We start from the raw sequence: 72,089 nt of genomic DNA on the forward strand, positions 1-72,089 counted from the left end.
CCCTTCTCTATGACTAGTCTAGACAGACTGACTATGACCATACTTCCTCTAAACTACAGAAATATTTTCCAGGAAATTCCCAGTTCCCCCTCTTCCTCATCCATGGTGATTATCCAGTAGACATGCTGATGTTTTAAACTCAATATTTTTGAGATAAGAAGCTGATGAGAGTGGAAATTCAACAAGTAGGAAAAACAAGCAGAATCTAAGTAAAGTTATATTTCCTATAAAACCAAAAATAATAGGATATGCTTACAAGATCATTTGATAAAAAAGGATTTAACATTAAACCCCAGGTGAGGAATAGAAGATATATTTAGTAAAATTCTATTGAGTTCTCAATATATCCTACATGTTTTACAGGAAAAAAAACTAATAGAACTACCAAATAAAATAAATGTGTGTGTCTTAGCTAAACACATATATTTACCTTATTTTGTAAACAAGAAAATTGAGACAGAGGAATAGAAAGATTGGTAAAAATGAAGCTGTATTCCAGTCTAGAGCTCACTCACATAGAACAGCTCATACCAATAAAACAGAGGGGAGTGTGATTGGCATGGCTATACAGGCCAGCACATAATGCAGTGAGAAACCTTGGAAAACAGCATTTATAGGTAGACGTCTATCTACTGTTAAAATAATAACAGTAAATCATGAAAGAGGATTCAGAAAGATTTCCAAGGGGAACTGGTATTTCAATCAGTGTGGGATCTTCAAGAGAATCTGAAAGAACTTATAAAATTAATTATCAGAGGCAAAAGCATAAATAAAATCCAAAATGCTGCTCCTGTCACACTCCAACAGGGTTCACACTCCTCCCTTGTCTGCTGTACGGTATCCCCAGTTTTCACTGACGCCGTGACTTAGCTGACACTGCTAAGACTCTTCAGGAAGACAATTCCTCTCATGTCTGCAGTGTAGGACTGCTCATGAGCTCAGGGTCTGTAGAAATCTATAAAGGGTATTAAGGCAGAGGTACTGTGTATAGTCCAAATATCTCTATTGAGACAAGAAAATCCTATAAAATGAAGTGAAATTGACAAAAGACAATGTTTAGGGGTGTGAGAGTTTAAAATATTCCATTGTAGAATAAATAGTTATATTTTTAGGTAGACTGCCAAAACAAGGAATGTATCTATTTGTAGCATTGAATTAAAATTTAACCATTTCTAGCACCGGGAGTATAACAAATGTATATTCTTTATTCATATATACATGTTATTTATAGACTTATATATGAATCATAAATAAGCAACCTTTTGCATGATTTTAAAGTAAACTTGTGAAATAGGAACATATTCAAGTAGCGCATGAAAATAGACTATATTATATCCAAATTATAGTCTTTAGGTACCTGAAGATAAAAAGAGAATTGTGGATTCTAATTTAAAAAATTATATCCAATGTCCCCATTTTGGCACCTTGAGGGTGGAGCACTGGGACAGAATAAAGTCCTTATCGGGTACTTATTTGGATTGACATATTAACCACTGTAAAAAAGGATGAAAAATAAATGGATGTGGGAAATTAGAGGAAAAGAGATCTTAAAAATAGGTTAGTATAAATTTAAAGAGACATATTCTAATTGATCATAAAATATGATATACATTCTCTATTATTAAGTTGCAAAGAAAAAATAAACAATGAATTTTGAAGTAAATGAATAAAATTTGAAAAAAATATATATATTGGGTAAGGTAACCCAAACACAGGAAGACAAATATCCCATGTTCTTTTTCCTATGACAGTCCTGCCTCCAAATCTTCATTTGTGAGTACATATCCTGGAGTAATTTTAGAAACTAAGAAAGTAAAATGGAACCATTGTCAGGGTGAGATGTAACCGTAATAAAAAAGGAATAGCATAGCATAAGTCATGTGATCATAGTGATGGGGAAACCAAGAGATTTTAATTAGAGAAGGAGGGAGAAGGGTAAAGCAATAATAAGGATGTCTGGAAAATTTATAAGGAATCATACTATAACTACTAAAATTAAATTATATATATATATATCTGTTTATAAATCTGCATATATAATGTAAATGAAAATTTCTTATCTGGACTGACAATGCTTCTTCAAAGAATGAAAGAATATCTAACAAAACCCCCAATATCAGCAGTCAGAAACCCTCTTTTGAGCTGTTGGTAAGGGCTATCCAAATATAGCAGGCTATTAGTAGTGTTCCTAGTTGTTCCCCAAAAGTAAAATGAAAGTCCTATTGCTGAAAATATCATTTATTTCAGACCCAGGACTCAAAGGCCTTTTGGGCTGTAACTGACTTGAATGTCTTCTCCCTAAGGACTAGTTTTACGGTACCAGAAGGCGGAGTGAAAGTTTCCAATGGAAGGAAGCAACCAATAGTCCTACCCAGCAAAGATACCTATGAACTACACAATCATGATAATCTAAGAATACACATGGAACTTGGTAGTAACCAACAGTTCACTAGTTGTACTTAAGACCTTATCAAGAAGAGGGAAGTCATGCCCTGTACTGAAAATGTAATTAACTACCTAGAGCTAGTGAAATTTTGGATCTTTGAAGGAGAACCTGCAAGAATCTATTTTACTAAACCAGCACAATTTCCAACCACATTCTAAACATGTCCTTATGCCCATAGACAAATGCAGTTCTTAGGCCTCATCAACAAAACTTCTCTGTGAAATGATAGAGACCATTACAGAAAACTACAAGTAATCAAAATACAAAGCTATGTATCCCAGTCCCAAATGATTCATCTTCAGAATAACTCCAGAGTCTAAGGTTCAGGGAATATTGTGGAAATCATAGGATCAGGGAGTTCAATGTGAGATTGCATCTCTTAGTAATAACAGAAGTTGCATCCATAAAGTCACAACATGACTACCTAAACATGACCTGTACAGTGCCAACGGTAAACATTCTAAAGTTGACAGGGGAGAACCCATGATAGTTCAACCCTATGACTAGAAGAGAATTAAGGAATGCTGAGAACAGGAGAAATAGTCTTCCCCAGAAAAAAGCACACCAAGTATTTATCAAAGACCAAAGTCTGTCCTTGAAACATGTTTGAATGGCATTTTACAAATTGAGCAAGTTGTATTTATATATTTAGGTATATGTACATACGTATGTATGCAGCAAAGAACAAAAAGGGCATGAATTTTAAAAGAAGAAGGGTGTATGGGAAAATTTAGGGAGAAGGAAGGAAGGGATAAATGTAATTATAATCTCAGAAAATAAAAGAAATAATTTTTAAAAAGATATATATATATATTGGTTTTTCGAGACAGGGTTTCTCTGTGGGATGGTGGCGCACGCCTTTAATCCCAGCACTCGGGAGGCAAAAGAGATATATTTTAAATAAATAAATTTACATATTTCACATATAGTTAATTCTAGAAAATCATGCATTTCCTAAATTTCCAGCACTTAAATAAAAAGTAGAAAGTGTTAGTTGTTTAACCACTGGTATCTTTCTTAAGTGCTATATTCAATTGGGCTGAATAAACTCCTCATTGGTAGTAAAAGAGGTATGAATGAGGCATGCTCTAACCACCTTCGACAGAAACAAACCATCTGTCTGTAAAGAAAAGTCAGCTCCTGCTCTGTAGCACCCTCCTACATCAAAACTGGCATTAATCCAACAACAATGGAAATCTACCCATATATTTTATCAGAGTTTACCTGATGACCTGAGCTACCACTTAAAGCCAACTCCTTTGCCACCTGCATTAGTTGGTGCTGTCTGCCACATGGTGGACTGCTCTTCATCATTACCCTTTAGTTCAAAGTTTACTTCCTCAGAGAAGCCTCACTGATCACTCTGAGGAGGATCCTGCAACTAACAAAATCTCATGTATGCACACCTGTACATATGTGCATGCAAAACCAATTTAAATCCAGAATATGTTGACAGAGGTTTCTGTCCCCTCAGTTCCACAGCCATTAAGTCCCAAAGAAATACACAGAGATCTACATTAATTATAAACTGATTGGCCAATTAACTTCTTATTAACTATTATATCTTACATCTTAACCCATAATTCTTGTCTGTATTAGCCACTTTGTTTGGTACCTTTATTAGCGAGGCATTCTCATCTTGCTTCCTCTGCGTCGGGGTGACAGCTGCAGAATTTGCTTTCCTCTTCCCAGAATTCTCCATATCTTGTTGCCCAGCCTCTATTTCCTGCCTGGTCACCCCACCTCTACTTCCTGCCTGGCTAATGGCCAATCAGCATTTTATTAAAATACAAGCGATAAATCTTTACAAAGCATAAGACTGTTGCCCCACAGCAAAAATATTTGTATATCAAATCAAGTGATGATTCTCAAAATGTGAGTCAAAAACTTCAAGGAAACTGTAAATTTTAACATAAGTGTAATTCCAAAGTATGTGGAAGTAATACTAAAATGTTATTTGCCTTTTAAATTCTCATTGTCTCATAACCATGCAAAGTTTAAATGCTCACCAATAAGTTTTCATATTCATATTACAGCTAACCTTAGAGTTATAAACGGTTTTACAATGAAAAATTACAAAATTTGCATATTGATAATGTGTCATAAACATATCTTAAATAATTAATGTAAATGCAAACACATATATGTACACATTTAACATTTAAATATTACATATTATGTATATATACATGCCTTAACTAAATATTACTGTTATGTATATAAGTATGTATAGGCATTTTTATAGTCACAAACTTCACATTTTTGTAGAGCATGTAGATAGCACATTATAAATCTTAAAGGAACTAACAGAAGATTAAATAGTGTAAAATTGTAGAATGTTGTTGTCTTTTGACACCCCCAAATCATGAAAATTTTGATTTAATAATAAAATAAAATCTATGACCTAAACTGACATTAATGAGAAGTACTATTTTCTTATACAAATGTTACCTTTAATGAAAAGAAGTATTCTTATCTTTTTTTCTGAGAACTTTAACCTTGGACAGGTAATACAAACAGCCATCTGCCACAAGATCTTAAATTGAAATGTTGATTGTAAATCAGAAGCCTTCTCAGCCATTGGGGACAGGTGTACCTGAAACGTGAAGCTAGTTAGTTCCATCAGCTCAGAAATGAATTGATCCCAAAAGCAAAGAAAGGGAGATCTGACCACCTGCAGCTCCCAAGAAGGTAAATAAATCAGCTGCTGACTTATGCAGTAGCTCTGTGTGTGATCAGAATGCACCCTGCTCTTTATATCATGGATGAGATCTATGTAAGGCATTGTTGCCAACTGGCACCAACTGTTGTACTTGGCAGTCAGTCAAGGAAAAAAAAAAAAAACAATCTTCATTGTTGCGATTTTCACCTTAAATGATTTTACCATGTTCCATGCATGCATACAAGAAATACAAGGAGAGATTCACGTATAACATTCAGTATTATCAGATAAAATAGGAAGTGTCACCTTTAAATATAGCCTGTCTTTGTTTTAGATAATTTAAAAAATGTGGTGATTTGAAGAATTCACCATTTCTAATGCCTTCCCTCAAGAAGAAGTTCTGAGACTCTCACTACCCTTTCTAGCCCATCCCTTCCTTTACTACTCACACATAGTCACGTAAGAAGTTCAGTGTAAGAAGGCATGAAGGAAGATCCGTTTACCTCACAGAGAGTCCACTCACCAAATTCAGTCTGGAGATCCCATACAGAGTTGCTAAGGAAGTCAGTCCACACTGAGGGCCCACCAAGTCCAAAGGCTGGCTGCCTCAGAGGCCGGCAGGGAAGCTGGAGCAGGCCTTCCTTCACACATTCTGAAAGGGTCTGTTTCCCCAGGACTTAGACTTTTAATGAACCTTCCATCATTTGAGACCAAATATACAAATGAATAAACTTGAACCATAGAACTTTCTTGTCTGTAACCCCAGGTCAGTTCTGATAGACTCACTCAACAAAAGGTCACAGATTGTCCAGTTAATAGTCAAGGAGGACAAAGACCAGACAGTGAGATTTGAGGAACAGCCCATTTATGTTCCTACTAAGGCTGTGGCTGCCAGGACCCCAGGGGTGCTTTATTTTTCTATTGTGAGAAGACAGTTATAGAAAGTAACTTTGTTCAAAATAAATAGCATTCTGTTTTAACATAAGACAGATGTTCATAACAGTCAATGACACTTTTTAAGGGAAATGGTGCTGGAAAAAAATGACTAGAAGACACTGCCTCTACAGCTGCCTCTGTTGGCACCAGTGTCTGCAGCTGCACAGAAACCACGAAGAATGACAAGCAATTCCTCTCACTCACTCTGCTATTACTTCTCCATCTTCTGACTCATATTTCATACTTCAATGTCATATTTTTTTCTTACAGAGATGCCAGAAAGGTAAAAAATGCTTTTACTAAAGGTGATAAAATGTAAACTATTTTTCATACTTCCAAATGAAAGGGGAAAGTCATCAGAGGCTGAGCCACAATTAAAGAAGTATTTTGCATTATTTTACCAGGGTCAGCATGTGATCTCTTGAGAGTTAATAGCAAGTCCCAGATTTTATAACCAAGATGTGAATTGTTGCATGCCGTGGATGCTGTTAGGGGAATGATTCATATAGCAAAATTAGCACAGCTGAACCAGAAGTTTCTGGCTTCCCACATGGCTAAGCAGCGCTGCCTGAAAACCAAGAAGGTACTTCACCACCAGCATACAGAGTTCCTTCTAGCATTGTCTTTAAAAGCTGGGAGCTGGGATCCCTTTTAACTGTAAGAGTGCCTGTGTTCATTGTCTGTGCTTATTGTAAGGGAAGCAGATGGGTAACAGGCATGTTTGCTGGTGGAAAAGTGAAAGACAACAAAATGCCGGTACTAACCGTATCAAAGCAATTTGTCTAGTAAAAGGAAATGCAGTTACTCTGCTGCTCATCCCATGAACCTACTTTTGAAGTAGCTATTCCCTCAGTTCCTGATCATTAAACTCCCGTTCATTGCCGTCATTAAATATGCCAATTATAGAAGATGAATTTTCAAATTGTATTTGTGTTTCCACTTACTAGAAAATGTTGTATGCTCACTGTTTTAAATACAAAGATTCATAGGAAGAAAATGAAAATCATCTTTTATCCTGACCCCCAACCTAAGCATAATTAACATTTTTCTCACAGGAGCAATGCGTGAAAGTTAAAATAGGCTTCCAGAACCAAAACCAGTTTATTGAGTGGAGGGAGACAGGCCTGAGAGTGAAGCTCTGCTCAGAACCCTCGGCCACATAGTCTGTCTGCTGATAGTGACCGTGGCAGCCTCATGGCAAATAGAAAATTATCAAGGTCCAAGAACCCATACTGGAAAAACAGGAATAGCATAGGAAAAAATAAATAAACTTTTATGCTACAATTTGCAGAGTGGAATGAACTAAGAAATTAATTGAGTGCTCCAATTAAAAGAGTTCCCCTTCTTCATTACCCCTTTAAATAGCGGGCCTGCATAATTGGAATAATCAGCAAAGCTCACTCCTAGTTCAGAGCATTTGCCAGACTCCTAACAACACTTAGCCATATCATTTAAAGGAAACACCTGGTGTTAACTCTCATCCTTGTGTCCGGAATTGGCTTCTTGTTATTCACTCCTGTGAATGTAAATAAGGCAGGGAGTTTATTGTCTCCTCACTCATATTTACAAATCCCTCATATTTACAAAAACAAGCAAGAAACTTTATCAATGTTTTTGATTTTTTCCAATTCCTTCCTGACTCCTTTAGCAAGTAATTGCATATTTGACACTAAGAATCCAAAATGGTAGGCTGAGGTTAATGACACTTAGAGCCTTCTAAAGAGTGTCTTCTTAAAGAGAGTACCTTCAATTTCATGAAGTACCTATTTTGTAGCCTTATAATTATACCTTAGATGTCACATTCAGATTTTATGGCAAAATTCAGTTGAGAAGAATGACAACAAAACACAAATGTCAATTCAAATGAGTTTGGTTCAAATTATCCAATTACGTTTTTACTGCTATCGAGCAGATTCCCCCTTAACCTGCTTCTTTAGGCAAATAACCATTAAGACTACTGTCCTGGTGGGAATAAATAGTGTAGAATTTCAGCTCATATTGTATAAGCTAAAATTGAAACAGAATATTTCTTTTTCGATACCTTAACCTGAAGACTTCTTTGTGTATTCGTGATGGAGGTCTGACGTCTCCGTGCAATCATACTGCTTTCTCAAGACTATGCAAAGGCATGCAGGCCTTTAACAATTTTCATATCCTACTAATGGTTCCACAGGAACAGGGAAGCTAATAAAGACCCTGACTCCCTCATAAATGAAACACTAGAAAAGTAAAAGAATCAGCTAAGGAATACTTTAATATGAGAAGCTAATGGGCAAATTTTGAGAACGTTATTGTTATATCTGCTATTGAAAGGAATGGCAGACCAGAGAAGGAAAAGCTAAAGGGTGCTTCTAATTGTGCTCTTTCCATTTCCACATTGCACGGGACCTCTGCTCTACTGTGTACACACTCATGAGGCAGAGGCCAGCAGGTGCAACACAGTACTATGGTGACTGTCTGAGGTTGAGTTCTTCTGATGCAGCAGGTGCTGGGGTTACAGGATGCTTAATCCAGACCAACTCCTCTAAGATGAGATGACATCACTTCTAGATGACACGGAATGGAACTGGTGCAGGTGGGCAGCAGCTACTGCAGAGACTCATAAATGGCCAAAGAGCTGATAATAGATGACTATGAAGGTGCAGTCCTAAGTGAGCAACTGTATCACCCTGTCCACCCTTCAAATCTTAGGGAGCATCACTGTGAAGGGGACAGGAAGAATATAAGTGCCAGTGCATGAGGAGTAGAACTGTGAGATGCTATTCTGGAAAAAATAGAAAACTTACACTCATAAAACCACATCTGTAGTTATATATACAAGACTTTCACATGACAAGCCACAAAACATCAAGCATAGAATTTTTCTGGCATACCTACAGATTTGTCAACCTTCAATGAAATGCTATTGTAAGTTGATAGTTGCTGGCAAAGAAGGGAGACTCATTCTCTATTGGGGGTATGATCACTGATAGGTTGTGCTAGCACCTGTGCATAGCCCCACACTTATGCATATAGGGACAGCTCTAACAATGCTAAGTGGGTTAAAAAAATGAAGAGGATAGAAAATTTCAAGGCAAAGTTGGAGAGGTGAATTAGGAAAAGGATATTAATATATTTTATAGACATATATAAAAATTCTAAAATAAATTTTAAAATATTTTTAAAAATATGCAAACTATATTGTTAGGCTACTGAAATTTACTGACATCAGTAAAGGGGTATATTTTAGTTTTCATTTTTATTATTTTCACTTATGTGTAAATGTGTGCATTTTAGAGGGGGTGCCTGCAGAGACCAGAAAAGGGGATCAGATCCCTTAAAGCTGGAATTACAGAGCTAGATGTGAATTCTTTAATCTGAACTTGGATCCTTTACAAGAGCAAAGAGAACATTTGTATGCTGAGCCATTTCTCCAACCCAAGTGGGAGCTTTTGAGTGGTTATTCCTGACACAGTGCTTCTGAATCTAGTCAAAATGACTAGGTACTTCATCTCCCACCTGAATCAGCCACCTAATCTAAACTTCCCTGAAGTTAGCATTACCTTGCTGAGTCAGAGGGAGCAGTGGGAGACAGACCCAAGTGCTCTCTGCGCTAAACTGCAACTCCTTTCACAAAGCAAAGTCTATGGGCACATCATGTGGCTATTACACCAGTGCAGTGGCCAGCTGACAAATATAGTCATAAACATACCTACACATAGACCCACTAGCAAGCAGAAAATATGCATAGAAAATTGTCATTATTTGTGAAGATTTTTTATTTGCCTTTTACTCTTCATTTACTCTGATTTATGCCATAAGATATTATGCTATGAACAAATGGTCATCAATCAAGTGACAAGACTCTCTTGACAATGTTGCCAAAACCCATTGACAATGTTCAAATTTCTTCATCCAATTTATTGGTATTTATCTCAGTTACCCAATTTCTACTTCTTGAAACGGTTTCTTAATTTTGTCATTGATTATTTCACCAACTAGTTCTGGTAGTTCAGGCCTCTGATACTGCTACTTCAGAGGCTGAAGCAGAAATATTGCAAGTTTAAGACACCCTGAACTACTTAGAGATCCTATCTCAAAATAAAATAAAATTTGCAAGAAAGACTTGGAATATAACTCCATGGTAGTGTGCTTGCAGAGCATATTCAAAGTTCTAGTATTCAGTCCCTTGCACTGAAATAAAAACCGCCACTCATCACAGCATCAGGCCTTAGTTCTCACACCTACTCACCAGCCCTCAGTCTCCTCTCATCCTGTCTGTATTTGGCTGTTCCACCAGTCTCTGGCTTTCAGCCATCGGTATCCACTTCTCTGGGAGTTGTTTGTATGTTTACATGCTGTCTCTCTCCTCCTTATTGAAGGATAGGTTGTGAACTATCCGGTCAGTGTCAACCCTTGCCTGCTTGATATGCTTCCTGACCACAGACGACCTCTTAGTTATTTCCTCAGCTCCAAATAACTGTTTTACTTTAGTAACATGATTTACCTTGCAGCTCAAGGGATTCCAGATCATTGCCTGGAATTTCTAATGTGCTATCAAATCTCACCAGCCATCAGAGATGAATTCATTAAATTTTGTTGTAACCCATTGCAAATAAATCCAAAATCCATCTGTTTCTCACCAGTACTACTGTTATGTTTTTTCCAAGCCACCATCAGTTTTCACATTTAAGGTATGTGTAATTCTAGCAATACCTTAACCAGTCATCATTTAGCATCCCACTTATTCTCCTCACAAAAGACCGAATTTTGCCTTTGTTTTAAGATGATATTCTAAAATGCTTAATATAAAGTTAAGTGATTCTAAATGTTCTAAGCACTTATAAATCCTCGCATGTCATTCATAATCATTTTTAAACATGCAAATACATTTTAAGAGTTATTAATTAAAATAGGTTAGCTTTGCACACTGTTGAGTACCTCTGCTTCTTCTGCTCTTGTACAAGTGGTTGATTCTAGATAACTTTGTGCAGGTGTGATGGGGGTGAGCAATAGTACTCTTTGGCCATTTTTTGTATATGCTAATTAGTAAGGCTTCAGGAAAGCCTAGTCTGCTACCCTATTCTATCTTACATTCCTGTTCATTGGAGCAAGGGTCACAATAACCAAAACAGGAGTCATCATAAGTATCATCAGCACATGAATAGATAAACAAGAATACACACACACACACACACACACACACACACACACACACACGCTAGAGTGTTACCTGAATGAAACTATGTCATTTGCTGGGAAGTGAATGGAATCAGAGACCACTGTGAATAGGCTCAAAAAGACAAATGTATTCCATTTAACATTCAGTGTAAAATCTACATTTGAATACTTGCTTGTGGTAAGAAACCAAATGGGGCAATGTGAAGAGCATAGGACTCTGAAGAGAAGGAAAAGGAGGAGACAAGAATCATGAGGGAAAAATACAAAGTATCACCTTGTCTCACATAAACAGCATATGTCTATTTAAATGAATATTACATTTCACATATACATGAAAGTATAAGGGTTTTTTGTGGAGAGGAAGGGCTCCAATAAAAAGAAGAAAGTGGAATAGTTGATGGTAGTGGGGGAATATGAGCAAAGTGAATTTATATTTATGTTTAAAAAGTTTTAATGAAACCATTTTATTTTCTGAGTAAAAATAATAAATGCACTAAAAAACTAAAAGGAGGAAAAAGAAACTATTGTATATTATGCAAATGCAGACATGCTTATGTCAATTTCAAGTTCTGCATGTCCTTAGAGGCCAGATTCCCTCCTCCCCCATTACTATCTAATTTGTGCTTGACCACAAATTCATGGGCTTGCCTTATTGATTAGAATGATTCCTCAATAGTTAAAATGTTTAACAACAGGAATTAAAATCTGATATAAAAAACTAAATATAGTTGTAGTTTTAATGCTTATATTCTACCCAAGGGACTGTCGATATCTATGATAAATAAGGAAAGAGTTGTGGTCTGCCGTGATTATGATTAGAAAGACACATACAGCAGGCAAGCAAAGGGAGCCCCTGACCCAGTACCCAGTATTCAGTGAGTTGCAGAGACTCTCATGGTGTTTGAAATTGGGTCTGTTACTAAAGAAAACTCCTCCAAAGCACATCTGTTTATATAAATGCAAAATGATTGAGCAATAAATCCCAGTGTGAAGGTGATGTATAACAGACAAAACATTTGAAAAGGAGGAAGACAATAATAACTTCACACCATGAAATAGTAGTATTGTGGGCAGATCACATGCTATATTGGTGTTTTTGCATTTGGGCTTTTGAGAAACCAAAATACATTCACTTATATCAAAATCTATCTCACTACATATCTGCTTGACAAGAAAAGCCAGAGGGTTTGAGCTTAAAATTTTTCATTTATGTAGCTAGATGTTATTTTACTAAATACTAACATTATGGTCTTGGTGAGATTATTTATATTTCTCCAATTTCACCTTCTTTTTAATTAGAAATAGGTAAGTAGAATATTTTTAGGACTAATTTATTGTCTGGGGTATTTGTGGGAAACCACAGTTTATGGTGATATTTATTCTACCGTGCAATCCACGCCAGTCTCTCTTTTCCTCTGGTTTCTTTCAAAAATCACTTCATTTAGGAGCCAATACTGCAAGTAGAATTGTATTCTTCTAATGTAACTTTAAAACAAGCCCAGAGTTACATAGCAGCATTTTTATGTCATTTCAAATAACTTCACATATATAAACAACCTAAGCAGGAATAAGCTTTCAAACTATGAAATTACCACTTCTTGAAAAGGAGAATAACAGAAATATCAGTCATAGAAAACATGTTTTTATTTAGCTTAAAAAATCTAATCCAATATTGAAACCTAATAGAATTAATGTTCTTTTTTTAAGTTATAGAAGTAGATTGATAATGAACTATTCCTGAGAGATTTAGTTTTGAAAAGCTCCATTAGGTTCAAAGATCTGTTACTGCTATATTCTGTTGACCCGGTTTTATTCACCCTAAAGTACCATGAAAAATTCACTCTGATGTATCTTCACTTGAGTACTGAGCATAAAGCAAGGGCAGAATTTAAGAGTTTTAGTGAAAGATAGTAGTCAAATATTCTTTTGCAAAGCTTAGTTTAAATGTTAATGCAAAGAATAAATTTGTCTTTGTATTTACAATTCAGTTTATTTCTTCTTTCCTTTTGAATAACCTGTCACCTGGAGTTAATCTTAAATAAATAGCAAATGGACCTCGGTATTGAAATACTAACAATTATCTCACTTCCCAGGAAAATATATATAGTACCATTTTCTAATAACAGACTATAGTTAAAAAGTAATGGAATATGATTTCTCTAGCAATATACATCAATCAGCTCCATAATTAATTTTGTGACTTACCCAATACATAGGGGTGCAGTTAAAATCTAAGTCCATTGGATGATTTAAAATTCATAGTTTCTTGAGCTTTTCAGAGTAAAGGTGTTATATAAATATTAATAGCAATAATAATGATAATGATGAGCTTATTATTCTAATCTCAACACTGCACACAACAGAAGTAATTCTCAAGCACTTTATCATTTGGCTATGTGCACACACGTGCACAGCCAGGAAAGTGTCGGGGTTATGGAATTCCCCTTCATATTGATGGAAATGTCGGTCATTTCGTCTCATCAGGATCCTGGTCAGGAAGAAGAGGAAGATGCACCATGCAATGAGCAGAATCAAATCACAGAAAGAAAACACTCTGTAAAATGCCTACGAAGTGAAAAAAAAAGAACAAAACCTCTAATGTTATTTTAAATAAATTAAATTATTGACATTAGATTTTTGGGAAAAAATAGTTCAGATAATAAACTATGATTTACAAATAAAATAACCGTGTACCTTATTTTGTAAGAAAGAAATAAAAACTCTTCACCTTTTAAAGAAAAAGATACAAACATGTTCATCTAAAATTCCAAGAAGTTTCTCAACCTGAGCTGGGATCTGAAAATATCTCCTATGCATCATACTTGAAAACGTCTTTGTGTCTGCTAAAACAGGCAGAACAGGCAGTGCTGAGAGAAAGCAAGGGATTTTATTAACAACAGCAGCTTTCTGCATTACTGAGAACTACATCAGCACCTGTGGCCTGGAAATCATAAAAGACGACACCTCGAGACAGATGTGATGAGGTCTACCTCCTTACAATTAAAAGATTCGGAACGACAACAAAACCATGTTTAATACAGAAAACCCGCAGACACACACACACAAAAAAAAAGAAAGGGTGTCAGTTTGAACTGTTACATATATAATTCAAAAGCTCTCTATCCTAAATGTTATCTTCAGAATTGTACTTAGCCTAGAGATGGAAACTATATTTATAGAAACAATCTCTTACAGATTCTTTAAGATAAGAGGTCACAAACCAACACCTATAAATTTATAGTTTACTCAGCCATCCAGTTACCATGGAAACAGGCTGACCATTTGCACAGAACTAGCCCTTGTGATTTTAAACCTGCTTCTCTCCCTTGAAAACAGCTAACAATGTGATTTGATTTCTTTGTCTAAGAGCACATTATCATTCTAAGAGCCAACCAACTAATCAAATATATCTATAATAGCATATGATAGGTTCACCCTATATTAGTGTACATAAATGCTTAAAGCATGTTCAACACAAAAATGAACAAAATCTTTTTTATATTGAATCTTCTTTTATTGGGTAAAATAAAAAAGTTCTGTGTTGATAAGGCTGTGGCTTCTGGGCCATATGTCCACATTGTTCTCACTTATTTTACCACCAACCTTATTGCGCTGTGAATCCTCAGAAGTACAAATTATAAATATCATTTTGTCTTTTATTATATTGATAGCCTTATTCATTTTGTGCAGTTGTAAAAGAATTTCTGAGGCTCGGTAACTTGCAATAATTTTCCATGATTCTTGAAGGGGAGCAAGTTTAAGTCTGGGTCCTCAGCAACTGGTAAAACTTTTGTGTGTAAAATTATTTAATTATTTGAGAACTATAAACATTCATGTAATATGTTTTGACTAAATCCATCTACTATTCACTCCCCGCCAATTTCTGCCCTACCTGCCCCCACCGATTTTCCTTTAAACTCCCATGTGCTCTTTTTTCAGAACACATTGTGCCAACTTAGAGCCAAGAACTCCTTCTTTCTATTGTCACAAATGTATTGATATGAAACATAATCCTCTGTGCATTCTGTCCATGGTAATGGTTATTTAGTTAACATATTGGAAAGATTAATTCTTTGTGTTTCTACAATGCCATAAATTGGGCCTTTTGTTTTCACAGTTTCAAGCATTGAAAGCCAGAAGATAAATTAAGAACAATATAGTGTTATTTTTGGTTGTGAGCCTATCCTTTAATAGCTGAGCCATCTCTCCAAATCTGAGATTCCATTTTACACCTGTAAGAATGGCCAAGGTCAAAAATACGGACAACTTATGCTGGAGATGATGTGGGGGAAAGGGGACACTTCTGCATTGCTGATAAGAATGCAAACTGGTCCAGCTCCTTTGGTTATCAGTATGGCCATTCCTCAGAAAATTAGGAAACAGCCTTCCTCAAGACCCAGTAATACCACTTTTGGGCATATACCCAAAGGATGCTCAATCTTACCATAAGGACATGTCTTCAGCTATGTTCATAGCAGCATTATTTGTCATAGTCAAAACTTGAAAACAACCTAAATGCCCCTCAACCAAAGAATGGATAAGGAAAATGTGGTAAATTTATACAGTGGAGTACTACACAGCAGAAAAAAATAACAACACCTTGAATTTTTCAGGCAAATGGATGGACCTAGAAAACATCATATGGAGTGAGGTAGCCCAGACCCAGAAAGACAAATATCATATGTACTTACTCATAAGTGTCATTTAGACATAAAGCAAAGAAAACCAGCCCACAATTCACAATCCCAGAGAACCTAGACAACAATGAGGACCCTAAGAGAGACACAGATGTAGCTAATGTACATAGAAAGTATAAAAGGACAAGATCTCTTGAGTAAATTGGGAGCATGGGAACCACTGGAGAGAGTTGAAGGGGAGGAGAGAGAAAGGTGGGGGAGCAGAGAAAAATGTATAGCTCAATAAAATCAATTAAAAAAATGTCTTACCAGGAAAGCGACAAGGTAACACAGTGCCAAGGTGGAGGTACTGCTTTCTCCAGTTGAAAACAAATAATCCAGTTTACTTATTTCTGTGGTTCAATCATCCGTCATATTTCCACAGGTGTTATGTTACAATAAAGCCTTGTAAATGACTTGAAATCACAAAAAAATAACATACTGGTTTTCTGTTTTTAGTGTAAGTTATTAAGAGTTAAATTACACATTATTTTGAGGTTTGTAGTACAAAGGGAAGTTAGGAAATTATCACCTGTGACCATTTAAACAAATAGAGTAAAAATAAAATTCAGTTAATAATTTTAACTGTAACTTTCTTAATATGTAAAATCCTCTGCATGGCAAATAAAATTTGGCTATTCTTGGTACAATATTTATAAAGTATATCACATTTTATGTTTCTCACCTGTTCATATGCAATTCCTGAAGAACAGAGATAATATGTTATCCAGTATGTATGTGCAATCTCAGCACAGGACAAGATACTTACAAGACAGTCAATGAATAAATTTCTGAACAATATAACCTGGCAATAAATCAAAGGTGTTAGCCAAGGCCAAAGATGCTAAAATGGTACCAACTTCTCCAAAGTCAATAGAGTATGATGTGTTTATAACATGTATATAAATGTTTAATCACTGTGAAGAAATACATTTTCATTTATATACTTTAAATGAAGGATTGGAATAACATTTCTCAGATGCTTCTTTCTAAAATATTAAAGCTAAGAAATATAAAGAATATCATAAACCTTAATGCTCAACTGTATATGTTACTCAACTGATTTATAGGACGCTAGCAGTACGCTGATCCCACATGTAAAATAGATCAAATTCTTTCAAAATACTGCAAGTGTATTAAAGGAGCAGGAAGCTTTCTAAATGGTTCATGCAGCCTCTTCAAAGTTTAATTTTTTGTACTGGGAAAAATTTATTCCATGAAAGAAGTAACTTGCTTGTCATGACTCTGTATTATCAAACACCCTTGAGCAGAAACTGAGCCTGCATATATACTTTGAAGAATATTAAGTTTAAAAAGCAATATCACCCATTCTTCCGTCCACACACTAAGACAATGGGGATGTTCTATTGGGATCTCACCAAGGCCAACTGGCCTAGGTCTGAAAAAGCATGGGATAAATCCGGACTAGCTGAACATAGCGGACAATGAGGAATACTGAGAATTCAAGAACAATTGCAGTGGGTTTTTGATCCAACTGCACGTACTGGCTTTGTGGGAGCCTAGGCAGTTTGAATGCTCACCTTACGAGACCTGGATAGAGGTGGGCAGTCCTTGGGCTTCCCACAGGTCAGGGAACCCTGATTGCTCTTCGAGCAGATGAGGGGGGGGGGACTTGATCGGGGGAGGGGGAGGGAAATGGGAAGCGGTTGTGGGGACGAGGCAGAAATCCTTAATAAATAAATAAATCTAAAAAAAAAAAGCAATATCACATGCTGACTTGCATTCCTAAGCACTCTTTGAACAGGCTCTTATATAAAGCTAAGGTATATTTTAAGCATATACTAAATATTTTCAAATTTGTTTATGATTTTAAAAAGTTTTATGTTTTCCCTAGATTTAGTATTCAATGACAGTACAATTATCTGAATAACACATTGCTATAAACAGGCCCTAAAATCCTATTGTTACACTATTGGGTGTGTGAGATGTTTGTGTGGTTTCTCTACCTAGCACCCACAGACTAAAATGAAAGTTGACACTCCTCAACACTTACTTGAATTCTCTGGGGGAAAACCTACTTCCGGGTTTGGCCAAGAAACCTGCACAATCCAGTCTCAGGCTTTTGTCTACCTCAGGTCCTGGTTTTGCTGTGGAAATTAACTATTCCTCACATCTAGAAGATGCTTATGGACCCTTAGCCTGTTCCATCCATCTGAAGGTCCAAGAATGAACCAAGAATTCCTGTTCCTGATTGGATTCTTCTTTTCAGGAGGAAAATTATCTTGTTTTTAGTTTACAAATAATTCAGTTCTACTTAACAGTATATAATTTTTGCCATAGATACCACTGAGATCATCTTAAAATGTGTGCTTCAAAAAAATTTAAAAATGTGTATGCTTCAAATATTATACAAAAATTTCAGTAGTTCAAAAGGAGATAAAAGTTCTCTTATGATGGTTTTCAATAATACTAGATTTTGTTTAAAACTAAAACCCAAATGAAGTAAAATATAAATATGTATCATTTGTAAAATGTCTTGAAACAACATCCATGTGATATTTTAATCAATATTGATATTGTTATAAAATGTATGAGAAAAACACGTTAAAGGAAAAAATGATTTGTTTTTCACTTATGATCTCAAAGGAATCAGTTTATAGTGGACTAATTCTACCGTTTTGAGGGTGAAAAGAAAGGACAAAAATATTTATGGTTGTAGGGGCTTGTGGTGGATGGATCTGCTTAGTTCATGGCAGTCAGTTAGGAGGATTGATGAGATGGGAGCTCATGACAGGGTGCGAACTCAAAGGATGCCCCCAGGGAACTGCTCACTTAACCAAGCCTTAACCAAGTTCCACTTCTTAAATTTCTATCACCTTCAACAGACAAGTAAATAAGCCATCATGAAGCCAACAATGAATTAAATCATTTATAAGTTACTTCTCAAAAGATTACAAGGTGGCAAACACATATGACAGGCACATGGCATTTGGAGAAAGATTTCAGATGCAAACAATAGCATATGACATTACAATTGACAATGGCTTATATTGCAAGTTGTTCAATGATTCATCTGGATAATTAGTAAACCAAATCAATGATGTAGCTTTTAAGTGACAGCATATGGGGAAAACAGTGTGAATTCAAATCGAAAAGTAAAAATGACATCACCCATAAAATTTTAACTCTTTCACAGTATCTATTATGTTTAATAGTAATCATTAAAACAAATTGTATCTAAGAGATAATTATCAAAAATCAGGTAAGTAGAATGTTTTGACATTCAGTAAAAGAAATCCCAGTAACTTCAATGATTAATAAAAATTAATATAACCTGAATTTTTTGCTCTTCAATAAGAAATTGAGTAGCATTCTTTCGAGGTCTGTGAAGAATTTTGCTGAGATTTTGATGGTCATTGCATTGAATCTGTAGATTGCTTTTGATAAGGTTGCCATATTTACTATGTTAATTCTTCCTACCCAAGAGCATGGGAGATCTTTCCACTTTCTGGTGTCTTCTTCAACTTCTTTCTTCAAAGATATAAAGTTCTTGTCATACAAGTCTTCTACTTGTTCTGTTAGAGTTACTTCAAGATATTTTATGCTACTTTTGGCTATTTTGAAGGGCAATGATTCTCTGATTTCTCTCTCAACCCTTTTATCATCTGTGTACAGGAGGGCTACTGATTATTTTTGAGTTAATCTTATATCCTGCTACATTACTGAAAGTGTTTGAGTTGTAGAAGTTCCTTGGTAGAATTTTGGGGTTGCTATGAAAACTATCATATCATCAGCAAACAGTGAGAGTTTGACTTCTTTTCAATTTGTATCCCCTTGATCTCCTTTTGGTGTCTTATTGCTCTAGCTAGGACCTCAAGAACTATATTGAATAGATATGGAGAGAGTGGACAACCTTGTCTTGTTCTTGATTTCAGTGGGATCTCTGGGAGTTTGTCTCCATTTAGCTTGATGTTGGATGTTGACTTGCTATATATGGCCTTTCTTATGTTTAGGTATGTTCCTTGTATCCCTGCTTTCTCCAAGATCTTTATCATGAAGGGATGTTGTATTTTGTCAAAAGTTTTTTTTTCAGCATCTAACTCACGATATCCAAAACAGTCCTCTACTGTTTTGAATATCTGGAGATATTTGAATATCTGGAGACATTACAATACCTGACTTAAAACTCTACTGCAGAGCTACAGTGCTTAAAATGGCCTGGTATTGACATAAAAACAGACAGGAGGACCAATGGAACTGAATAAAAGACCTAGATATTAACCCACACACCTCAATCACTTGATTTTTGACCAAAAAAAAAAAGGACATTTAACAAATGGTGCTGGCATAACTGGATATCAACATGTAGAAGAATGAAAATAGATACATATCTATCACCATGCACAAAACTCAAGTCCAAATGGATCAAAGACCTCAACATAAAGCCAGCCACACTGAACCTTATAGAAGAGAAAGGGGAAAGTACACTTGAACACATTGGCACAGGAGACCACTTGCCAAATATAACCTCAGCAGCACAGACACTGAGAGAAAAAATTAATAAATGGGACCTCCAGAAACTGAAAAATTTCTATAAAGCAAAGGACACACTCAACAAGACAAAATGACAGCCTAATTTGTCAAAAATGACAGAATAGGAAAAAGATATTCACTAACTTTACACCAGACAGAAATCTGATCTCCAAAATATACAAAGAACTTAAGAAATTGGTTGTCAACAGAACAAATAATCCAATACAAATGGAGCACATACCTAAACAGAGAACTTTCAACAGAGGAATCTAAAATGGCTGAAAGACACTTAAGGAAATGTTCAACTTCCTTACTCATCAGAGAAATGCAAATCAAAACAACTCAGATTTTATCTTACACCTGTAAAAATGGACAAGATCAAAAACACCAATCACAACTTATGCTGGAGAGGTTGTGGGGTAAAGGGAACACTTCTGGATTGTTGGTGGGAATGTAAGCTGGTACAGCAACTTTGGATGTCACTGTGGCGAGTTCTCAGGAAATTAGGAAACAACCTTCCTCAAGACCCAGTAATGCCACTTTTCTGTATATATTCAAAGGGTTCTCAATCGTGTCGCAAGGACATGTCCTCAAATATGTTCATAGCAGCCTTGTTTGTCATCGCAAGAACCTGGAAACAACATAAATGCCCCTCAACTGAAGAATGGATAAGCAAAATGTGGTAAATTTACACAATGGAGTAACACACAGAAGAAAATATATTGACATCTTGAATTTTGCAGGCAAATGGATGGAACTAGAAAACATTATTTTGAGCGAGGTAACCTAGACACAGAAAGACAATTATCACATGTACTCACTCATAAGTAGTTTTTAAACATAAAGCAAAGATAACCAGTCCACAAATCACAATCCCAGAGAGTTTACACAACAATCAGGACACTAAGAGAGACTTACACAGATCTAACCTCCATAGGAAGTAGAAAAAGACAAGATTCCCTGAGTAAATTGGGAGCATGGGGACTTTCGGAGAGGTTTAAAAGGAGGAACGATTTAGAGAGGAGAGCAGAGAAAAATGTGGAGCTCATTAAAAATTAATAAAAAATAAAAGAATTAATTTAACCTTTAATACAATTGTAATACTTGTAAATAAATGTTTGACACTTACCCAGTAGAATAGAGCATAGCAAAAAGCAGGCAAAAAATGTTTGCCACATAGACCAGCTAAGGATTGTGCCAAGATGCACAATTCTTACCAACAAAGTTTGAACATAATTTACACAGTCCTTAAAAATTTATTTTTTGCTAACAGTGGTGGAAAACACCACTTACAGGCCAGTAACAGAATCAAAGATTTTTAATTAGTTCTTAGTGAAAATGGAGCAAAAAAAAAAAAAAGGATAAAATTCAGTCCTTCGTCCTTTTCATTTTCTGTGACTTGACCATCGATCAACAGAGTAGCAAGAACTCGTGTAGTGAAATGGAGAGAAGCAACAGTCATCTTTCGCTGACTGAAGCTGGCACAGCAGAAGTGAATTAGCAAAAATCAATAACCCAACATGCTGGTGTCAATCCTACGGAGACAAGAGAAAGCTCTGCATAAGATATTCTTCTATAATTTTTCTTGATTGTTTTGCATATTTGTTTTATTTTAGTATCTGCTCAAATGCATCCTTATATCTTCACTGAGTGACCCTCACAAATACAAAAACACATCTCATCACCATTTATCTCAAAATTGTTTTTTATAATATTTATTATGTTTGGCATGATGTTACCCATCCTCCTAGAAAAATGAAAGCCCTAATAAGTTTTAAATGGAATATGCTTAATATTTCCTCCCAATGAATTTTTCCTACATTTTTACTGCAATATACTTAGTATTTATACCCAGTGAATTATAGGCAATCAGTATGTATTTCACAGAAAACTAAATAAACAGCAAATCTGCAAATTTTAAAGCATGTTGTTTTTTTAATTTGAAGAGAAACATAAAATTCATTGTAGAACTATTTCTGGTGGTAAAAGAATAAATAAAAGAAGGAAGGATGGAAGGAAGGAAGTGTATGTATGAATATGTAGGTATATAACATATGTATATATATATAAGTATATAAAACATAAAACTGTAAACATGCACTGTGTAATATTTAGATCATAGATATGAACATTTAACATTTAAAATTTCATTAATAATATATTATATAACCTAAAATGTATTATGTAATTCTTTAATGCTTATTATGGTTTATTACTATGGACTAAAGCATAATATATATACATATACATATATATGCATATATATATATATATAATGGGAAAATTTGAACCTCACACCTTCTGGTATCAAAGCTTACACAAAGCTATAGTAACATGATGAGGTTGGTCCAGGACTAGATAGTTAGATCACAGGACTAGAAACAAGATTCAAGAAATAAAGTCATCCACTTAATTAAAGTGACTTTTAACAGGATGGTGAAACACTAGAGTAAATGACACGCACACACCTGGATATTCAAATGTCCAAGGGTGAATTTGAACTCTTACTCCCATATACAAAAATTTGTTTAAATGGATTACTGACATAATTGCAACATAAGCATAGAAATAATGCAGGAACACATCCTTATAACTTGAATTAGTCAAAATGTTTTAAACACACACCATAAGCACAGAGCACAAATATATTTAACTTCATTTTGAAATGTGCTTCGCAAAAAATCACACGAAAATTAAATGAAAACTTAGATTGAAATGAAATATTCACAAATGAGTATCTACTAAAGGAGTCGCAGCCAAAATACATAAGTAAATATTACAACTTAATAATTCAATTAAATATTATCAGAATAAACTTGTATAAACATATACAGTGGTCTATCACAAGAAAGATGCTCAATATCCTTTGCCTGCAGAGAAGTAAAATTCAAAATTGTATTTGATAACACTACACTACCACTTAATTAACTGATTTATAAGTGCTGGCAATGATATAGAAGGTCAGAAACACCTTCACAAAACTCTACGACTAAAAAAAAATGACCGGAGTTAACAACCACTGGTCATTAATATCACTTAATGTCAATGGACTCAACTCACCTATAAAAAGGCACAGGCTAAGAGATTGGATAAGAAAACAGGATCCAACATTCTGCTGTTTACAAGAAACACACCTCAACCACAAAGACAGGCACCTACTCAGAGTAAAGGGCTGGGAAAAGGCCTATCAAGCAAATGGTCCTAAGAAACAGGCAGGTGTGGCCATACTAATCTCTAACAAAGTTGACTTTAAACTTAAATCAATCAGAAGAGATGGAGAGGGGCATTTTATACTCATAACAGGAACAGTTCATCAGGATGAAGTCTCAATCCTGAACATCTATGCCCCTAATATAAAAGCACCCACGTACATAAAAGAAACATTGCTAAAATTCAAGGCAGCCATCAAACCGCACACACTAATAGTAGGAGACTTCAACACTCCTCTCTCACCAATGGACAGGTCAATCAGACAGGAACCTAACAGAGAAATAAGAGAATTAGTGGAGGTAATGAATCAAATGGACTTAACAGACATCTATAGAACATTCCATCCAAATAGGAAAGAATATACCTTCTTCTCTGCAGCTCATGGAACCTTCTCGAAAATCGACCACATAGTCAGTAACAAAGCAAACATCCACAGTTACAAAAAAATATTAGTAACCACCTGTGTCTTATCAGATCACCATGGATTAAAGTTAGAATTCAACAATAATGCTACCCCCAGAAAGCATACAAAGTCATGGAAACTGAACAGTCAACTATTGAACCATAGCTGGATTAAGGAAGAAATAAAGAAAGAAATTAAAGTCTTCCTGGAATTCAATGAAAATAAAGAAACAACATACTCAAACTTATGGGACACTATGAAAGCAGTCCTAAGAGGAAAGTTCATAGCACTAAGTGCCCACTTAAAGAAAACAGAGAAAGCTCACATTGGAGACTTAACAGCCCACCTGAAAGCTCTAGAAAAAAAAGAAGCAGACTCATCTAGGAGGAGTAGAAGACTGGAAATAATCAAAATGAGGGCTGAAATCAACAAAATAGAAACACAGAAAACAATACAAAAAATCAATGAAACAAAAAGCTGGTTCCTGGAGAAAATCAACAAGATTGACAAACCACTATCCAAGCTAATCAAACGGCAGAGAGAGAATTTGCAAATTAATAAGATCAGAAATGAAAAGGGGGACATAACCACAGACACAGAGGAAATTCAGAGAATCATTAGATCTTACTACAAAAGCCTATATGCCAAAAAATTGGAAAATGTAAAGGAAATGGATACTTTTTTAGATAAATATCATATACCAAAGTTAAATCAGGACCTGGTGAACAATCTAAATAGACCTGTTAGTCGCGAAGAATTAGAAGAGGTTATCAAAAACCTCCCTACCAAAAAAAGCCCAGGACCAGATGGTTTCAATGCGGAATTCTACCAGATCTTCCAAGAAGATCTAATACCTATACTCCTTAATGTATTCCACAAGATAGAAACAGAAGGGTCATTACCAAACTCCTTTTATGAAGCCACAATTACTCTGATACCAAAACCACTCAAAGACTCAACCAGGAAAGAGAACTACAGGCCAATCTCACTCATGAATATCGACGCAAAAATCCTCAACAAAATACTGGCAAATCGAATCCAAGAACACATCCGAAAAATTATCCATTATGATCAAGTAGGCTTCATTCCTGAGATGCAGGGCTGGTTCAACATACGAAAATCTATCAATGTAATCCAGCATATAAATAAACTGAAAGAAAAAAACCATATGATCATTTCATTAGATGCTGAAAAAGCATTTGACAAAATTCAACATCCATTTATGTTAAAAGTCTTGGAGAGATTAGGGATACAAGGGTCATACCTAAATATAATAAAAGCTATATACAGCAAGCCGACAGCTAACATCAAATTAAACGGAGAGAAACTCAAAGCCATCCCACTTAACTCAGGAACACGACAAGGCTGTCCACTCTCCCCATACCTCTTCAATATAGTGCTTGAAGTTCTAGCAATAGCAATAAGACAACATAATGGAATCAAGGGGATTCGAATTGGAAAGGAAGAAGTTAAACTTTCGTTATTTGCAGATGATATGATAGTGTACATAAGCGACCCCAAAAACTCCACCAAAGAACTCCTACAGCTGATAAACAGCTTTAGTAATGTGGCAGGATACAAGATCAACTCCAAAAAATCAGTCGCCCTCTTATACACAAAGGATATGGAAGCAGAGAGGGAAATCAGAGAAGCTTCACCATTCACAATAGCCAAAAACAGCATAAAAGATCTTGGGGTACATCTAACCAAGGAAGTGAAAGATCTATTTGACAAGAACTTTAAGGCATTGAAGAAAGAAATTGAAGAGGATACCAAAAAATGGATGGACCTCCCTTGCTCTTGGATTGGGAGGATCAACATAGTAAAAATGGCAATTCTACCAAAGGCAATATAGATTCAATGCAATCCAAAGGCAATATAGATTCAATGCAATCCCCATCAAGATCCCATCAAAATTCTTCACAGATCTGGAGAGGACAATAATCAACTTTATACGGATAAACAAAAAACCCAGGATAGCCAAAACAATCCTATACAATAAAGGATCTTCTGGAGGCATTACCATCCCTGACTTCAAACTCTACTACAGAGCTACAGTAATGAAAACAGTGTGGTACTGGCATAAAAACAGAGAAGTCGACCAATGGAATCGTATAGAAGACCCGGATTTTATCCCACAAACCTATGAACACCTGATTTTCGATAAAGGAGCTAAAAGTATAAAATGGAAGAAAGAAAGCATCTTCAACAAATGGTGCTGGCACAACTGGATGTCATCTTGTAGAAGAATGAAAATAGACCCTTATCTATCACCGTGCACAAAACTCAAGTCCAAATGGATTAAAGACCTCAATATCAGCCCGAACACACTGAACCTGATAGAAGAGAAAGTGGGAAGTACCCTACAGGAGCTGGGCACAGGAGATCGCTTCTTATGTATAACCCCAGAAGCACAGACATTAAGGGCAACATTGAATAAATGGGACCTACTTAAACTGAGAAGCTTCTGTAAAGCAAAGGACATAGTCAATAAGACACAAAGGCAACCTACTGATTGGGAGAAGATCTTCACCAACCCCACAACAGACAAAGGTCTGATCTCCAAAATATATAGAGAACTCAAGAAACTAGACTTTAAAATGCTAATTAACCCAATTAAAAAATGGGGCACTGAACTGAACAGAGAATTCTCAGCAGAGGAAGTTCAAATGGCCAAAAGACACTTAAAGTCGTGCTCAACTTCCTTAGCAATCAGGGAAATGCAAATCAAAACAACTTTGAGATATCATCTTACACCTGTCAGAATGGCTAAAGTCAAAAACACCAAGGATAACCTTTGCTGGAGAGGCTGTGGAGGAAGGGGTTCCCTCATCCATTGCTGGTGGGAATGCCATCTTGTGCAACCACTGTGGAAGTCAGTGTTTCGGTTTCTCAGGAAATTCGGGATCAACTTACCCCTGGACCCAGCAATACCACTCCTGGGAATATACCCAAGAGATGCTCTATCATATGACAAAAGCATTTGTTCAACTATGTTCATAGCAGTATTATTTGTAATAGCCAGAACCTGGAAACAACCTAGATGCCCTTCAATGGAAGAATGGATGAAGAAAGTATGGAATATATACACGCTAGAGTACTACGCTGCGGTAAAAAACAATGACTTCTCGAATTTTGCAGGCAAATGGATTTGGAAATAGAAAACACTATCCTGAGTGAGGTGTCCCAGACCCAAAAAGATGAACATGGGATGTACTCGCTCATAATTGGTTTCTAGCCATAAATTAGGGCCACGGAGTCTACAATAGGTGAACCTAAAGAAGCTAAGTAAGAAGGTGAACCCAAGGAAAAACATATAGTTATCCTCTTGGCTAAGGGAAGTAGACCCAATTGCCGGGGAGAAAATTAGGATCTTGGGGGTGGGGTGGGATGGGGGTAAGGGGAGATGGGGAGAGAAAAGGTAGAAGGGAAGGAGGGGGGACTAGGGGAATCAGGAGAATTGGGATAAAGGAAAGGTGGATAGGGGAGCACGGAACCACAATTCTTAGTTAAGGGAACCACTTTAGGGTGAGCAAGAGATTTGACCCTAGAGGGGCTCCCAAGTGCCCAACATGAGGTTCCCAGTTAGTTCCTTGGGTAGCTGAGGATTGGGAACCTGAAATGACCCTATCCGAGAGCAATACTGACGAATATCTTGCATATCATCATAGAACCTTCATCTGGTGATGGATGGAGACAGAGACAGAGACCCACACTGGAGCACTGGACTGAGCTCCCAAGGTCCCAATGAGGAGCAGAAGGAGGGAGAACATGAGCAAAGAAGTCGGGACCACGAGGCGTGCACCCACCCACTGAGACAGTGGAGCTGATCTACTGGGAGCTCACCAAGGCCAGCTGGACTGTGACCGAAAAAGCATGGGATAAAACCGGACTCTCTGAACATGGCGAACAATGAGGGCTGATGAGACGCCAAGGACAATGGCACGGGGTTTTGATCCTACTTAATGTGCTGGCTTTGTGGAAGCCTAGCCAGTTTGGATGTTCACCTTCCTAGATATGGACGGAGGGGGGAGGACCTAGGACTTACCACAGGGCAGGGAACCTGGACTGCTCTGTGGACTGGAGAGGGAGGGGGAGAGGAGTGGGGGGAGGGGTAGAAGGGTGGGAGGAGGGGGAGAAGGGTGGGAGGAGGGGGAGGGAAATGGGAGGCTGGGAGGAGGTGGAAACTTGTTTTTTAGTTTATGTTTTTTTTCTTCTTTTCTTAATAAAAAAATTATTAAAAAAAAAAAAGAAACACCTTCACATTGCTTGTGGGATTATAAAATGGTATGAGAGCCTTGCTGAGCATTTGGCGGGTTCCTTAAAGTGCATGCATAATAAAATGTTTGCATAATAACCCAGAAATTGATTCCTATTAATTCAGCAAAGAATAATTTTAAGGATATAAGAAATTATGCAGAGATGGTCATAGTAGCTTTATTCAAATAGCAAATGCAAAGGAAACTATTATCTATCAATTTAGTAAGTGGGTGAATTTGACACAATAGGGTCATACATTGAAATATTATTTGGAAACAATAGAAGATGATGTATTAACATGCTACAAGGTGGGTAAAGGTCAAAATATGATGAGCAAAAGAAATAAGACACAAAATATAAGATATTCTATGAAGCCTATGTGAAGTATCTAGAAAAGACAAACCTAAAAGAAACAAGACACCAATTATCAGATATTCTATGAAGCCCATGTGAAGTATCTAGAAAAGACAAACCTAAAAGAAACAAGACACCAATTATCAGATATTCTATGAAGCCCAAGTGAAGTATCGAGAAAAGACAAACCTAAAAGAAACAAGACACAAAATATCAGATATTCTATGAAGTCCATGTGAAGTATCTAGAAAAGACAAAATATCAGATATTCTATGAAGCCCATGTGAAATATCTAGAAAAGACAAACCTGAAAGGATGCATTGGCTTGTTCACTCACAATGAAGAAAATGTAGGAAGAAATGGAAAATAGTTCGGAGTTTCCTTATAGGAGGGCAAAATAGCTCAAAAGCACATTAAGATGAATTAAAATTGTGAATATATGTAAAATATACATCGTATATTTCAAATTAATGATTTAAGCTTAGTAAGTTAAATGGTAACAAACATAACTCAGTAAACAGTTGAAAAAGTACTAAGGGATCTAGCCTGACTCTATCCTGAAAGAGGAAAAAGTAATCTCAGATGAGACAGAGAAATAAAATATATTATATTGTACTTAGAGACTGCATCCTACAAATAATCAATTATGCATTCATTCTCTAGAAGTAAATGAGACAATGCCCGCCCACGATATGAATAAACACATAAGGATGAGCTCCAGTGAGAACACATTAAGAAAGCAACCCTATCAGTGGGTGCTTCAAGGGCGGTTCAGCACATAACAGCAGCATGACCGTTGCATTTGTCGTCCACACTACTATTGGCAACATTAATTTCATACCACATTTGCTTCACGTTTTCTTTATCCATCCCATCATTCTCAATGTCCTATATGAAATTCCATGTGCATTTCTGGCCCTATTTCTCTACATCCCTGTTACTTTTCTGACTGCTTATTCTTTAAAGAAGTCTTGTCAATACAATTTTGCGACCATGTAAACAGTGATGTCTTTCATAAGGAGAAAAGATTAGGCATATCTTTTGTTGCTGTTAGCATGAAAATTCATGTATATGGTTTACCCTTGCAAAAACATGCTATAAAAATTACTACTACATGAACTAACACTATATTTATCATAATAAACTATGAAAGTAATTTTAAGCTTATAAAATATTAAATACTATTTATGTCATATTTAAAATTTTTAAATCATGTAATGTATAAATCCATAAGTCCATTTAAAGTATAAAATCATGCTGAAATAATAAAAGTCAACTCATATATCTTTAGATTTGTAGAAGTTTAAATTTTAATGTAGTTAACCCATCAGTGGATTCCTCTATGGCTTTCTCGTTTTGTTTTCTTGAGATTACCCTGTCAATCACTAGATATAAAAGCTAGATATTATTTGCCTAAATATTTGCACTTTGGAGTCTTTTTAAAGCACTCAGAAACTCACTGAAAGTACATAAAATCTAAAATTATTTTTCTTTGAAGTAATTTGTACCCAAGTCTTTTGGGTGTCCTGTCGCTGATGTCTAAACCAGATTGACAAAGAACAAGAGGTCTATATAGTCACATGGTATTTTGTTGTTTGGATGTATTTTTATTTATGTTCACTCTAACAAAACTCAGTAGCAATTGTTTTACATGCGCATTTAGTCTCTGTTTAAGATAAGTTAAAATTGTCTTGATTTCCTGATTTAACTTCACCTTGGATCTTGTCATCTCTGAAGTAATCTCTCAGTTTCACTTTGTGTCTTTAAACACTTTTACAGAATCTTCAGCTTTCCAGGTTCCTGCTGGTGTGTTTTATAATATTATACCTAGGTATTTACTCATACCTTGCTTGGGTGTAGTAGATAAATGACTCTATGAGTACTAGGCAAGCACTGAGTACTCAGAATGTGGTTATTAGGGTTTATAAAAGTCTATTTGCTAATTTTAATGCTGTAACTCAATGTTTTGACCTTCATGTGTTGCCTTTGTGTTTAAGAAGACTTGCTTCCGCTTCTTATTAGTCACGGTGGTTTGGAGATTATCTGGGATGTGATTCTGACTTTACTACATACTTTATTTCATTGTGGATATACTTTTCAACTTTTTTTTCCTTTTCTTAAAGGCATATCTTAAATAATTGCTAATTGCTTTTCACGTGTTTAGTGTGCGGCTTTGTCTTCATTGTGTTGATACTATTTCATAGTTAGTCGAACGTCCCAGGTGCAGACTCTCAGGCAGGCATTCATGTGTAATAAGTGAATGACTCAGGTGTCAATTCTTGAAACAATTATCTGTTGAAACAAGGCAAAGACAAAGAAGTTGTCAGCCAGCTGTGATACCAAACCTTGCCTCAAACAAACTCAAACCTGACATGATCCATCAGATGTTATCTGAGTGTATGGTAGGAGCACTCTCCTTGCTTTCCTTAACAATTCTTTAATTTCTGAGCCGAGCTATGGCTGGTGGGGGAGGCATACAGTTAGGTAAGGTTACTTTTTAATAAGTCATAAGCTTGGTAAACCATCTCTGTGCATAATGTGATTTTATATATTTACTGCTAAGTTCACTATATATTTTTTAGAATAAGTTATAAATTCTGTTGAATTGTTTCCTAATGCTTTTCTTTCACATCTTCACACTTACCAATGTCACAAGAGCCGTTGGTCTTGCTAACTGCAGGACACTGAGACCATTCTGTGTGGCACATTGCAATACATAGGATATACTCTTCAAGAATATGATCTCTTTGGGTTCATCAAAGCTAGGTATTAATTTTTTACTTTGAATATCCATATTGTTCTTTGAACTTTTAAAGTTTTACAAAAACTTTGTAAAAAATGTTCCAGTCTAGGTAAATTGCTGCTTTTGTCTTTAGAACAATAGGAATAAAACACTACTCTTAGCACAAAGGAAAAATTAATTTTCTCCAGCAAAGCCTCACTGGGTATACAAACCACCATTCAGAACAGTCCCCATGCCCAGCAACATATGACTAACACAAGATGAACTAAAGGGATTTTTGGAGGTTACTTGTCTCAGAATTATTTTTACTTTATTTATTTATTTATTAAAGATTTTTGTCTCTTCCCCTCCACCGCCTCCCATTTCCCTCCACCCCTACCCCAATCAAGTCCCCCTCCCTCGTCAGCCCAAAGAGCAATCAGGGTTCCCTGCCCTGTGGGAAGTCCAAGGACCACCCACCTCCCTCCAGGTCTAGTAAGGTGAAATCAGGAGCAGAAGGAGAGAGAGCACGAGCAAGGAACTCAGGACGGGGTGCACCCACACACTGAGACCCACACACTGGGTCTGAAAAAGCCTGGGATAAAACCGGACTCGCTGAACATAGCGGACAATGAGGACTACTGAGATCTCAAGAACAATGACAATGGGTTTTTGATCCTACTGCACATACTGGCTTTGTGGGAGGCTAGGCAGTTTGGATGCTCACCTTATTTTTACTTTTTTCTTCTCTCTTTTTTTTCATGTTTCCCTTTACAGGTTTTTGTTATGAGTTCCAGTGTTATGTTTTTGTGGGATTTCTGTGTGTGGAAATGTGTGTATTTCTGTGTTTATATGTTTATCGTATTTTTTCTTTGTTTTTTTTTCTCTCCTGGCAGTTAGTTTGCTTTATCCTATCCTGTCTCGTTTTTATTTTATCTTATATTATGTTATTATTATTCTTAGATGCCTACTTGTGTTCTAATAACAGAGAAAAATAAAGGGTGTGGATTTGTGTGGGTGGGGAGTCAAGGAGATCAGGGAAGAGTTGGGAAAGGGAAAACCATATTCATAATATAGTATATAAGAAACTATTCTTCAGTTCGTATTGGATTAAAGGTATTTTCTACTAAATGTTTTATTTTAAACTTTTAAAATGTTATGCTTCATTTGCGTATATCAGTATAGAATATAGTGCTATAATTTAATTTCTTATGTATGATATATTATGACAAAATCAATACTATTTCACCTTCTATATTTTTAATGTTGCTATTTATTTGTCTTTAGCAGGGTCTGAATAAAAACTCTTCTAGTTGAAGACTACAGTTGGCCTTTTCTATACTATCCTATTAGAACTATTTTCTTCTCTAAATTCCTCCTCTCTATACACCCCCTCCTCTTCCTGTTCACTAAGCCCCCAGGGACTTCTACACTGTATTTCTTTGTGACCAAATTTTGAGGTGACACAACTGAGGGCCTGTAGTATCAGTTGTACTAATGTTTCATATAGTCTGTCTTTCATCCCCTGGACTCTGTCTGTGTTCTTCACATTATTATGTCAAAAGCGTCTATGGAAGGCTTTAACTAGCCCTGTCCAGAAAGAGTCTGAACTATGGCCAGTATTTGGGGGATGGTGTGATTCCCTGATTCATACTTAGGTGTCTGCATTGATAACCTAACTCATTATTTTAGAAGCCTGAGACATCAGCAAGAGATGTCTGATCAGCAGACTATATGCTCTGGAAATGAACCAGAGTCATCATGGAAACACTGTGTTACTTTTAATTTCTCTATTAGACAAAGCTAAGATACTTTCTATGTTAATAAGATTCTACAAAAATAAAATACTGATTACACAGACTGGATTAGTCGAGTAAAGATTAGAAAGTAAAATTTCTCAACTATGATTTAGAATTAATTAAATTTGCTATGATTTTCACCATCACATAAAAATTCAGGTGAATTGTATATTAATATGAAAAGCACATCCACAGGGTACATATATACATATGCACATATACACCATATATATGCACACACATATATATATTACCAAGCATGCCATGACCCCATATGTCCAGATTTAGCAAACCCTATGAGAATAGGATAAATCCTAAAGTTCATTGATCTGGATCAACACAGCTCTGTGCTTCATGGTTCATGCAGTCGGTTTACATTGTCCTCCAGAAAACACACTGTAGTAAGTTTTCTAACACTAGCCACTGTGCTCCTCTATGCAGCTGTGGGCAGTGACATCACAAAACAACAAACACTATCACTGTGTACAATAAAAAGTTCTCGATGTTTTGATATAATAGAACAACTGAGTAAAAATGAAATATCTGATTGCCCAAATCATTTAATTACAACAATTGGTTAAAGTAACCTCTAAAATCTCCAACCCTGTCATCACCCTGACATATCATCGCAACTGTAAGAAAGGAGTGTAGAACAAAACGTCTCAATGGATTGCTGCTCCTCGTGAACACTGGTGATTTGTGTTCAGATATAAATTAAATATCATCCTTGCTCTTACAAACCTGTTCATCATCTGGAATGGTTAAGAACTTTCTCTTTTTCCTGTCATTCAAGCTAGAATCCAAAAGTATCTTCTATTGTGTCCAACAATTTAGTTAGTTACAAAATTCTGTCAGTTGCATTTTTCAAAGTCCCTCTAGAATATGAAGTTATTCATAGCCCCATTCCTTGCTTCCTGTCACTTCACTGCTATTGACTCAAGTAATAGAGGGAAGATTATTGCTTTAAAAACCCAGAAACCTCTATTGTATAACTTAATATGCTATTTCCCAAAATGGGCCTTGATATCATCTATTAAGTGAATAAGAGACTCATTGCTTTCAACATCCAGCAAAATTTCTTCAATTGTTTGTTTATATTTCCTTCAATTAAATATTCAAAATTAAAACAAATGTTAATTTTTCACACAAATATTCTCACAGAAATTTGGTATTGACAGTTTGGGATTTCATATTACTTAGAATTAAATTCAATATTTTCTAAGCAAGATGACTTTTCCTGTTTCCTCTAACTATTTCTTTCTAAGGAATGAAAGTTCAGAATTCTCTGATAGTTTAACTTTCCTTCTTAACCTACTTTTCCTACTTCAATAGGCAAAACTCCACTGATACCCTCATTTTAGTGGCTGACCCATTCTACAAAATCAGAGCCAATTGACACCTACTCCAAGATTCTTGACACTTGGGTGCCCCTAGATGCCCTCTTAGTATCCATCAGGATTTATTTAAACTATTACTTTTATGATATTCCATTTAGTCTCATAAACATGACATCAACAAATGTTTGAATTAATAAGGATGTAATTTATCTATTTCTCATACATTGACCCATCAACAATGAAAATAATAACTATTTGGAAGCAACTATGAAATGCATAATGCAACTTCTATTTCTTTTTATTTTATTTTATCTTATTATTTTATCACTTTTAAAAAATATCAATCCAAATTCCCACTCCCTCCATACACCCTCCCCCCCAATCATAAAAGAGGACAAGGCACCCTCCCCTGTGGCAAATCCAAGGCCCTCCCTAGTACATCTAGGTTGAACAAGGTACGCATCCAAAGAGAATAGGTCCCCCAAAAGCCAGTACATGCAGTAGAGACAAATCCCAGTGCCAATGTCAGTGACTCCTAAGTCTGCCCCAACTGTCAACCACATTTAGAAGAACTAGTTTGATACCATGCTTTTTCATTCCCAGTTGGAGTTGGTGAGCTCCCATTAGCTTCAGCAAACTGTCTCAGTAGATGAAACCCTCATGGTCTTGTCCTCCTTGCTCATATTTTTACTCCTTCCACTCTTCAACTGGACCTTGGGAGAAAAATCAGTAGCCCTCCTCTACACAAAAGATAAAGAAGGTGAGAATGAAATCAGAGAAACATCATCTTTCAAAATATCCACAAATAACATAAAATATTTTAGGTAACACTAACCAAGGAAGTAAAAGTCCTATTTGACAAGAACTTTAAGACTTTGAAGAAAGAAATTGAAGACACCAGAAAATGGAAAGATCTCCCACGCTCTTGGATAGGAAGGATCAATGTAGTAAAATTGGCAATCCTACAAAAAGCAATCTATAGATTCAATGCAATCCTCATCAAAATCTCAACAAAATGCTTCACAGACCTTGAAAGAACAATAATCAGCTTCATATGGAAAAACAAAAAACCCAGGTTAGCTAAAACAATCTTATACAATAAAGGAACTTCCAGAGGCATTACCATCCCTAATATTAAGCTCTATACAGAGCTACAGTAATCAAAACAGCATGATATTTGCATGAAAACAGACATTGACCAACGGAATCTAATTGAAGACCCGGATATTAATCCACACACCTATGATTTTGGACAAAGAAGCTTAAAATATACAATGGAAAAATAAAGCATCTATCGCCATGCACAAAACTCAAGTCAAAATGGATTAAAGACCTCAATATAAATCTGACCACAATGAACCTGATATAAGAGAAAGTGGGATGTAGCCTTCAATGCATGGGCACAGGAGACCACTTCCTAAACATCATCCCAGTAGCACAGACAATAAAAGCAACAATAAATAAATGGTACCTCCTGAAACTGAGAGGCTTCTGTAAAGCAAAGGACAGAGTCAATAAGACAACAAGGCAGCCTACTGAATGGGTAAAGATCTTCACTAACCCCAAATCAGACAAAGGACTGATCTCCAAAATATATAAAGAAATCAAGAAATTAGACATTAAAACTCTAAGCAATTTCTGTTTCTTTTTTTATTTTTTTTATTTTTCCATTCAAAAATTTACACTTCTTCCCCTCCTCCTAATTACCTCCTGCTCCTCCACTCACCCTCCTCCCTCCCCGTCCCTGCATGCGATAGGGCCGGGAACCCTACCCTGTGGGAAGTCCAAGGCCTCCCCCCTACATCCAGGCCTAGGAAGCTGTGCATCCATATAGACTAGGGTCCAAAAAAGCCAAAACATGCCATAAAAACAAGTCCCAGTGCCTTTATCAATGGCTTCTCAGTAAGCCCTCATTGTCAGCCACAATCAGAGTCAAGTTTGATCACATGCTCGTTCAGACCCGGTCCAGCTGGATTTGGTGAGCTCCCATTAGAACAGGCATGGTGCCTCAGTGGGTGGACCAACCCCTCGCGGTCCTGACTTCCTTGCTTGTGTTCTCCCTCCTTCTGTCCTTCAACTGGACCTTGGAAGCTCAGTCCGTTGCCCTGATGAGGATCTCTGTCTCTATCTCCATCTGTTGCCAGAAGATTCTATGGTGATATTTGAGATAATCATCATTGTGATAGTGGGGCAAGGACAGTTCAGGCACCCTCTCCTCTGCTGCCCAAGAACCTAGCTGGGGACATCCCCGTATTGCTGGTGGGAATGCAAACTTGGGCAACCACTTTGGAAATCAATTTCTCAAGAAATTGGGAATCAACCTACCTCAGGATCCAGCAATACCACTCTTAGGAATAAACCCAAGAGATGCCCTATCATACTACAAAAGCATTTGTTCAACTATGCTCATAGCAGCATTATTTGTAATAGCCAGAACCTGGAAGCAACTTAGATGCCCCTCAATGGGAAGAATGGATAAAGTATGGAATATATACACATTAGAGTACTACTCAGTGGTAAAAAAAACAATGACATCTTGAATTTTGCATGCAAATGAATAGAAATAGAAAACACTATCCTGAGTGAAATAACCCAGACCCAGAAAGATGAATATGGTATGTACTCACTCATTAGTGGACTCTAGCCATAAACCAAGGACATTAAGCCTATAGTTCACCAGCCTAGAGAAGCCAAATAACAAGGTGAACCCAAAGAAAAACATATATAGATCCTCCTTGGAAACTGGAAACAAACAAGATTGCCGGGCAAAAGTTGGGAGCATGAGGGGGGGGGGCTAGGTTGGGGGAAGGGGAGAAGGGGAGTGGGAAGGGAGAAGGGAAAGACTGGCGATAGCTTGGGGGAGTGGGAGGGTGGAGATGGAGGAAGGGTGGCTATAGGAGCAGGGAAGAAGATATCTACATTAAGGGAGCCATTTTAGGGTTGGCAAGAGCAACTTCTGTTTCTTTTCCTTTCTTTTTTCATTAATATTGATACTTGTTACTTCTAATTTTAAATGTATAAACATTCTAAATTTAAAAATTGCATTTAGAAATAGACTACTATTAGAAATCCAAAATTCTATCACCTCTCAACCTCTAAGAACTGTCCCTTATTTATGAATCCTCTGATTTAGAGAACATCAAGTTAATTTTATCCACAGACTTTTACACAGATATATTTGTCTTTTGTCACATTTTGTTCAAAATTATGGTAGTGGTATGGTATTGCAGTAACTAATAAGAATAATGAGTTGCAATCATGACCATGAATACCAATACTTCAGTCAATTTGATATTATATAAATATATAAGATGTATGCATATATATGTATATATATATATGACTCATATATATGAGTCATAACTGAGACTACAATGATGTCTTTGCCATCATAGCTTTCTAACGTAATTTTGTATTGTATTCTTGTCAAAACAAGACGGCATAATTAAAATATATCACAAATTTGAGCTCTTAGTTGTGAACTGTGTCATTAGAGAAATGCTGAAATAGACCACAAAAAAAAAAAAACAAAGAACACAGGAACTAACTACTAAATTGATATTACTGGGAATTTGCTTCTTCTAATGAAGTGGCATTTTTATTCCCTCAATATGTCCCAAAAGATAACCTTCTATTTGCAACATATAATCACTCATAATATTTTACAGATTTCATGTTGTAAAAAGCAATAAACATCAAAATTATAAAGCTAAAAATCTGTTTTTTCTAAGTGTTTAGTTAATTATTTAAATATAATTAATATTTTTTAAATAATATACTCCTAATCAGAATGTTCATACAGTATAAGACAATCTATTATTTATATTTATATTTTTATGATAAAATTGCTCTTTCGAAAATAGTCTTAGAATTTAAGCATTATGAAGATTCTAAGATGCATATGACATGTATCATTCATACAGTATGTATGAGAGTTTTCATTTGTAATAGTCACATGCATATCTATATACAAATAAAAGTATCTTGCTAGTGTGTAGAATGTACACATACTTACATTATAGAAGCAACACAATCAAACACATGAAGAGAAAAGTAGTTAAGTAACAAGCTAATAATTTTCCCTTTTTAATACACATATATCTCCATGATGAAAATGTCATATTTAGTCATAATCTCTGTTGTTACTGATATAATTTTTTGAGACAGGGTCTGCTTCTAGAGCCCAGGCTGGTCTCAAACTCATGTTCCTGCAACCTCAACCTCTAGAGTGCTATAGTTACACATTGTATCCCTGTACCTAACAACTGGGTTGTTTTATTTTATATTTCATATATCAAATATTTTATAATTTGATTGTACTATTCCTGGAAAGAATAGAAAGTATATTTGGCTCATATTTTTAAAAAGCCAAACTAAAAATTCAAAATTTTTAAACATCAGCTAGAACAGTGAAGTCAAGGGTGGGTTGACAGAAGACTGTGGTGAGATCAGGACGGCAGACTCTCTCTTACCCTTGGGACTCAGACAGGAGAGAAAGCTGCTTAGAAAAAAGGAACTCTTTAGCCAGCTTTGGGGACCCTTTTCCTCCTGTTGGGTTGCCTCGTCAGACTAAAGTGAGGAATTGTGCTTGGTCTTACTGTATTATATTATGCTGTATTCCCAGCATAGCAGGTGGATCTCTGTGAGTTTGAGGCCAGTCTGATCACAAGAGCTAGTTCCAGGACAGCTAGGACTGTGACACAGAGAAACCTTGTCTCAAAAAATCATAGATACATGATAGATAGATAGATGATAGATAGATAGATAGATAGATAGATAGATAGATAACAGATAGATGACAGATATAGATAATAGATAGATATATGATATAGATATGAAAGTGATACATATTACTCTTCAATGCCTTAAAATCTAGCTTTTAATATTTTATTGGATGATGATTGATATTTTCAACAAATTTAATTTTTTAAAAAACAGGATTTTTCTGTTTGTGTAACTCATTAGTTCATCTAAACATAAGGCAAACTACCTCATACAGAACCTATGGTGCACACTGATTTTTAAATCTTTTTCATATCTGCTTTTAGGGGGCTTCCTTGCAGCTCGTATTCTACTGACCCTTCAGAGTGAATACTCCCCAACTTCCCACCAATCACATGTGTAATTGCCAATAGCACCTACAGTCTACCAAGCTTGTTTCCTCAGGATTTACTCATCCATGCTGGCACATATAAGGCTCACTACATCTTCCAATGCAACAAACTCGGCTGAATGTAGTAATTAGGAGTGGTGGGGCTGCGTCCCCAGCACCCCGGCCGCCCACATGGCTAGCTCTATTCCCCGAAATAATTACACAGAAACTGTATTCTTTTAAACACTGCTTGGCCCATGTATATCTAGCCTCTTCTAGGCTAATTTTCACATATTAATTTAGCCCATTTCTAATCATCTGTGTGTAGCAACCCAAGGTGTGCTTACAGGGATGATTCTAGCCTACGTCCATCCTGGGTCAGAGCTGAATCGCGTCTGCCCAGGAGAGAGGAGCCTAGCATCTCTGAGCTCACTTCCTCTTCCTCCCAGCGTTCTGTTCTGTTTACTCCTCCCACCTATGTTTTAACCTATGAAGGCCAGCCAAGCAGTTTCTTTATTGCTTAACCAATGAAATCAACAGATTGATATATGACACTCCCACATCAGCTGAAGGTATCAGATTCTCTGGAGATGCAAGGTTGTGCCTTATGGCTCACCAACTTCCTTGTATTCGACCATTCAAACACATTCAAAGGAATTTACATTTTTCCTGGTTTCTATATTATTATAACTTTTGAGTTTCTAACAATTTTTGGATACCGTTTCATTGTCACCTCAAGTGACCATTCAATATATTTCTGATTTCCATATATTTAACTTCTCTGCCTGAGAGTCTGGACTGAATTATGACATGTCTATCTACATCTTCTCTCAAGTGGTGATTTATCTAGTTGATCCGTAAAATAGTAAATATCATCTTTATACCAAGGACTGCCAATCTCTAAATGCAACGTTATGTTTTCTATGTCAACACTAAATTCCCCATGTCTTCATTTGACACCATATAATCACGCAAGGTAAGTTACAGTTAATAATGAAAACTGTAATAGTCTGTTCTTATCCGATTATCTGTCCATTACTTAGTTTTTCTTATTAAGAAGATCCAAACTGGATTTTTAGTTTTTAGTGCTAATTTCCCCTCCCTTTGTTATTAGTTCATCACAATGCCCTCATAACTTTGCCTCCTAAATAAGGCTTTAGTTGTCCCATTTCAACTTCTTCCTCATTTTCAAAATCTTATTCAACCACCCAGTACTTCTGTTTAGAGTCTAAGCAAAATAAATAAATGAATAAATAATGGTCTTTGTCATAGCTTCTGATATCTGCTATTGCAATATTTAATCTGTGATCGTCACACCTTTCTACTACTTCAGTCTAAAAACACTGACTGTTTGAGACATATTAAACTAACCAAGAACATCTGCCTCAAGATTATTTACATGTTTTTTCCTCCCCCCTCCAAAAAATAACAGTTCCTCTACACTCTCCCTCCAGTGAACTTCTACTTACTTCCTCGTCCCAGAAACTTAAATAAATCACTTGCTGAAAGTGATATTTTTTGGTCTTAAAACTCTATTAGATCTTTCAGTTTCTGTCCCTTAAAATTAAACTTTTTGAAATCTAAGAAATCCATGATTTATCATGACATGTATGGTGTGTGTGTGTGTGTGTGTGTGTGTGTGTATGTTATTTCCTCTATCATTTGAGCAAAGAAACACTTGAGAAAGGGCAGCTTTCTAAGAACCGAACAACATGAAAGATACTATAGTTTAAATGAATCCTGCAAATGAGAAGATATGTAGATAATATAACTGATTTCTTTTAACATAAAGTGTGTTTATGTGCTTCTATGCCACTATAAGCCCTAAATTGCTCAATTGTAAAATTTTAAAACTGACATAAAAATAGATTAATGCAAAATGTTTAAAATTTGAAAAATGACTTCCTGGACAATTTAATGAATTTTCTATCACTAATTATAGTATCACTATGCACTGTGCCTTGTCAGAGACTCCAAACACACTCTTCAGAAGAAAAAAAAAACATGAGAGTAAATCTCAGTAATCTCAGAAAATATAGACTGAGAAATATTCTTGTCATTTTCTGCTAAAATATCAAAAGTTTAGTCGAGCTTTTCTCTTTGCTTTCATGCACTTATAGGTACTTTCTTTTATTAAGTTCTAAAGAATAAAAAGTCATACAGAGCACGTGATATTCTACATAAATGTATGTCTTTGATATGGGAACAGTAAATCAAGGATCTGAATGTCTCACTCCCATTGGAAATTGCAGACCCTTGGGCTAGGCGCAGAGAAATGGCAGCCTTCCCTCTTGGTCTGTGTGTGGATAATGATAGTATATGTAGAAATGCCACTTTATCTTTTCCCACGGGATGTTGATGGCCTGAAGACTGCTCCCCCACAGAATATGACGCTACTGAGAGTAACTAAACATGGCTGCTGATCAACTGTGTATAATAGCCCTGCCTTCCTACTTAACAATATATAAAATCTATACTGAGCTTCCAGGATTCTGCAACTTTTCCATCAGAGAGTCTAGTCTACTCAATTCCAAATTTTCTGTCTGTCCCTATGTTGTTGCTGCTGTTGCTGCTGCTGTTGTTGTTACTTTTCTTCATTCCCTCACTGACCCAATAAGGTCAAGGTGCCAAGCCATACAAAAACTGGCAGCTCAAAGTTTGCAAAATATATAGAAAGGTTAAAATTTAAAGAAGAAATAAAAAATTTAAAATGATACTTACACTGTTTCTTGAAAGATACAGAAACAAATATTGTACTGAAACATGAACAACTGAGACATTGAGACACTTTAATAGAAAAACGTTAAATATAATAAGAAGATATTTAAACTAATGAGTCAAGATGTTTTAGCATGCATACATCTCAAGGAAGTATATATTACCACTACATAGTTGGGTGTTAAATGTTTATATTGTCTTTGATATAACCAAAAAGTAAACCTGGGCATTTAGACCAGTGTTATAGAGCTCACCCACCATGCCTAAGACCATTGGGTCAATTCATAGCATGAGAATGAGGAAAACGAGGGAACCCCTCACTTGCTTGATAACTAAGATATTTTTATGAAAACTAATTCTTATGATATTCTTATGATAACTATGAATTCTTATCTGTTCTGTTTTCCTGTGTGATTTGAGTAGTATCCCCTCCACTAACTTTGTGGGTTTAGACATAATCATCTTTATAGCTTTAAATTTTTGCAGTTATTGAAAACAACCATGATTAAAACACACATTAACCAGGAAATTCGTAGGGAAATGTGCAAGAAAAATAAATGTATCTCCTTTGGATTAAATTCTACTGATTCCTACATTGTGTCTTATGATAGTATGCTGAAACTCTTATAAGATCAAACATTGCTGTTTAATGCAACCCTGTATGCACTCATGGAAGTCCTTCCCTGAGGAAGGACGCAGAACCCCATTGCCCCCATGGAAGTCCTTCTCTAAGGAAGGACGCAGGTGCACATCTGCAGTTCTCACAAAACAAATGACTTAAAAATTTGCCCAAACAAATTATCAGGAATCTTGTCAAATATATTAAGTATCAGATTATGAAAAATATGACAAAATTGAATACATGCCTGAGTCTTATGAACTTTGTTGTTGTGACATATTTTCCAGTTACTATAAGCAGTGTCTCTGTGTATTAAGATTGCAGGTTCCTTAACATCCAGTAGTAGAAGCAGCCTAATCCGCTGCAAATTCTTCCCAGGAGAAGCATTACTTAAATTGCTAACCTTCATGTAAATATAAACAAACCAAATGATTTTAACAAGTACAGGAAAATATACTCTTATAAATGCCTAAAGACGCATAAAAGGCAAGGATATATTGAAGTTAAACTTTAGCTGCTCCACAAGTTTGTAATCAAATATTCAGCAAAGAAAGTCAGAAAAACTGGAAAAAAATAATTGTGCTCTTAATTTAGTCAGTTTTTTGTTTGTTTGTTTTTATTTATTTACAGTGAGAGGAGGAAGGTGATATTTTCATGATAGACTTGCCCACTCACTTCAGGGAGCTGAGAGATCAAAGAAACTTCAAAGCCAAGAGGGAAGAAATGAAAAGGCTGCTGAGAATTCACAGCGACATTAGAAGTGGAGCAACTGCTTCCAGGGATGTACCTGGCACCTGAGGCCAGCCTGTGCAGAAGCAAGATTAAGAATTCATCACAATTCAAGATTCAATTTTCAGGTAACCAAGATTGAAAAAGACTGTGGCTTCCTATTCTACAGTGTGGTCAGTCATTTCCAGGAGGGTGGCCAATGCTCAAAACTAGAATCAAATTCAACTAGCTATGAAAACAGTTCAATCACCCAATGCAAAATGTCCCCCAGCTTTCTGTTTTCTACAGATTGCTAAAAACGTTCTTTGGAGAAATTTTAAATTATAAAACCATCTCTTCCATCTTTTTTCTCCCTAAAAATATAGTTCTAGAGATTTTTTTCTATTCATACCCTGAAAGGCAAGAAGCTATATCTCACCTGAGCTTGTTAGACTTGTAAAAATGCCACATTCTACCCCAGACACAGGCATCAATATTTAAAAATTTAAACACATTAAAAGTTCAATTTCTTTAAACATCCAAAGTATTTTTCTAAATTCAGTTTACCTAAAACATCTGAATTCTGACTAAAATACTGAAAGTCTCTAAAATACCCAAATCTGTAAAATCCCAAAGTCACTTAACTGTGGGTTCCTGAAAAATAAATAAATTTATTTACTTCCTTTTTTAAACAGAAATAACTAGTACAGATTCTCTGTGATGACCCTGAGATATACTTCCCAGAAGATTTCACTCCAAAGATGTCGGTCTCCTTGATTCTTCAGCTCTATCTGATCAGTATTGATTGTCCCACAAAGAAAAAGTTTATTTTATTAGTTCTGATCTATTATTAATTACAATCAGTTCTTCAGCTCCAGTTGGCTAGAAACACAGATTTTTTTTTTGGTTCAAATATTGGACATCTCTGATAGAATCATCAAGGGACACTCGACTTCCTTCCAAAACTCCACAAGCCAGGCTTCCATCTTCTGCACTGCTCTTGGGTTCTTTCCCAAGGTCTCACAACAGCTAAGAAGCTCTAACATCATCAAAATTGCTCAATAAATCTTATCAAAGTGAATATTCTCTTTATCATAATGGATAGAGAATTTAAAAGTTATTGTGAAAGAAATTATAGAAAAGGATGATATGAATTGTTAACTGGGTCACTAAAACCATCTAAATTCAAGACAGGAGCAACAAGTGATTTCATTCTTCCTACTTCAATAATCTCGGTGTGGAAAAAGGGACCTCCAATCCCTTTACATCGTCAGTTGTTCATTCCCATAACAAATGTCTAGGACAGGTACTCTACTAACACAGATTCATCAGGTGAAAATATGTGACCAACATCTCCATCAAATAATCCTTGTTTGAGCTAGAATTTTTCCAGACAATCTGTGAATCAACAATAATTAAATCAATATGGCATATTTTTGTACTGATGATATTACTTCTTTTAATTTGTTCTCTATTTTGTGACATAAAAGATAATGTTTATGTTTTTTAAAAAGAAGTTAAATATTTTTTAAATTTCAGAACATGTAGTACTAGTATATATCTACTATTTTTATCTAATTTATACTTAATTGTTATGCAAAATATATAAAAAATAAGAAAATCTAAATAACTATAATGCTTGACTTGCATTCATCATATCTAAAATATGTAATATTCCCAAATAAAAGTTTGGCATTAATACCACCCCATTTCAATCAATCCAAAGGGAACTTACTAAAGTTACCCTCTGTTAAAAAAAAAATTAAACAATTAACAAAGGCAATTAAAGGTCTAGCTGTATATAAGATTCTAAAGCCATCTTTATTGTTGTGTATGCCACATGTATGTAAGTTTTTCTACATTCAGAGTTCGGTTTGATAACATGCTCATTCAGTCCCAGTCCAACTGGCCTTGGTGAGCTCCCATTAGATCAGTCCCACCATCTCAGTGGGTGGACGCACCCCTCGTGGTCCTAACTTCCTTGCTCATGTTCTCCTTCCTTCTGCTCTTCATCTGGACCTTGGGAGCTCAGTCCAGTGCTCCAATGTGGAGCACTATCTCTATCTCCGTCCATCGATGGATGATTTTTCTGATGAATCTATTGAAAAAATTTTTTAAAGAAAAACAGAAAGCAGTCTTCATTTGAAAATCGTTGTAATTATCAATTATCCTAAGTGTGTTGGTTATCTAAAGACAGAGTGTAAGGCTGAAGAGTGAGTCACATACATTGTATGAAGGCAATGATCATTCTATTCGGTCAAATTTTACATAGAGTAGTTAGTCTATTTCATTTAGGTCTGTGAATAAGGCGTGATTAATAGATCCCTTAGTATTGATCCATTCTTGCATTTATAAATGAGCCTCAGTGGCTGTGATAAATTAAATCTTTTCAATTCAGCTGGATGTGATTTAATAATAATTAGTATTTTATCTGTGTTCATAACTTTGATAAATTTGCTTTTAGTCTTCTCTGTTAGATTTTTATAAGCCTTTCTTCTTTCTTTGCTAAAAAAAAAATTTAATACCCTGATAACTACTTTTTAAAGATTTTTAAAATTAGTTTACAAAATAACTAATTTTGTTATTTTCAGTTGTAAGGAATAAGGATCTGGCTTCCAAAAGCTCTTATAATAACAATGCTATTGTGATAACTTCATGGTGACTCATTAATTTAAAAAATGATTAAATTAATATATTTTATGAAATACATTTATTTTTATATTTTATATTTATATATGCTTCCTTTTATGTAGTTTATATATTTTGTGACTGCCCAAAATATTTTCTACATCTTTGTCACGCACAATATATTCTCAGTCTGTGAAAACACAACAAACAAAATCAATCACCATATTTTTTTGTATCTGTATCACTATTCTAGATCTGGATATAAGACTTCAGCTACGATAGTCAATGCTTATAAGGCAGAGCCTGAGTAGCATGCAGAATCATGACAGCACACATACAGAGCAAGTCAAAGCAGACTGAAGAGAGGTAGCAGAGAAAGGTCTAAAGCCAGTTGTAGCCTAATTTAGATCCTGCATCACTGAGATGAAACACTCCTTGACATATTTGTGTGTTTGATTGTATGACTATACACTGCCAGTGATTTTGTCAACAAAAATATGTCACTCCAAAAAATACTGAAGGTGAACAAGCTCAAGCATCATTTACTTTATGCAAATGAGGAATGTACCCCCACAGTACTTTCGCACTTCTTACTTTTTATATTTTCATTTCTCTATTGTTTTTCAAATCATAGTAAAGTACATATTTCATTTTCAAAGAGGCAAGATGTAAAAGAGTCATATGGATTACTGTCATGGTAGACATATCACAGGTATTCATATCCTATTCTCTAGAACCTGTGAATATACAGTAGAATACATTAAAAAATGAAAGTTACAGGAAGGATTAGTTTGTTTCTTAATTAGCCTTAATGAGAGAAATCATACTGAGCTATAGACAAACGTAGTATACTCGGAGATGCTTGTATAAAGTTCAGGGAAGCCAAGCATGGTAGAAACAAGGCTGGGCGAGATGTGCTGGGCTGGCCATTGCCTGTTTTCAAAAACAAAGGAGGCAGAGAGCCAAGAAATGTGACAGGAGCCAGAGCCAAAGAATAAGGCATTATCATCAGTCCCCAAGAACTCTGAAAATCAATTGACATCCCAACGCCTTGTTTAACTTTCCAAACCATCTAGCATTTCTAACATTCAAACAATCACACAGCAAGCTTTGTTACTGGACTAAGTTTGTAGAGTGAGGAAAGAACTTTGAACTCAGAGAATAATGACCAAGTTACAACTTCCCTTCTAAAACCACGTAGTCATAGTTTTAGGCACACCTGCATAGAGTGTGGACTCTACAAAGGGGTGTTTGTTAACTGTCATTTTGATTTCTCAGGGCTCTGATACAGTAATAAGTGACCTGCAGGGGCAACTGTGAAAAAACTACATGATTAATGATAAATGCTTAGTTATTATATAATAATAGTAAAAATTTACCAAAATAAATTTTTCACTTATTATATGATCATCATGATTATATTTATTATATGTTTATGTTTTTCTCCTTTTAATTTTGTGTGATTTCCTTTTCATTTTTCTGTATACTGATTAATTTACTTTTATTCTTATTTTTATGGAACGAAAAATTGATTTCAATGATTTAATTTATAATGTTTATAATTTCTATTTTAATAAAAAATACCTTTAAAATTTTATTTCTTTTGTACTTAATAAAGTAATAGTTATGGAATGACACTGCTGTTATTGATGAGGTTAAAATGCTTATAGAAACTTTCAACTATGTAGCAATCCATTGAAAAAATTGTCTAGAATTATAACTTGTCTTTCTGTGTTTCTAGAATATTCTTGAAATAATTTTGAACATTTTTGCAAATTTTTGGCAAAGCAACATTTACTATTTATTACTTCAAATTTATAATAAATTATTTTAATAGTTTCTTCTATATGCTTCTGTTTTTCCAAGAATCACTAATGTACTGAAATCTTCTTTTGTTGCTGAAGAGAATATTTATTTAGTTATCTAAAGGTGTATTATATTTGTCTGTGTTGTGGAATATTTGTTTAACTATGTAAAGGTGTGTTGCATTTGTTTATGATGCATTTGTGTAACTATGTAAAGATGTGTTGCTGTTTAGCCTTATCTGCCTAAGGTAGCTAATTGGTCTAATAAAAAGCTGAATGGCCAGTAGCTAGGCAGAGGAGGGATAGACAGGGATGGTGGGCAGAAAAAAAAGGGGAGACATCCAGCCATAGCCCAGCCAACTGGGGGCACAGACAGATACAGAGGACACAGGTAAGCATGATCGGTATGGAAATGAGGTAAATGAGTCTCAGGGCAGCATGTAGATTAGTATAATTGGGTTAATTTAAGTTTAAAAAAAGCCAAAGGAAACAAGCCTAAACTAAGGAAGAGCATTCATAATTCATAATAAGTCTCTGTGTCTTTAATTAGGAACAAGAGAAATGCTAACTACATTAGTCACTATATATGGGGCATATATTTCTACATACAGCCTGAGAAAGCACATTAAGTAGAAGCAACATGTTAAGTGAAAATGTCTGCAATAGAGCAAGCACAAACTTTCTAGATCTGGGCCAGTTAAATGCAGCTCCCAGTTAAACTCAGCTCTCAGCCAGGCCAGTAGGGCATAAAGCTTGGCCCTTCCAGACTGTAGTGGGCTGGGGACAGACACCAGCCCAAAGCTGCACAGCTAGTTTAAGGTTTAGCTGATGAAGTCAAAGAACTCTACACTCTACAGGTACACAGTAAATCAGGTCCAGACAAAAAAGGAAAAATAAAAAACTTTAAATCCGTAACAATGTGTTAAAAAATGTACATAAGCATTTGAGAAAGAAAATGTGTATAACAATCTTTTTTTTTATTGAGAAAAGGAAGAAAAAAAAAGTTTCCGCCTCCTCCCAGCCTCCCATTTCCCTCCCCCTCCTCCCACCCTTCTCCCTTTCCCCTCACTCCTCTCCCCCTCCCTCTCCAGTCCAAAGAGCAGTCAGGGTTCCCTGCCCTGTGGAAAGTCCAAGGTCCCTCCCCCCTCTGTCCATGTCTAGGAAGGTGAACATCCAAACTGGCTAGGCTCCCACAAAGCCAGAACATGTAGTAGGATCAAAACCCCACGCCATTGTTTTTGGCTTCTCATCAGCCCTCATTGTTTGCCATGTTCAGAGAGTCCGGTTTTATCCCATGCTTTTTCAGTCACAGTCCTGCTAGCCTTGGTGAGCTCCCAATAGATCAGCCCAAGGCGATGTCCCCAGTTAGTTCCTTGGGCAGCTGAGGATAGGGAACCTGAAATGACCCTATCCTATAGCAATACTGACGAATATCTTGCATATCACCATAGAATCTTCATCTGGTGATGGATGGAGACAGAGACAGAGACCCACACTGGAGCACTGGACTGAGCTCCCAAGGTCCCAATGAGGAGTGGAAGGAGGGAGAAGATGAGTAAGGAAGACCACGAGGGGTGCACCCACCCACTGTGTATAACAATCTTAGGAAAAATTAAAAGTTTAAAAATAACAGTCTTTAAAGACAGAGCAAGATAACATAAATAAAAAAGCCATGTAGAGATGGAAAATGCTCAGGAATTCTGGATCCTGTATGGTGTTTTTATAGAACGGCAGCTGCAGAGAGACACTGGATTGTAAATGAGACTGCTGAATTAAACCAGACTAGATACTTTGGGGATGTCTTAACTTTAAAACGGAATTTACAAAATGTATTGCACTGGGGGAGACATTATGCTTTTCCCCCCCCCCATAGGAAATGAAAGTCTGTGAAATCCTTCAAGGTTAATAGAAGTAAGATTTGACTGGGGAAGACCCTTTGAAAATCTTGATTACAAATTCAAAGAAATAAACCATGAAAAACTAAAAGACAGATGATGTATATACTGTCCCCTCAGAGACTGGACAACAATTGTTATAGCTAATTTTTTTAGGACTTGACCATTTTCTAATTTTTCTCAGGGTACCCTGGGGATGCTATTGCTCCAGGCAACAGGAAGCAGTCTAGAGAACACAAAGCTAACATTTCCAATAAATAGGGTGGGTGGTTTTTGGTCATTCCATGAGTTATAGATATTTGTCATCATTTAGTAATAATATGATAAAAAAAAGACAACTATTAACCCCAAATATTTTACCTTGGAATGGATGTTTTATATTGATACAAATTTAAAGTTACTTTTTTTGTAATGTATGTATCTTTCTATTCTTGTTTGGGGTCACTGTGCTTATATAATGTATAATTAAGAAAATATATACAATGTGTAATTAAGAAAATATATAGTGTATAATTAATTATATATTAATATAAAATTAAGAAAATATATAATGTATAATTAAGAAAATATATAATGTATAATTAAGTCATTGGTAATAATCAAACTTGTAGGCATACTAGGTATATTTTCAAGTTTAATCAGAAATATTTTTGATAGACAGGTGATCTTCAAATTCTTCAGAGACCTACAACACATGGCATTTAAGATATTTTATAACCTAAAGATTTTCATAACAGTGAGACATAACTGCTCTCAGCAGAACCAATCTACTTCATAAAAAGATGATGGGCATCAAAGAGCCTCCATATGGAGTTTGCTTTCATTCTGGAAAAGTTTGCCGTTTGAGAAAGAAAACTGTTCTTACCACAATGGCTGATAGTATACTGTAGAAAACTTACAAGCAGGACACAAAGGATAAAGACAGCCAAATTTTGCCAATATAAGGTGGAACATTACTTAAAAATCACTACTGAATAAAATGTCTGCCAGAAATTCTAGGCCTGATATTCTAAGCCTGTAGGCCGAAGATAGACATCCCAACATTGTAGAGGAACCTTGGGTGATTGTCTAGGCAGCCACATGTCTCTTTAATTTCTATAGTTTTGGAAGTGGCTTGCACTGTACTTTCTGTTTACTCGAGTAATATTATAACCTCCTGGGGTCTTTGATGAAATTGAAGAGTAGGTAGTTATAGTTTTCCTTAGTTATAATAGAAGGTAAATCAGATACAAAACTTTGGACTCACCAAGATAAGATGAATAATGAAGTAATATTTCTGAATTTACCAAATACAAATGAACCGGATATTGTAAATGTAATTCTTACATGGTAATTGCTCATGTTGCACATAATTTCACTAAATTAAGGAAAAACTTTTCCATTTTATTTAGACAAAAGGGGTAAATGATGCAGAATACAAAATTTGTTTAACCGTGTAAAGATATGCTACATTTGTTTATGCTGCGGAATATTTGTTTAACTGTATAAAGATGTGTTGCTTTTGTTTATGCTGCATTTTTTAACTATGTAATGATATGTTACCTTGCCTGCCTTAGGAACCTGATTGGTATTAAAAAAAAGGGGGAGGGGGTGGCCAATAGCTACATAGAGGAGGAACAGGCAGGGCTGTGTGTGGGCAGAAAGAAAGGGGGGCCAGCCAGCCCATTATGGAGGAAGGAGAAAAGCAGGGAGCACAGTACATAGATGAGGTAAATAAGCCTCAGGGTAGCACATAGATCAAAAGAAATGGATTGATTTAAGGAAAACATTATGGATTAGGACTCGAGTATCATGAATTATATCAATAACTAAATTTGAGACAGGTACAGGTTTATGGCATCTCTGTTTTTACTCTTACTTATTATCAACCACCTTTTATCCACTGTTTTTGGAACATGGAGTGCCAGATAGTTTCAAAGGGAGACCACTGTCCTCAGTTTTCCTATAAAAGCAAACATTCTTCCCTGAAGCATGCAGGTAGTTTCTCAGTTGCTGCCTGGTACAGATTCTGGATCTTCAAGGACAGTGAGAAAGAAACAATGAGAAAACAGAATGTATTTCCATTGCCCATCACGTATGAAGGGAACTGAGTTGGCTCACCTGAAAAATGCCATATTTAGTTCATCTATCAAAGACTTATCTCAATAAATCCCTGCATCAGCTCTTCTGATTCTTATTTGTAGTAATAGGGGTGGCAGGGCTGCGTTCTCAGCACCCCCGGCCGCCTGCCCGGCTAGCTTATGCCCAAAATAATTACACAGACACTGTATTCTTTTAATCACTGCTTGGCCCTTTAGCCCTAGCCCTTACTGGCTAATCCTGTTATCCCGATCAACCCATCTCTAATAATCTGTGAGAACCGGTCTTACCGGGAAGATTCTAGCCTAGTCCATCCTGGGTCGGAGCTTCATAGTGTGGGTCTGCCCAGGAGCCAGGAGCATGGCGTCTCTCTCTGAGGCGTCTCTCTCTGGCGTCTGCTCCCGAGAGAGCTGTGGAGTCTCTGACCTCACTTCCTCTTCCTCCCAGCGTTCTGATCTGTTTACTCCTCCCACCTATCCTCTAACCAATAAAATGGGCCAGGGCAGTTCCTTTATTAGCCAATGACCTTCCTCCATCATTTCCCCTTTTTCGGTTTAAACAAAAAAAAAGGCTTTAACATAGCAAAATTACATATAACAAAACAGTTATCAAGTAAAAGTTACAATAATCTTTATCATAACTAAGGAAAACTATAACTAACTATTCTTAACTCCATCAAAGACTCCAGAAAGATATAATATTACCTAAGTAAACAAGAACTAAGAAACTTCAAACTCTAGAAATGACAAAGACATCTCGCTGCCTGGACAGTCACCCAAAGTTCTTTTGTACCGTTGGGGCATCCATCTTCAGCCTTCAGGCCCATGGTATCCAGCAGACATTTCCATAAAGCAGGAAAATTCAAAGTCAGTTCAGTCACTATCTGTTGTGTCCTGCAGAATGTCTCGCAGACTCTTTCAAAATGAATCAGGAACCCCGAAAGATCATCTCACCTTTGGCAAGTTCAGTAGTCCTCTCTCTGCGGGTTCTCTGTGTCCAGTTTATGCAATAGTCCAGGCAAGAGCAGTTTCTTGCCCAAATGGCTATCAAAACTCCATAATGAGCCTCTTCGATGCCCATCTTCCTCTTGAAATAGATTGGTGCTGCCAGGAGCAGAGTGTCTCATTGTCATGAAAAGTCCTCAGTTATTAAAACATTAAATGTCCTATTCTGTAATCTTTGAAAGACATGAAGAATGTCTATCTAAAATATATCTCTATATATCTAGAAAATCTAACTAACATGACTACAAACTTGACTATTATGATTATCTATTAACTACCTATATACATTACATTTTTAAATGAACTACACAATCACAATACCTTAATCAATATCAGAAATACATATACATTTAACAAAACTGACCTTAAATCGCTATCAATGAAGCAAAATCTATACTAATGCAAATTATTCATATCTATATCATGTCCCCCTTTAAATGTAAAAGAACATTTATAAACATTTTTTTGGGAATTTGGGCGCAGTTATTTCTGTCCAAACTGCTTCCTGCTGAATGGGGGCGTCATTAATTTGGTCTTTCATGGTATAACCTGTGTGCTAGTTTCATCTCAGTTGGCAGTTGAGCGAAGCAATTTTCTGAAGATGTTTACACCAACCCTTCAGGAGGGCGTGGTCCATCATACAAAATCGGAATAGAAGAAATGAACAGGGTCTCATCCTCTGTGAAAACAAAATAAGAAACTCCTTTCCAAAGCATCATGTCCTTAGATCCAAATTTCAAAGTCAAGGCATTTTCAAAATATCTATGTTGGATTAGTTCAGCAGCATTTATAAATAAACATCTTTTAGCAGCTGTTGCTCCTTCCTCAGCATTCATATAATTCAAAGAGAGCATAATAGCATACAGTATCAAAATTCTCTGTGTATTTTCCATCTTTGTGCGCTTTATTTTAACCTCTATTTCGTTTATTTTTATTTTTTGCTTTTTGAGACAGGTTCTTTGTATTTTTGACCTGGAATAACTCTGTAGACCAGGCTGTTTTTGAACTTTCAGAGATCCGCCTGTCTCTGCCTCCCAGGCATTGGGATTAAAGGTGTATGCTACTACACCTTGAACTCACAGAGATCTGTTTGTATCTGCCTTCTAGGCACTGGGATTAAAGGCGTGTGCTACCACACCTTGAAGTCACAGAGGTCAATCTCCCTCTGCCTCCCAAGTGTTGGGATTAAAGGTGTGTACTACCACACCCAACAACCCTCTTCCTTTTTTTTTTTACTTTAAGAACTTCAACTTTTAGCCTGCATATATCCTGTGCAATGAGGTTAACATTTTTCAAGGTAATGCAGAAACAGCCCCATAAGGCCTACTGTGTAGATGTCTTACTAAGTCATATCAGAGTCTTAAAGTTTGAATAGACATTATATGGGCATTAAAGTATCATTTCTGAAGTACACCTATGGGTTGTCATATTTAGTTTATTCTTTGAGTATTTCATAAATGTATACAATTAAATACAATAATATCTACCATCCTCCAACTTTTATATAATTTCTTCAACATATCCCCTTTTTTAGCCTTCATCATTTTTTAAATATTTAGATTTATCTGTTTTGTGTTATGTGTGAATGTCTTGCCTTCCTCAATGTATGTTTACCACATACTTGCTTGCAGTAAAAGCCAGAAGAGGGCAGAAGATCTCCTGGAACTGGAGTTATGGATGGTATGAGCTGCCATGTGAGTGCTGGGAGCTGAACCCAGCTCTTATGCAAGAGAGTCAAGAACCCTTAATCTCTGAGCCATGTCTCCAAATCCAAACATTTTATTTTTAACTAAAACTAAATGTATATGTGTCTGCAAATGTGTCTGGTTTATCATGTAACAACAGCACCTACAGAGTCCAGAATAAAGGCCTTGGGTTGCCTGGACCTAGAGTTACAGGGAGTTTTGAGACACCACTTTGAATGCTGAGTACAGAGTATTAGGTTTTCAGTAGAGGGAGTATACATTCTTTAGTACTGAGCCATCACTGCCCTGCCTCTCCAGCTCCTCTTTTCTCCTTTAAATAGCTAGCTGTCTATCATTGCTTCCCCTATGAGCACTGGCATGGGGCCATCTGCTGGAGTACATCTCCATTCCAAATTTGTATTCTACTTTTGCTTCCCATGAAGTAGTAAATAATCAACATGGCCAGAATAGATCAGACTTGTCCTTGAATACAAAGTTCTGGGAATAATATCTTTGCTCTTAAAAGCAATATTTTTCTTTTATCTCATCTTAGTTCAAAATATATACAAAACACTAACAAAGTAACACTTTTATTCTGTAAAAAATATAAATCATGATGATATACTTAAACTAATCCACAAATTTCAGGGGAAAATCCAATATTAATAAGCTTATCTTTCTGTTGTACAAAGAAATGGTTGACTAGATAGACAGATTTATGTATATAACCTATTTTTCTTACTTTTGTTCTTATGCCAATAGTAAAAGAACATTTGGTCCTCTAGCGGAAATGTGCTGTTATTTTAATTTGTGATTTTAGCAGGAAATTGTCTGTATTCTACAGTGCTCCACTGCCATCAAATACATCATTATTTGATTTCTGCCTCATTAAGATGACTAGTCTTGTTTATATCAAGTCCAACTCAGAGCAGAGCCACAGAGAGCGCAGGACGTAGTAACAAGTAACCATGGAAACCGAAGTTCATACATGTTTGCACAGAATGGAGGAGCTCACCTCGAGGTAGAATTTCATTTAAATTAAGTCATATGATTGCTTTATAAGTTCAGACTCTAAAGAGTTCCAAAACATTCCTTGTGCCAATAGGTTATCTGTAAGCTTCAAGAACCATGTTTTCTATCAGAGAAGTGGTGAAATTTCATGGATTGTTTTCAAGATTTTACAAATAAGAAATGGGCAAGTTCAAAGTACTGCTTGCCAAGGTGTAAAGGAAAGGCTCTCCACTTGCTGATATGCTGGATAAGATGATCCTGAAAAAAAGCAAAGCCAGCATTCCTGGAATGAAGGAACTTTACACTCAGATGGAATCACTAATGTGTATGTGCAGCTCTGTCTAAAGGACAGTAGTGGCCACCACAGAGGAAATTTTTGAGTAATTTAGACACAAATACTGCCTTGCTATCTGTATACATGATAAACATATCAGTAGCGCATTTATAAAATTAAACCCATCAGTGTGAACAAAAAACACTTAGGTAAACAAGCTGTTTCTAGACAGGTTCTTTGAAGAGCTTTAGAAGGCAGTGGAAGCTGAGAAGGTCAGTGAGCTGAGCACAGAACATTGTTAATTTGTAGATTCTAACATATTGCTAAATCTAGAGAGTCCTTTCAGTTCCCTTTATTGGCAGTCTAAAAAAGAAGGTGGGTTATCTGTTTTCCTACATTTTTTTCTCTGAAAGGCACTGACATTTTTTGGTTGTTATAATTATCGTTGGCTAAAACTGCTTCTCAGCCTGAAAGTAACCTCGTTAAAGATCTTAGGGAGAGATCTGACAATAGACCCACGCTAAGGACTAGTAATGAATGAGTCTTCCTAAGGTGCTTAAGTGACTCTGATGAATAAGTGAGGACACAAGGACCAGCCACTGCAGAGGCCTTTGACTTTCATTTCCCCAATCATTTTCTGTATGCTTCCCAGACAGTTTTGGCTGAGCTGTAGGAATCTAATCCACCACTCACTGTCACAGATGATCTCTTGGCTGAAATTCTCATGACAAGATAACAACAACTTTGTTATCTTGTAACTTTCTTGTTACTGGTCCCATTTAGAGTCATCCAACAAGATGTTTGGAATACTCTTTCTGACAGAATGTAGAAAGGATAAAGAACAATAGGATTCTGGTCCTTACAGATCTTAAAGTATAGTTCCTTAATCACTTAAGCAAAGCAACTAAGTAACACTGTGTAAGTGACGTGAGAAAAACATAAAGTAGAGATTCAAAGACAGAAAAGAGAAACATTAAGTGTTCATTTGGAAAGCTGAAATGCCCCCATATGTCCATAATTTGTAACATTAAATTGGGGGATACAGAGCCTGAGTGGATGAAGTGGTTACTAGGAACAGGCCTTTGATGCTTAGCCCACCCTGTTTCCCACCTAATATCTATACTTCCTGGTTAGCAGCCACATGAACAAGTGATCCCCTCAAGTTCCCACGACCCTGCATGCCCTACCATACAAATCCCTCTGAAGCCAGAAGTCAAACAATTCTTGCCTCCCTTGTTGTTTCTGTTGAGTATATTTTGGCCAGAGTGATTCAGAAGGAAGAATATGAAAACACAGGATAGGAAAACTGGAGGACACTTGAAGAAGATAGAAACTGAAATAACTTTTTATAAGTAAAATTACAAAAAGCAAAGCATATTTATTTTCTTGGTTTCATAATGTACATTTTTAAAGAGTACTTTTGACATAGAAATTCAAAATCTGTATCCACTGATATTTCACAGAGGATTTCAGAAACTTAACTTGGGATTTCATTCAAACAGAAGCAGATGTTAACACAATTATTTTCTTGTTGTATTGATGTTTATGCAATGCTTGCCTAACAATTGAATACTTTAATATTTTGTGCCCAGAATTGTTCTCCAAAGTAAGACAATGAGAACAGGGACGTAAACATGCTGGAAAAGTGTAATGAGGCATCTCAGTGCTCTGCTGCTACTATTTTTCTGAATACTAAACTCCAAGAATAGTTACACTTTTAAATACTCCTTTTATTGTTAATATCTCACAGTAGAGAGCTGTTAATTTAAGCATTCTTTGTCACCTTGTACTTCTTTGAATAAAGCAAGAAGACCAAAATTAGACTTCGTTGTCTTGGCAAAAGCAACATCAGAGCAGTAAATTTCAGTTTTCACTGAGTTCTCACTGAACTTCAGAATATTTTGGACAATTACCATTTTATTCAATTCTTTGAATGATATCTCTTTTGCAAATATATGTTTTCTTTCTGAGATATTATTCACAGCATAATAAATTAAAACCAGTCATATTAGATTGTATTTCTCCATTAAAATTTGTCCTTATTGCCGGGCGGTGGTGGCACACGCCTTTAATCCCAGGACTTGGGAGGCAGAGGCAGGCGGATCTCTGTGAGTTCGAGACCAGCCTGGTCTACAAGAGCTAGTTCCAGGGCAGGCTCCAAAACCACAGAGAAACCCTGTCTCGAAAAACCTAAAAAAAAAAAAAAAATTGTCATTATTGTTCTTAATTCCTACCAAGTCACATAGTCTGTTTTCTGAATTAATAGATTTTGTGCTCATCCAGAACTTATCCGATATTAATAACAATTGAGTTGCTACTGCACCCAAACATTTTCACATTTCAGATTAGATAAAATAAACAGATACATATAGATTCACACGTTATTTGTAGGTTATACTGTAAGTTCAACACATTGTTCTAATGTGTTTGGTATGGCTTGTCTCTGGGATTTCTGTGAATCTCTTTTTTTGTTTTGTTTCTGTTTTTCATCTTCATTGCACAAAGAAGTTTAGGAACAAACGAGGCAGTAGCACAGAAGAACTCTGGAGGACGTCTTCCTAGAAAGAACAGTTTGCAGTTCACTATAGTCTCTTTGTGCTCCCTCACGTCTACAGACCTCTTCACTGCTGGGAGAATGACAACGAACCTGAAGTTTATATCTGCCTGGGTCTAAGCCTTGATGCCACCCTTCACACTCATTGCTCCTGAGCTGTGCATACCTTGTATCAAATGTTGCAAAAGTGTCACAAAAAAACCAGGTCACCATGTTAACTATTAGACTTCTGTATTAATAGTTATATTTATATGAAAATAGCTATGTATGCATTGATATTAAAACACACTGTAAGTTAAATCACTGAATAATTAATAAAAAATTTGACTTCGAATACTACAAGAACAAATTCTACAGCAAATCCAGAAGGCATTTACAAAATCCTTTGAAGGTCTAAAATAAAATTTACATTTGCTCTGCTGATTTGTGCTTCTTTCAGCTGTAAAAGCTTCAAATGTTGCCTGTCATTTTGCTATAACTGCTTTTTGAAATGCCTCTATTCACAACATTGGCTGATCTTCATTAATAAGCTGCCCTTGATGCTTAAATTAATCTGAATTCATTTTTCTATACATATGTTGATTTATAAATCATTATAAGTTTGGAGCTCAAATTTAATAACCATAAATTAGCCAAGATTATGTTAATTTCTAAATAAAATAATCTGATGAAAACACAAGAGCTTTTCAAACATAATCAACTATCTTTCAAGAATTTAGTTTGAGTTATAAAATCTTTTAAGGAAAAACATTAATTCTACTCTGAGCTGTCATACAACTTCCTTATAAAAATGGCAAAAATGAAGAAACAGCTCTTACTGTGTAAACTCCTTCAGAAATACCAAAATATATAAAGAACTCAAGAAATTGGTCATCAAAAGGAGAAATAATCCAATAGAAAAAAATGGAGTACAGAACTAAACATAGAACTCTCAACAGAGGAATCTAAAATTGCTGAAAAAGACTTAAGGAAATGCTTAACATCCTTAGCCATCAATGAAATGCAAATCAAAACAATTCTGATATTCCATCTTACACCTGTAAAAATGGCCAAGATAAAAACACTGATGACAATTTCTGCTGGAGAGAATGTAGGGTAAAAGGAACACTCCTCCATTGCTGGTAGAAGTGAAAAATGGTACAGCTGCTTTGGATATCAGTATGGTAATTTCCCAGAAAATTAGGAAACAATCTTCCTCAAGACACAGCAATACCAATTTTGGGTATATACCCAAAGAACGGATGCTCAATTGTACCACAAGTACATGTGCTCAACTATGTTCATAGAAGCATTGTTTGTCATAGCCAGAACCTGGAAACAACCTAAATGCCCCTCGACCAAAGAATGGATAAAGAAAATGTGGTACATTTACAGAATGCACGACAACACAGCAGAAAAAAACAATGACAACCTGAAATTTGCAGACAAATGGATGGATTTAGGAAACATCATATTGAGTGAGGTATCCCAGACCCAGAAAAACAAATATCATATGTACTCACTCATAAGTGGCTTTTAGAGATAATACAAAGAAAACCAGCCTACAATTCACAATTCCAGAGAACCTAGACAACAAAGAGGACCCTAAGCAAGACATACATGGATCTAATGTACATGAGAAGTAGAAAAAGACAAGATCTCCTGATAAATTGGGAGCATGGGGACTATGAGAGAGGGTTGAAAAGGAGGGAAGAGTCAGGGAGAGGAGCAGAGAAAAATGTTTAAATTAATAAAAATCAATTTAAAAAATCATAAAAAAGATACCAGCCCACTTGGGTATAGCCTCTCGCATGCTCTCTCTCCCTGCTGCTGGGTTCGGTTCCTGTTCCCCATCTGTGCAGAGGACTGGAATCTGAGAATCTACTCCTAAGTAAATAACCTCTTATTATACTCAATTCTGAGCTACTGTGGGACTACTTTTTAGCATCCATGTTCAAACTCTTATCTTGGAATTGAGAAAAATCTACAATGTAGGGTAAGTCCTTGCAAGGAAAGATTAAAATGACCCAGAAAAAATGGCCCAGGTTTGTTAAAGATGAGCATTTATCAAACTTAGTGCAAAGAAAATGACCAATGTCAATACAGCTGTTCTTTTATTTATGATAGCTCAACTTAATATTTATTTTATATTATGATGCAAAATTGATGCTTTTTCTCTAAAATCTTAATTTTTAACTTTAATATGTTGTCTCTTCCTGGGCTAGTGAGCAGAGCCATCCTCTCTGGAAACATTAGATATGCAGCCACACCCTCGCCCACATCAGGTAAATGACGAGCATGGCACTGGGTTCTGTATTGCTAAGACCAGGGCAGGTTCCCTGCATGCTTCCAGTACATGTTTTGGTGATGCTGCTATCATGTGATGAGTGACGAAAATATGGTCTTGTGTATCAGAAGCTCCTCAGATCCATCTTGCCGCTATTGAAAGAAAGAAAGGAGTTGTGAGGAACTTGACCACTGTTAAGTTTAGAGTTAAAAAAAATTTCCTAAGGAACAAGCTGTGTAGGGTTGAGTTCCCTTCCCTTCTCTCTCCACTATTCTGTCTTAGATCTTACCAACTCTAACTCACACAATCAAATCCAGCCCTTAATTGCTGTCTCATTGACTAAAGAAAGGAATTGAGATGCCCGCTGACTTCACCACCTCTCACTTTTCTCTTCTCATTTCAACCATATCATTCGCCTCTAAGAATCAGCATTTGACCATGAAGCTTAAGGCTGACAGGGAGAGTGAACGGCAGAATGTTGAAGCAGACAGTCTTTTGTTGCTGCTGTTAATTGGATTTGTCATTGTTTGTTTCTAATCTTCGGGAAACTTCTCTCTCATTGTAGCTTTGAGGGAGAATTTTTAATAGCAAACAATTTTCAGCAATGGGGGATTTGTAATTATATCAGTAAAAATAAGATAAGAACTTCCTTGAAATGGAGTATTTTTTTAAAATATCTTCTCTTCACATTTTATTCTCAGAGGATCAGAACATGTCTTAAGTTTGTAGCATACAAGAAACTTTTAAAACATTATTTTTTTGGTTTGGAGAGTGGGGTGGTTGGAGGGGAGGAACTGAGATTCATATGTAAAATTTAAAAAAGGTAGTTTGTTTTACTTTTAAAAGAATTAAATTAAATTAAAAGACATCATTTTATTTAATATGTATAGGTGTTTTGTCTACATGACTATCTGTGTACCAGATGGTGTTGTGCCAGGGAGTCCAAAGAAGGTGTCAGATCCTCTGGAACAGGAGTTACAGAGGGCTATAAGCAGTCCTGTGTCCTGTGAAGCTGGAAACTGAGCCTGTGTCTTCTGGAAGAGCAATAAGTGTTCATATCTGCTCAGCCATCTCTCCAGCGCAGCAGACAACTTCAGATTCCTACTTCAAATGTCAGTGGTGAGCTGACTCTTTCCTTAGATACTTCCATTCTGTTCAAGGAAAAAGAGTAACTTAGTAATTGATGAAAACAGCACAAACTGAAACAAGAGGGAAGAGAATGATTTATCCACTGATAGTCATCTATTGTTACTTAACTATTCTTATTTTCAGGATTGTTTTCTTCCACATACTTTCTTTGATATCGGTAGTAACTGGTAGTTATATTTACATGTTAAAGACAACTTCAGTTATAGGTTTCTGGGGCTGCGACAGCCCTAGAAAGCCTTGTGTCATAGCAATTCATATCTGTTTTATATGTGTCTCTGTCTCCAAATCTCTTATCTCCTGCTTACTGCTAGGAGCTCCTGATCACAGCTCGATGACTGTGAGATAATTGCTTTATTTCCCAGATGCTCTGCTTGGCATGGGATGAGACATAGATGGGAAGCTACATCCCAGCTCCTGCAAACCTTTCCAGATGGTTGCTTTGAGCCCTTACTTGAGTAGGTCATTCCGAAAGCTGCCATGCTCCTTCCTTATACATTAACTCACTTAGGAGTTCTCTGTTCACAGCATAATAAGGCAGGGAAAAAATAACATTTTAAGTTTTTAAATGTTTTTCTATGCAAAAAATGTATAGAATTCTGTTTTTAAGTGTGTGTGTGTGTGTGTGGGTGTGTGTGTAAATAACAGTGAGCGTGTGTGTGCATGTGAGGGGTGGCATGTGAAAGTCAGAGGTTGAGTTTTATATTTTCTGTTTTCATTCTCCAAGATGTTTCCCAGTATATTATCTTTTATATGGTTTAATTTGTTATCATATTTTTATTAATTTTTTTCTTTTTTATTTTTTTTAATTTATTTATTACCTAGAGTGGCTCCCAGGAGCCCAAGGCGATGTCCCCAGTTAGTTCCTTGGGCAGCTGAGGATAGGGAACCTGAAATGACCCTATCCTATAGCAATACTGACGAATATCTTGCATATCACCATAGAACCTTCATCTGGTGATGGATGGAGATAGAGACAGAGACCCACACTGGAGCATTGGACTGAGCACCCAAGGTCCCAATGAAGAGCAGAAGGAGGGAGAACATGAGCAGAGAAGTCGGGACTGCGAGGGGTGCACCCACCCACTGAGACAGTGGAGCTGATCTATTGGGAGCTCACCAAAGCCAGCTGGACTGTGACTAAAAAAGCTTGGGATAGGGCCGGATTCTCTGAACATGGCGAACAATGAGGCCTGATGAGAAGCCAAGGACAATGGCACGGGGTTTTGATCCTACGTAATGTGATGGCTTTGTGGGAGCCTAGCCAGTTTGGATGTTCACCTTCCTAGATATGGACGGAGGGGGGAGGACCTAGGACTTACCACAGGGCAGGGAACCCTGACTGCTCTTTGGACTGGAGAGGGAGGGGGAGAGGAGTGGGGAGGAGGGGGAGAAGGGTGGGAGGACGCGGAGAAGGGTGGGAGGAGGGGGAGGGAAATGGGAGGCTGGGAGGAGGCGGAAACTTGTTTTTTTTTCCTTTCTCAATAAAAAAAAAAGATTTCTGCCTCCTCCCCGCCACCGCCTCCATTTCCCCCCCTCCTCCAATCAAGTCCCCCTCCCTCATCAGCTCGAAGAGCAATCAGGGTTCCCTGACCTGTGGGAAGTCCAAGGACCACCCACCTCCATCCAGGTCTAGTAAGGTGAGCATCCAAACTGCCTAGGCTCCCCCAAAGCCAGTACGTGCAGTAGGATCAAAAACCCATTGCCACTGTTCTTGAGTTCTCAGTAGTCCTCATTGTCTGCTATGTTCAGCAAGTCCGGTTTTATCCCATGCTTTTTCAGACCCAGGCCAGCTGGCCTTAGTGGGTTCCCGGTAGAACATCCCCATTGTCTCAGTGTGTGGGTGCACCCCTCGAAGTCGACCAATGGAATCGAATAGCAGACCCTGACTTTAACCCACAAACCTATAAACACCTGATCTTTGATAAAGGAGCTAAAAGTGTACAATGGAAAAAAGAGAGCATCTTCAACAAATTGTGCTGGCAAAACTGGATGTCAATCTGTAGAAGAATGAAAATAGATCCATATCTATCACCATGCACAAGATTCAAGCCCAAATGGATTAAAGACCTCAATATCAGTCCGAACACACTGAACCTGATAGAATAGAAAGTGGGAAGTACTCTACAATACATGGGCACAGGAGACCACTTCCTACGTATAACCCCAGCAGCACAGACATTAAGGACCTCATTGAATAAATGGGACCTCCTGAGACTGAGAAGCTTCTGTAAAGCAAAGGACACTGTCACTAAGACAAAAAGGCAACCCACTTACTGGGAGAAGATCTTTTTTTACTGAAAATAAAAGTTTTTTTCTTCCTAAAATATATCCTGATTGCAATTTCCCTTTCCTGTACTCCTCCCAGTTCCTCCTTATTTCTCATCCTGTTCTGATTCAACCCACTTTCTGTCTCTTATTAGAAAATGAACAGACTTCAAAGGGACAATGACAAAGTAAAATAGCCAAGTGGTGGTGGCAAAAGCTTTTAATCCCAGCACTTGGGAAGCAGAGGCAGGCAGATTCCTGTGAGTTCAAAGCCAGCCTGTTCTACCGATTGAGTTCCAAGATGGCCAGAGCTGTTACACAGAGAAACCTTGTCTCTAATAATAAAAACATAAAATGAGATATAATAAGAAGAAACAACAACTAACAATCATAATAGGAAAAAACAAAAATACAGAAGGGAAAGAGCCTAAGAAAAGGCACAAGAAACAGACATTGCTAGAGAAACCTACTAATTTACATACTAAAGAATCTCATAAAGACACTAAATTGGAGCCATAATATATATCCAAAGGATCTGTAAGGTTTATATACATATATAATGTTGGTATGTGATGTATGTTGATATATACAATATATTATATATTATGTTAAATACATTGTATATTATGTTGTGTAGTATTTTAATGTTAAAATATTATATAATAAAATATTAAAGATAAAATTTTAAGAAATGAATATATTTATATTTTATTAGATTAATTAAATTATTTTTCCAGTTAGATCAGTTTTGCCTCCCTTCCTCCCTCCCTCCTCTCCTCAAAGCTCCTCCTCCCAACATCCACTCCTACCTTTGACCCCATTCCTTCTACTCTTCCCTTCTCTTCAGAAAAGGGCAGGCTTCCCTTATATTTCATTTGGCCATGAAATAACAAGTTGCAGTAAAACTACACACTTTCTTTCCTAATATCCACTTGGGATACATATCATGTTTGTCTTTCTCTGAAACACATCTTGTGGTCAGACAAAATTCTTTATTGTCGGTGCCCCTTCCCTATGTCAGGACCTGAATCTAGGCTTCAGAGGGATCTCAGAAACATTTTTAATTGCATTATTTGTTTAATTAATATCTAATTTATAGTTCTTTCTATATTTTGGATATTAACCCTCTATCTGATGTGGAGTTGGTGATAACATTTTCCCATTCTGTAGGCTGCCATTTTGTCCTATTGATGGAACCCTTTGCCTTACAGAAGATTTTCAATATTTTGAAGTCCCATTTATTGTTAATTTCAGTGCCTGCACAATTGGTATTCTATTCAGGAAGCTCCTGTACAAATGCATTCAAGGCTGTTTCCCACTTTCTCATCTATCTGGTTAAGTGTATCTTGTTTTATGTTGAAGTTTTTGATCCATGTGGACTTGAATTTTGTGCAGTATGATAGATATGAATCTATTTGGACTCTTCTACAAGTTGACATCCAATTAGACCAGCACTATTTGTTGAAGATTCTTTCTTTTGTGCATTGTATATTTCTGGCTTCTTTATCAAAAGTCAGGTGTGCATATGTATAAGGATTTATGTCTGGGTCTTTAATTTGGTTCCATTGTTCAACCTGTCTATTTTTATACCAATACCATATGGGTTTTATTACTACATGTCTGTAGTACAGCTTGACATCAATGATGGTGATACTTCTAGGAGTTCTTTTATTGTACAGCATTGTTTGAGCCATGCCGGTTCTTTGTTTTTCCATGTGAAGTTGAGTATTATACTTTCGAGGCCTACAAAAAATTATGTGAGAATTTTGATAGGAATTGCATGGAATCTGTAAATTACTTTTGATAAGATTGCTACTTTTACTATGTTAATTCTACCAACCCATGAGCATGGGAGCTGCTTTCCATCTTCTGATATCTTCTATTTCTTTCTTCAAAGACTTAAAGTTTTGTTATACAGGTCTTTCATTTGATTGGTTAGAGCTACACCAAGATATTTTATGTTGTTTGTGTCTATTGTAAAGAGTTTTGTTTTCCTAATTTCTAGCCCACTTTTCATTTGTATACAGGAGGGCTACTGATTTTTTTTTAAAGTTTATTTTGTACTTATCCACTTCCCTAAAGATGTTTATCAGCTGTAAAAGTTCCCTGGTGCAATTGTTTCTGTCCTTTACATGTTTTCAGTCTCTTGCCTGAGATTGTGGGGAGGGAAGGGATTTGATGAAGACATCCTCTTACGGACTAAGTGTTCTAAAGTCTCTCGCTCTCTACATGTTGTCTGGCTGTAGATCTCTGTATTTATTCCCATTTGCTTCAGAAGGAAGCTTCTCCGGCACTATCAGACATCATTATGTGTCATTTTATTGTTACTTTCATTTAGTAGAAGAGTAGTGTTTGTTTTTACATGAGATCCCTGGGGCTTTTAGGGTCAGATTTTCAGTGTGACACTCATGGAGTGTCAGGTATGGGTTCCATCTCTTCTTGCAGTAGCATATCATTAGGCAAAGTACCATCGTAGAGCAAAGGTATAAGAGGACAGCCTGAAGTAGCTCTGGTTTGTACTTCTCTAACAGCTAAGGATGCTGAACATTTCTTTAAGTGTTTCTCAGCAATTTAACTTTCCTCTTTTGAGAAATATCTGTGTATCAATGTAACATTTTAAATCAAATTGTTTGTTTTCTTGACATCAAATGTTTTGCTTTGTTTGTTATTTAAATGTTTTGGATATTAGCACTCTATCTGCTGTGTAGTTGAAAAGAAAATTCCCATTCTGTATGCTGCCACTTGTGCAAATGACAGTGTTCTCGGCTAGGCAGAAACTTTTCAGTTTCATGAGGTCCCATTTATCAATTGTTGATTATAGTGCTTATGCCAATGGTGTTTTGTTAGGAAAGTTTTTTCCTGTGCCAATGAGTTCAAGGCTACCCCCAACTTTCTCCTCTAAAAGATTCAGTGTCTCTGGTTTATGTTAAGGTCTTTGATCTACTTGAAGTTGAATTTTAGGCATGGTGATAAGATATTTGAATTCTTCTACATACAGCCATCTAGTTTTACCTGTAATATTTATTGAAGATTCTGTCTTTTGTTCAGTATATATTTTTGGTTTCTTGTTTAAAAAAAAAAAGACTGGTGTGCAAAGGTCTGTGGACTTATGATCAGTTCTTCAATTGCAATCCATTGATTGATGGGTCTGTTTTCATGTCAATCCCATGCTGCTTTTATTACTATAGTGCTATAAGACATTTGTGATGCTAATACCGTGAGAAGTTCTCCTGCTATTCAATATTGTATAGCTCTCCTTGCATTTTATGTTTCAATGTTTGTGAAGAATTGGATTACAGTTTTAATAAGGATTGAATTGAATCTGAAGATTGTTTTTTGTAGGATGGCCATTTTTACTATATTAATCCTACTAATTCATGGGCATGGAAGATTTTTTCCTCTTTTTTTTCCCCTCTATTGACAACTACTTCAATTTTTCTTCAAAGTCTTCTTTTAATCAAACAAGATTTTCACTTACTTAGTTATACTTATTCCAGGATATTTTATAATGTTTGAGGCTATGGTCAAAAGTGTTATTTTCCTGTTTTCTTTCTCAGTCCATTTGTTATTTCTATGTAGGAAGGGTACTGACATTTGTGAGTTAATTTTATATCCAGCTACATCACAGAAAGTGATTACCTACTGTAGGTGTGCCCGGTAGAAATGTTAGGGTCACTTATTTATATCATCTTCAAATAAGGTCATTTGTACTTTTTCCTTTCTACTTATACCCAACTTGTCTCCTTCAGTTGTCTTATTGCTCTAGCTACTACTTCAGGTTCTGTATTGAACAGCATTGGAGAATGCGAACAACTTGTCCTTATCCTTATTTTAGTGGAACTGATTTGAGTTTTCCTCACTTTAAGTTGATATTGGTTTTAAATTTGTTGCAAACTGCCTTTATTTTGTTTCATTATGTTCCTTTTATCTCTAATTTCTGTAGGACTTTTATCATGAAGGCAGTGGATTTGATTAAAGGCCATTTCTGTATCTAGTGATTTGATCATGTGGTTTTTGCCTTTCAGTTTGTTTATATGGTGGATTATGTTTAAAGGTTTTCACGTATGTATTGAGACATTCTTTTTCTTTTGGATGAAGCCTACTTTAATATGATACATGATCTTTGATATGTTCTTAGATTCTGTTTCCAAATATTTTATTGAGAATCTTTGCATCTTGATGAAGGAAGGTCATTGGTTAATTAATAAAGAAACTACTTGGCAGTGATAGGTTAGAACATAGGTGTGCAGAGTAAACAGAACAGAATGCTGGGAGGAAGAGGAAGTGAGCTCAGATGCCATGCCCCCCTCTCCTGGGCAGACTCGATGAAGCTCCGACCCAGGATGGACATAGGCTAGAGTCTTCCCAGTAAGCGTACCTTGTGGTGCTACACACATTATTAGAAATGGGCTAGTCCAGGTGCATGAGTTAGCCGAGAAGAGGCTAGATACAATGGGCCAAGCAGTGTTTAAAAGAATACAATCTGTACATTGTTATTTCAGGGCATAAGCTAGCCAGGCAGCCAGGAGCCGGGCTGTAGGAAGAGGCCCGCAGCTCTTACTTCAGCGTCTAAGTTCATAATTATGGGTAATTGGTCAGTAATTCTTATTTATTTTGATATTTATGTCATTTAAGTATCTGGATCAATGTGGACTCTTAAAACTAACTGCACATGCTCCTTTTTTGTATATTGTGGACTAATTTGAGTAGTTCTGGCATTAACTCTTCATTGAAAGTCTGACAGAATTCTATGCAGAAAACTGTCTGGCCCTGAGCATTTGGTTGGGAGATTTTAATGATTGTTTCGGTTTCACTAGGGATGATAGCTTTGTTTAAAGTGCTTATCTTGGCTTAACTTTGGTTAGTGTGTGCATCAAAAAAAATCATACTTTTCTTTTTGATTTTCCAATTCATTGGAGCACAGGTTGTTAAAGTATGTCCTCTTGATTTCCCCAGTGTCTATTGCTGTATCCCCCTTTGCATTTTTAATTTTGTTAATTTGGACATAGTCTCTCCCTCCATCTTTTACTTAATTTGGATTAAGTTTTGTCAGTCGTACTGGTTTTTTTAAAAAGACAAACAAAAAAACAACTTGATTCATTGACTTCTTATATTGCTCTCTTGGTTTCAGTTTATTGATATTCATCCTGGGCATGATTCTTTCCTGCCTTTTACTCCTTTGAGTGTGATTTCTTTTTTTTCTAGAGATTTCAGATGCTGTAAGTTTTTAATATCATATATCTCCAATTTTTTAACATAGGCACTTAATACTATGATCTTGCCTTTTAGAACCACCTTGAATGTGCCCCATAAGATTGGGTATGTACTGTATTAATTTTTATTCAATTTTAGAAAGTCTTTAATTTCTTTACTAGCCCATTTTCATTCAGTAGTGAGTTGTGATTCAATCACCTTTTATGTCTTCTGTTTTTTTTTTTTCTTTTTTGGCTGTTGTTGATATCTAGCTTTAATCTATGGAGGTCAGATGGGATACAGAATGTGATTTAAATTATCTTGCATGTGTTGAGACTGGCTTCATATCTGAGTATGTTCTTATGTGTTCAATTTTGGATAAAATTCTGTGAAGTGAATTGAACATATATTCTTTTGCATTTGTGTAAAGTCTCTATAAATATCAGTTAGGTCCATTTGGTCAATAATGTTAGTTAACTCCAGCATTTCTCTGTTAGTTTTTGTCTGGATGACCTGTCTATTGGTGAAAGTGTAGTACTGAACTGTCATGTCTGAGGATGAATGTGTAATTTAAACTGTAGTAGTAATTCTCTTATGAACTTGGGTGCCCTTGTGTTTGGTATATAGATGTTAAGAATTGAAATGGACTCTTGGTGAATTATCTTTTGATGTGTATACAGTGTCCTTGCCAATTTCTTCAGATTAGTTTTGGTTTGAAGCCTATTTTGCCAAATAACAAAATGGTGTTTTAGTTAGGGTTTCTGTTGCTCTGAAGAGACACCATGACCACAGTAACTCTTTTAAAGAAAATATTTAATTGATGTGGTAGTGGTTTACAATTTTAGACATTTAGTCCATTATCATCATGGTGGGACATGGCAACATAAATGCAGATATGGTGCTAGAGCTGCTACATGTTGCAGGCAACAGGAAGTGGTCTGAGGCACTGGGCATGGCTTGGACATACATGGAACCTCAAATCCTACCCTGATGGTGATATTCTTCCTCCAACAAGACCATACCTACTCCAACAAAGACACAATGCCTAATAGTACCAATCCCTATGAGTCTATGAGAGCCAATTACATTCAAACTACCACCAGCTCACTTCTTAGATTTATTTGCTTAGAATAACTTTTTTCTTCATTTTACCCTGAGGTGATACCTAAATTTGATGTTAAGATATGTATTTTAGATGCAGCATAAGAAAAGATCTTGTTTTCTTATACATTCTGCTAGACTATGCCTTTTTATTGGGGAATTGAGATCATTGATATTGAGAGTTACCAGTGCAGAGCAATTGTTTATTCCTGTTATCTGTTGTTGCTGTATTTGGTGGTGGTGGTATATGTGTGCTTGTGTACATATGTGTTTGGTTGTGTTTCCCCTCTCTTGATTTGCTGGTCAGGGGCTATTATTGTGTTTTCTTTGGTATAATTAAGCTGTCTGTATTAGAGGTTGCCTTCTAGCAGCTTTTGTAAGGCTGGCTTTATAGAAAGGTATTGTTTAAATTTGGTTTTATCATAAATTGTATTAATATCTCCATTAGTTGTGATTGAAACTGTTGCTGAGTATAGTAGTCTAGGTGGGCATCTTTGGTCTCTTTAAGTTTGGAGAACCTGGTCTTTTAGAGACTCTACTCAGATGTCAGATTATTATTGTAAGTGGTCTAATTTTATATGTTCCTCGATCATTTTTCCTTGAAGCATATGATATTCTTTATTTAGTCTATATATTTACTGGTTTGATTATTAACTGACAAGGGGAATTTCTTTTCTGATCCATTTTTATTTGGTGTTCTGTATGCTTCTTGAACATTGATAGGCTTCTTCGTCTTTATATCAGGTGAATTTCCTCCAGTGATGTTCTTGAAAGTGTCTTCTGTGACTTTGGCCTGGTTCCCTTCTCCTTCCTCCATTTATATTATTCTTGGATTTCTTTTCTCATAGTGTCGAGACTTCTTTAACATTTTATGCCAGGACATTTTTAGACATAAGATTTTCTTTGACCAAGGCATCCACTTTTTCCATTGTGTCTCCAGTATTATCTCTTGCTTTCTGTTGGTGAAGCTTGCCTCTGGGGTTTCTGTCAAGTTCCTACATTTTTCTTTTTCAAAATTCTTTAATTTTGGGCCTCCTTTATTCATCCTATTTCCACTTTTAGGCCCTAAACTGTTCTTTTCATTTCCATCCACTGTTTGGTTTTTCATAGATTTCTTCAAGGGGTGTATTAATTTCTTCTTTAAATGTCTCTAACATGTTCATAAAAGTTATTTTAAAGTCTTTGTCTTGTGTTTCTACCATGTTGTGATATTCAGTGCCTGCTACGATAATGTTGCTAGACTCTAATAGAGACATGCTGTCCCATCTGTGGTTGATGGTGTTTTTTGAAGGTTTGGGAAGATTGTAATTCTAGGTGCTCATATCTGCTCTTGTCTTCATTGGGTGGATATCTTGTTCTTTGATTTTTGTTGCTTTCTCTGGTTCTTAGGAGGGTTGGGTGGCTGTTTTAGCTGGTAGAGAATTATTTTGAGATTCTGCCAGATGTGGCCACTGGGGATTCCAGGTAAAAACAGCTTCTGGATATTGGAAGCTGACACTTAGGAATGGGTTTGGGCCAGGATAGTGACCTTAGGAGATGGGGGAATGAGGGTGTTCCTCCCAGATCTGTTTATTCACCTGCTAA

The sequence above is a fragment of the Microtus oregoni genome, unplaced genomic scaffold, assembly GCF_018167655.1.
Source record: "Microtus oregoni isolate MIOR12 unplaced genomic scaffold, Mior012 000034F_ref0000314, whole genome shotgun sequence".
Classification (NCBI taxonomy): Eukaryota; Metazoa; Chordata; class Mammalia; order Rodentia; family Cricetidae; genus Microtus; species Microtus oregoni.